Source organism: Caretta caretta, chromosome 14, assembly GCF_965140235.1.
Source record: "Caretta caretta isolate rCarCar2 chromosome 14, rCarCar1.hap1, whole genome shotgun sequence".
Taxonomy (NCBI): domain Eukaryota; kingdom Metazoa; phylum Chordata; order Testudines; family Cheloniidae; genus Caretta; species Caretta caretta.
In genome coordinates this window covers 28,876,861-28,937,808 of record NC_134219.1, presented here as the reverse complement: position 1 = coordinate 28,937,808, position 60,948 = coordinate 28,876,861, and the positions used below count along the sequence as shown (strand labels likewise).

At 55.1% G+C, this 60,948-nt stretch overlaps 1 long non-coding RNA gene across 2 annotated transcripts; it reads right to left on the bottom strand.

The window, feature by feature from the left end:
• Positions 1–18,863: 18,863 nt before the first annotated feature.
• On the bottom strand, positions 18,864–28,912 carry LOC125621852 (uncharacterized). Of its 2 annotated transcripts, none has more exons than XR_012664939.1 (4): positions 28,718–28,912; positions 22,791–22,945; positions 21,964–22,076; positions 18,864–18,972 (listed from the first exon to the last, which is right to left on the bottom strand). It is a non-coding gene; the product is annotated as an uncharacterized LOC125621852 (long non-coding RNA). The 2 variants fall into 2 exon arrangements; XR_012664940.1 differs by having other exon boundaries at positions 18,931–19,009.
• Between the last annotated feature and the right edge of the window lie 32,036 nt (positions 28,913–60,948).

Here is a 60,948-nt window from a genome sequence, read left to right as displayed (position 1 = left end):
TCCCCCCTCTCCCTGGACCCCTTTTTCCAGGCTGGGGGGGGCCCTCTGTCCCCCTTCCCCCCCTTTACCGGGCTGGGCGGGCATTCTGTCCTCCTTCTCCGCCTTTTCCGGGCTTGGGGGGGCCCTCTGTCCCCTTCCCACCCTTTCCTGGGCTGGGGGAGTCCTCTGTACCCCTTCCCCCCTTTACCCGGGCGGGGGGGTGCCCTCTGTCCCCCTTCCCCACCTTTCCCAGGCTTTGGGGGGCCCTCTGTCCCCTTTCTCCCCCTTTCCCGGTCTGGGGGGAGCCCTCTGTCCCCCCTCTCCTTTCCCCCCTTTCCCTGTCTGGGGGGGCCCTCTGTCCCCCCTCTCCCTTCCCTCCCTTTCCCGGGCTGGGGGGGGCCCTCTGTCTGCCCTTTCCTTCCCCCCGTTTCCCCGGGCTGGGGAGGGGCCCTGTGTCCCCCTTTCCCCTCTTTCCCTGGCTGGGGGGGGCCCTGTGTCCCCCTTCAGCCCCTTTCCCTGTCTGGGGGGGCCCTCTGTCCCCCCCTCCCTTCCCTCCCTTTCCCGCGCTGGGGGGGCCCTCTGTCTCCCCTCTCCCTATCCCCCCTTTCCCGGGCTGGGCGGGGCCCTCTGTCCCCCTTTCCCAGGCTGGGGGGGCCCTCTGTCCCCCCTCCCCCTTTCCCGGGCTGGGGGGAGTCCTCTGTCCCCCCTCCCCCTTTCCCGGGCTGGGGGGGCCCTCTGTCCCCCTTCCCCCCCCTTTCCCACGCTGGGGGCGGCCCTCTGTCCCTCTTCCCCCCCCTTTCCCGGGCAGGGGGGCGGCCCTCTGTCCCCCTTCCCAACCCTTTCCCAGGTTGGGGGGTGCCCTCTGTCCCCCTTCCCGCCCTTTCCCGGGCTGGGGGGCCCCCTCTGTCTCCCTTCCTACCCTTTCCCGTGCTGGGGGGGTTCCCTCTGTCTCCCTTCCCGCCCTTTCCCGGCCTGCGGGGGGGTCCTCTGTCCCCCTACCCCTCCTTTTCCGGGCTGGAGGGGGCCCTCTGACCCCCCTTTCCCTTCCCCCCCTTTCCCGGGCTTGGGGGGCCCTGTGTCCCTGTTCCCCCCCTTTCCTGGGCTTGGGGGCCCTCTGTCCCCCTTCCCCCCCCTTTCCCGGGCTGGAGGGGCCCTCTGCCCCCCCTTTCCCTTCTCCCCCTTTCCCGGGCTGGGGGGGCCCTCTGCCCCCCCTTTCCCTTCTCCCCCTTTCCCGGGCTGGGGGTGGCCCTCTGTCCCCCATCTCCCTTCCCTCCCTTTCCCGGGCTGGGGGGGGCTCTGTGTCCCCCTTCCCCCTCTTTCCCGGGCTGGGGGGCCCTCTCTCCCTGTTCCCCCCTTTCCTGGGCTGGGGGGGCCCTCTGTCCCCCCTCTCCCTTCCTCCCTTTCCCGGACTGGGGGGGGCCCTCTGTCTCCCCCTCCCTTCCCCCGCTTTCCCGGACTGGGGGGGCCCTCTGTCCCCCCTCTCCCTTCCCCCGCTTTCCCGGACTGGGGGGGGCCCTCTGTCCCTCCTCTCCCTTCCCCCGCTTTCCCAGGCTGGGGGGGTCCTCTGTCCCCCTTTCCCGGGCTGGGTGGGGCCCTGTGTCCCCCTTCCCCCTCTTTTCCGGGCTGGGGGGGGCCCTGTGTCCCCCTTCCCCCCCTTTCCCGGGCTAGGGGGGCCCTTTGTCCCCCTTCCCCGCCTTTCCTGGGCTTGGGGGTGCCCCTCTGTCCCCCTTCTCTCCCTTGCCCGGCTTGGGGGGGCCCTCTGTCCCCCTTTCCCGCCTTTCATGGGCTGGGGGGGCCCTCTGTCCCCCCTCTCCCTTCCCCCGCTTTCCCGGGCTGTGGGGCCCCTCTGTCCCCCTTCCCACCCTTTCCCGGACTGGGGGGAGCCGTCTGTGCCCCTTCCCCCCCTTTCCCGGGTTGGGAGGGCCCTCTGTCCCCCCTCCCCCTTCCTCCGCTTTCCCGGGCTGGGGGGGCCCTGTCCCCCTTCCCCGCCTTTCCCGAGTTTGGGGGGGCCCCTCTGTCCCCCTTTTCCCATTTCCCGGGCTGGGGGAGGGGCCTCTGTCCCAATTCCCCCCCTTTCCTGGGCTGGGGGGAGCCTCTGTCCCCCCTCTCCCTTTGCCCCTTCCCCGGGCTGGGGGGGCCCTCTGTCCCCCCTCTCCCTTCCCCCCCTTTCCCATGCTGGTGCCCTCTGTCCCCCTTCCCCGCCTTTCATGAGCTTGTGGAGCCCCTCTGTCCCACTTCCCCCCCTTTCCTGGGCTGGGGGGGCCCTGTGTCCCCCCTTTCCCTTTGCCCTCTTTCCTGAGCATGGGGGGGCCCTCTGTCCCCCCTTTCCCTTCCCCCTCTTTCTGGGCTGGGGGGGCCCTCTCTCTCACTTCCTGCCGTTTCCCGGGCTGGGTGGGGCCCTGTATCCCAATTACCCCCCTTTCCCGTGCGTGGGGGGGCCCTGTGTCCCCCGTTTCCCTTCACCCTCTTTCCCGGGCTGGGGGGGGGCCCTCTGTCCTCCCTCTCCCTTCCCCCCCTTTCCCGGGCTGGGAGGGCCCTCTGTCCCCCCTATCCCTTCGCCGCCTTTCCTGGGCTGGGGGGGTCCTCTGTCCCCTTCCCCCCATTTTCCGGGCTTGGGGAGCCCTCTGTACCCCCTCTCCCTTCCCCCCTTTCTCAGGCTGGGGGGGCCCTCTGTCCCCTTCCCCCCTTTTTCCGGGCTGGGGGGGCCCTCTGTCCCCTTCCCCAGGCTGGGTGGTGGAGCCTGTGTCCCCCTTTCCCCTTCTCCCCTTTCTCGGGCTGGGGGGGCCCTGTGTCTCCCTTCTGCTCCTTTCCCGGGCTGGGAGGGGGCCCTGTGTCCCCCACTTCTCCCCCTTTCCTGGGCTGGGGGGGCCCTGTGTTCCTCTTCCCCCCCTTTCCTGGGCTGGGGGGGCTCTGTCCCCTTTCCCCACCTTTCTTGGGCTGGGGACAGCCCTCTATCCCCGTTCCCCCCCTTTTCCTGGCTGGGGGGGCCCTCTGTCCCCCCTCTCCCTTCCCCACCTTTCCCGGGCTGTGGGGGGCCCTCTGTCCCCCCTTTCCCTTCCCCCCCTCTCCCGGGCTGGGTGGGGGGCCCTGTGTCTCTCTTCCCTCCTTTCCCGGGCTGGGGGGATCCTTCTGTCCCCCTTCCCCCCATTCCCGGGCTTGTGGGAGCCCTGTGTCCACTTTTCCGGGGCTGGGGGGGGCCCTGTCTCCCCCTTCACCCCCTTCCCCAGTCTGGGTGGGGTTCCTGTGTCCCGCTTCCCCCTTTCCCCCTTTTCCTGTGCTCGGGGGGGCCCTGTGTCTCCCTTCCGCCCCTTTCCCGGGCTGGGGGGGCCCTGTCTACCCCCTCTCCCTTCCCCCTTTTTCTGGGCTGGGGGGAGGCCCTGTGTCCCACTTCCCTCCCTTTCCAGGGCTCGGGGGGGCCCTCTGTCCCCCCTTTCCCTTCCCCCCCATTCCCGGGATGGGGGAGCCCCTTTGTCCCCCATCTCCCTTCCCCCCCTTTCCCGGGCTGGGGGGGCCCTTTGTCCCCCTTCCCCCCCTTTCCCGGGCTGGGGGGGCCCTTTGTTCCCCTTCTACCTCTTTCCCGGGCTGGGGGGGCCCTTTGTTCCCCTTCTACCTCTTTCCCTGGCTGGGGGGGCCCTCTGTCCCCATTCACCCCCTTTTTTGGGCTGGGGGGGCCCTCTGTCCTCCCTCTCCCTTCCCCCCCTTTCTCAGGCTGGGGGGCCCTCTGTCCCCTTCCCCCCCTTTTCCGTCCTGAGGGTGCCCTCTGTACCCCCTCTCCCTTCCCCCCCTTTCTCGGGCTGGGGCAGGCCCTCTGTCCCCTTCCCCCCCTTTCCTGGGCTGGGTGGGGGAGCCTGTATCCCCCTGTCACAGAGTGTCGGGGAGTCCAGGCCCTGCACCCCTCCCTCTTCCTGGGATTCACTGAGACTCTCAGCCAGCCAGTAAAACAGGTTTATTGGACAACAGGAACCCAGTCCAAAACAGAGCTTGTGGGTACACCCAGGACCCCTCAGTCAAGTCCTTCTGGGGGAGCAGGGAGCTTAGACCCCAGCCCTGGGGTTCCCTGTGTTCCTCCACCCAGCCCCAAACTGAAACTAAACCCACCCAGCAGGTTCCCTGCTGCAGTCTCCGTCCACATTCCTGGGCAGAGGTGTCACCTCCCCCTCCCCCTCCTGGCTCAGGTGACAGGCTCTCAGGTCTCCCATCCCCAGGGCACATTCCCAGGTCAACACTCCCCCCTCCCTGCTGAGTCACATCGTCACATCTCTCCCCCCTTCGAGACTGAACTGAGCGGGGTCACTGTGACCAGTGACCTGGGGAAGTTCAGGGCCCCCTCTCCGGGACAGCGCATCCGCTATCAGGTTGGCACTTCCCTTCACGTGGACCACGTCCATGTCGTAATCCTGCAGGAGCAGGCTCCACCTCAGGAGTTTGGCGTTGGCTCCTTTCATCTGGTGCAGCCAGGTCAGGGGAGAGTGGTCGGTGTACACAGTGAAGTGTTGCCCGAAGAGATAGGGCTCTAGTTTCTTGAGGGCCCACACCATGGCCATGCACTCCTTCTCGATGGCCGCGTAGTGTTGCTCCCGGGGTAGCAACTTCTTGCTCAGGTACACGATGGGGTGTCTCTCCCTCTTTTCATCCTCCTGCATTAACACCGCCCCCAGGCCTGTGTCGGAGGCGTCGGTGAACACCACAAAGGGCTTGTCAAAGTCTGGGTTTGCCAGAACTGGGCCACTGACCAGAGCCTCCTTCAGCGCCCGGAAAGCCTCCTGGCACTGCTCGGTCCAGACCACCTTGTCTGGCTTCCCTTTTTGCATAGCTCAGTGATGGGGGTGGCTATGGTGCTAAAGTGGGGCACAAATCTTTGGTAGTATCCTGCCATCCCAATAAAGGCTTGGACCTGCTTTTTGGTGTGGGGAGCGGGCCAGTCTCTGATCACCTCCACCTTGGCTGGTTCCGGCTTTAGGCGGCCGCTCCCCACCCGATGGCCCAGGTAAGATACTTCAGCCATCCCCACCTTGCACTTCTCTGCTTTTACAGTCAGCCCAGCCCCCTGGAGTCGGTCCAGCACTTGTCTAACCTGGGACACGTGGTCCTCCCAGGTCTGGCTAAAGACACAGATGTCATCAATATATGCCATGGCAAAACTCTCCATCCCCCTCAGTAGCTGGTCCACTAGGCTCTGGAAGGTGGCTGGCGCTCCCTTGAGGCCGAAAGGCAGGGTCAGGAACTCATAGAGCCCCAGAGGGGTGATAAAGGCCGATTTCAGCCGGGCATCTGCATCCAGCGGCACTTGCCAGTAGCCCTTTGTAAGGTCCATGGTGGTAAGGTACCGAGCTCCTCCCAGCTTGTCTAGGAGCTCGTCCGGCCTGGGCATGGGGTAGGCATCAGATACAGTGATGGCATTGAGCTTCCGATAGTCCACAGAGAACCGGACCGACCCATCCTTTTTGGGGACCAGCACCACCGGCGAGGCCCAAGGGCTGGCCGATGGCTGGATCACCCCCAAAGCCAGCATGTCCCGGACCTCTCTTTCCAAGTCCTTAACAGTTTTCCCTGTGACTAGGAAGGGGGAGCATCTTATCGGCGGGTGCAACCCTGTCTGCACCCAGTGGACAGTCAGATTAGTGCGTCCAGGCTGGTTGGAAAACAGCTGTCGGTACGGATGCAGCACCCCCCTGATCTCAGCTTGCTGGGCAGGGGTTAGCTGATCCGAGAGGGGAATTGTTTCCAGGGGGGAACCAGCTCTGGTCCTAGGGAATAGATCTACTAAAGGGTCATCTCCCTGCTCCTCCCACTGTCCACACACGGCCAACACCACATTCCCCCTGGCATACTATGACTTCATCATATTCACATGGTACACCCGGCAGTGGTGCGCCCGGTTCGACAGCTCCACCACATAGTTTACCTCATTGAGCTGCTTGACAACCTTGAAAGGGCCCTCCCAGGCGGCCTGTAGTTTGTTCTTTCTCACGGGGATGAGAACCATCACCTGATCCCCGGTGGCGTAGGCACGGGCCCGCGCCGTGCGGTCATACCAGACCTTCTGCTTCCTCTGGGCTCTGGCCAGATTCTCCCTGGCCAGGCCCATGAGTTCAGCCAGTCTCTCTCGGAAGATCAGGACATACTCCACCACTGACTCTCCATCGGGAGTGGCCTTCCCTTCCCACTCGTCTCTCATCAGGTCCAGGGGGCCCCTCACCCTCCTTCCATATAACAGTTTGAAAGGCGAAAATCCGGTAGACTCCTGGGGCACCTCCCTGTACGCGAACAGCAGGTGAGGTAAGTACTTGTCCCAATCCTGCGGGTGCTGGTTCATAAAGGTTTTCAGCATCATCTTTAGCATCCCGTTAAACCTCTCCACCAGCCCATTGGACTGGGGGTGATAAGCTGAGGCCCAGTCATGCCGGACCCACATTTCTCCCACAAGCACCGGAGCAGGGCCGACATGAAGTTGGAGCCTTGGTCTGTCAAGACTTCCTTGGGGAACCCCACTCGGCTGAAAATGGTCAGGAGCGCATCGGCCACAGTGTCTGCTTCAGTGGAAGCTAAGGGCACCGCCTTGGGGTAGCGGGTGGCAAAATCTACCACCACCAGAATGTATTTCTTCCCTGACCGGGTCGTCTTGCTGAGAGGCCCCACGATGTCCATGGCCACCTTCTGGAAAGGCTCCTCTATGGTGGGCAAAGGTCTCAAAGCCGCTTTCCCCTTGTCCCGGGCCTTCCCCACCCTCTGACAGGGGTCACAGGATCGGCAATACTGCCGGACAGTGGTAAAGACCCCGGGCCAGTAAAAGTTCTGTAGCAACCTCTGCCGGGTGCGCTGGATTCCCTGGTGCCCTGCGAGGGGGACGTCATGGGCCAGGTACAGGAGCTTGCGGCGATACTTCTGGGGGACCACCAGCTGCCTCCTGATCCCACAGGACTCTACTTCCCTTGTGGGAGCCCATTCTCGGTACAGGAACCCCTTCTCCCACAGGAACCTCTCCTGGCAGCCTCTCCTCATGGTCCGTACCACACCGAGGTCGGCCAGGTCCCTGAGCTTCCGCAAGGAGGGATCTTTCCTCAACTCGGCCTGGAACTCAGCGGCTGGGGAAGGGATGGGGCCCGGTTCCCCCTCAGTGGCCAGGTCTGAGGCCTCTGCTTCTCTGAGCCGTGCCCCTCGGCCCTCCCTCTCCACCAGGGAAGGGTCCTGCGCCTCCGGTGTGGTACCCTCCCTGAGGTCAGGGTGCAGTGCCCCTCGCCGGCTCTGGCTACGGGTCACAACCAGGGCAGTCTGGGGCTTGCTTGGCCAGTCCTCTAGGTCTCCCCCCATCAAAACTTCAGTGGGCAAATGGTGGTGTACCCCCACATCCTTGGGGCCCTCCTTGGCCCCCCATTTCAGGTGTACCCTTGCCACGGGCACCTTAAATGGGGTCCCGCCCACCCCTGTCAGGGTCAGGTAGGTGTTGGGCACCACCCGATCTGGGGCCACCACCTCGGGCCGGGCCAGCATCACCTCCGCGCCCGTATCCCAGTATCCATTGACCTTCCTCCCGTCCACCTCTAGGGGAACAAGGCACTCTCTCCGGAGGGACAGCCTCGCGCCCACCCTGTAAACCGAGCACCCTGAGTCCAGAGCCTCTAGCCCTCTGGCAGAGCTGGCCTGGGGTACTCTTCCCTCCTGCGCAGGTGGTAAACTGGTAGCCCCCCTTTCCTGGGTCGTCTACCCCTCATCCAGCTGAGTCCCTACCCAGTTAACCCTGGGTAGGTTGGGTCTGCTCAGCTTGTCCCTGAGCCCGGGGCACTGGGACCGTACGTGGCCTCTCTGGCCACAGTGATAGCAGCTCAGGTCACGTTAGTCCCCTTGAGCGGGTCGGAGGGGCCCAACGCCAGGCGTTCCCCTTTGGAGGGGGTTCTCCCTATTTTCCCGCTGGGAGGCCCCATGGTGACTCTCTCTCTGCATTGGGGGGGGGCCTGTCCTTTTGGGACTCCTCCCAGCTACCCCCTGACCGACTGTTCACAAACTCGTCAGCCAGCTGCCGTGTGTGCTGGGGGTTCTCGAGCTTTTTGTCCACCAACCACAGCCTCAGGTCGGAAGGGCACTGTTCATACAGTTGCTCCAGTATGATTAGGTCAAGCAGGTCCTCTTTAGCTTGGGCCCCAGCTGTCCACTTGCGGGCATATCCCTGCATCCGGTTGACCAGTTGTAGGTAGGTGACCTCAGGCGTTTTACGTTGACTCCAGAACCTTCTCTGGTACATCTCGGGGGTCAGCCCAAACTCATGGAGCAGGGCCTGTTTGAACAGTTCGTAGTCCCCTGCCTCCAGCCCAAACTCATGGAGCAGGGCCTGTTTGAACAGTTCGTAGTCCCCTGCCTCCACCCCTGTCATTCGGCTGTACACCTCCACGGCTTTGGGGTCCAGTAAGGGGGTGAGAAACTGGAGTCTGTCTGCAGGGTCAACCCTGTGCATCTCGCAGGCATTCTCAAAGGCTGTCAGGAAGCTATCTATGTCCCCCCCCTCCTTCCGCTGGGCCAGGAAGCACTTATCAAATTTCCTTGCAGTCTTGGGTCTCCCCGCAATCACCACAGCCGGGGCCCCACTGCTCCTCAGCCTGGCCAGCTCCAGTTCATGCTGTCTTTGTTTCTCCTTCTCCTCCTGCTCATGTTGACGTTGTTTCTCTTTCTCCTCCTGCTCATGTTGACGTTGTTTCTCCTCATGTTGACGTTGTTTCTCCTCTTGTTGACGTTGTTTTTCATGATCCTCCAGCTCCCTCATTTTCATCTCCCTCTCCCATTCCAGCCGCCTCCGCTCCAGGGATGGGGAGCTCTGCCAGGAGGATCCCCTGCTGGCTGCTGGGGTCAGGGTGCCCTCGGTATTTGCTGGGCTTCCCCCAACCCCCCCCCCCCCAGGCATAGGTAGGAAGGGTCTTGGGATGTCCTCGGCAGCAGTCTGACCCCTCCCAGCCTGGTCAGGCCCCAGGGCCCACGCTTTGTCTGCCGGGCGGCTTCCCTCAGGGACAGGGATCGGGTCATCCAAGCGATCCCTCTCCTCCAACTGGGCAATCAGCTGTTCCTTGGTGGACCTCCCGATGCGCAGCCCCCTCTGCCTGCACAGCTCCACCAGGTCGCTCTTCAGGCGTTTAGCGTACATCTCCCTGCTGGCCATTCGCAGGCCAGGCAGCTTTCCACGGTTTCCAGGAAAATCCCTTAGTGTGCCAGTCCTTCTTGAGGTCACCACCTCTTTGCCAGGGTCGAGCTGCAGACTCCTCCGCCCCTGGGACAAGCTCGCTGCAATCCCCCGGGGGACCCTGTTACTGCAAAAGTCCTTCTCTCTGGTCACACACTCCCAGGGGTTAACCGCCCCCTGAAACCGTCTCTCTCTGAATCTTCAGCACGCCTGGTCCCCGTCAATTCCCCTTCGCTTTACTGTTCCCCAGTCACTTACTGCAGGAAGCGCCGTTCACAGGGTGCAGTACATCCCACCTCTGCCACCAGTTGTCACGGAGTGTGGGGGAGTCCAGGCCCTGCACCCCTCTTCCTGGGATTCACTGAGACTCTCAGCCAGCCAGTAAAACAGAAGGTTTATTGGACAACAGGAACACAGTCCACAACAGAGCTTGTGGGTACAACCAGGACCCCTCAATCACGTCCTTCTGGGGGAGCAGGGAGCTTAGACCCCAACCCTGGGGTTCCCTGTGTTCCTCCACCCAGCCCCAAACTGAAAACTAAACCCACCCAGCAGGTTCCCTGCTGCAGCCTCCGTCCACATTCCTGGGCAGAGGTGTCACCTCCCCCTCCTCCTCCCCCTCCTGGCTGAGGTGACAGGCTCTCAGGTCTCCCATCCCCAGGGCACATTCCCAGGTCAACACTCCCCCCTCCCTGCTGAGTCACATCGTCACACCCCCTTCCCTCTTCCCCCCTTTCCCGGGCTGGGGGGGCCCTGTGTCCCCCTTCCCCCCCTTTCCCGGGCTGGGGGGGCCCTGCGTCCCCCTTCCCCCCCTTTCCAGGGCTGGGGGCGGGCCCTGTGTCCCCCTTCCCCCCCTTTCCCACGATGGGGGGGCCCTCTGTCCCCATTCCCCAGTTTCCCGGGCTTGGGGGGGGCCCTCTGTACGCCTTCACCCCTTTCCTGGGCTGGGGGGGCCCTCTGTCCCCTTCCCCCCTTTCCCAGGCTGGGGGGGCCCTCTGTCCCCCCTCTCCCTTCCCCCCGTTTCCACGGGCTGGGGGGGCCCGCTGTCCCCCCTCTCCCTTCCCCCCCTTTCCCGGGCTGGGTGGGGGCCCTCTCTCCCCCCTCTCTCTTTCCCCCTTTCCAGGGCTGGGGGGGTGCCCTCTGTCCCCCTTCCCCCACTTTCCCGGGCTGGGGGGTTCCCTCTGTCTCCCTTCCCGCCCTTTCCCGGGTTGCGGGGGGCCCCTCTGTCTCCCTTCCCACCCTTTCCCGAGGTGGGGGGAGGGCCCTGTGTACCCCCTCTCCCTTCACCCCCTTTCCCTGGCTGGGGGGGCCCTGTGTCCCCCCTCTCCCTTCCCCCCTTCCCGGGCTGGGGGGCCCCTGTGTCCCCCTTCCCCCACCTTTCCCGGTTTGGGGGGGCCCTCTGTCCCCCTTCCCCCATTTCCTGGGCTTGAGGGGGGCCTCTGTCCCCCCTCTCCCTTCCCTCCTTTCCCGGGCTGGGGGGGGGCCTCTGTCCCCCTTCCCCCTTTTCTCCTCTCCTTGGGCTGGGGCGGGCGTGTGGCCTCTCCATCCCCCCTCCCCCTTCCCTCCCTCCCCTCGGGCTGGGGCGGGCGGGGGTCCCCTCCGTCCCCCTTCTCCCTCCTCCCCTAGTGCTGGGGGGCCCCTCCTTCCCCCCTCGTCCCTTCCCCCCCTCCTCTGGCTGTGGGGGGCGCCCCCTCGTCCCCCCTCCTTGGGCTGGGCCTGTCTGGTGGCTGCCCCCCCAACTCCTGGTCTGCTCGCTGGGGATGGGGCACCTGTGTGGAGCATGGAGCTACCTGGGCCCTTCCCCTCCCATGGCCCCGAGCCAGTTGGGGGGGAGGTCATCAGCGCACTGTTGCTCCCTGTACCCCCAACCTTGTACCCCGTACCCCCAACCGTGGTTTCCCACGGGCATCCTCCCCCTGCCTGCGGTCCCAATGAACAAGGGGGAAGGAAAGGGCCACTCCCACAATTACTCCACCCCTCCCCCCATGGGGGAAGTTTTGGACATGAAGTTTTAATGGTTCTATTGCCCACTGGGTGGGCACTTGGCCTTAGAAAATTACTGAAGTGTGAATTGATAAGTTGATTAAAATTGATCATTTCAATTGAGGCGTTGGACTTGGTGATTTAATTGCCTTGATTTTACTCAATCCATCCTGGTTCTCTCCCCCGCCCACCAACTCCCCACTCCTGTTAGGATTCTCGACTTGCTCTCGATTGCGGGAGGTATGTGTGGGGAGGGAGGGTTTTTTCCTCCTGTCAACCCCAGCTGGGTGCCTGTCACGCGGGGGTGGTGCGCGGCGGGTGGGGTCCGTGGCAGATCAGGTCTCTGAAGCCCTGGGGGGTGGAGGGGCCGATGGCGTTTAAGGGGGTTCAATCATCATGGCACCGCTTCTGGCAGGGGGTTGGGCTGCTGGGCAGGGAACGAGAAACCACAAATCGTGCCCCACCCCCCACTGACCTGTCCTGCTGGGTCCCTCTCGACTTTCAGATCGGCCAGAGAGTCCGGAGCAGGGTGTGCGGGGAGCCAGGGCCAGGACCCCCGCCCCAGCTCGGCTTCGCTGCTGCTGAATCGGACCCAGTCACAGAGAGGAGCCGACCCCAGCCCAGCGTCTCCAGCAGCGTGTGCGGCCTGAGCGTCGCTGAAAGAGACGATGGGGCCAGCAGCTGGACCTGCTGGGAGCGAAGAGCAGCTGCAGGAGTGGCCTGTTGAGGGCCATGGACACCTGGAGACTGGAGGGGAGCCAGGTAATGGGGTGTCGCTGCCTGGGAACAGGCTGAAGAGAGACACTGAGGCTGCCCCACATGGGGCCAGGCTCTCAGTGACAGCAGCCAGTGCCCAGCAACACCCCGTCTGTGGGCAGCAGGGACTGGATCACCCCCAGAGGCTCTCAGGGCACCGATCCCTGTCTCACAGCTGCTGTCTGGCAGACACAGGGGTGGCCATGGGGCTGTGCAGGGCCCTCCTGGGCTGGGTGTGTCAGACCCCCTGTGACAGCCCTGGCCCATCTCTGCCTGGTTCGTTCTCCCCCCTTCTGCTGTGTATGGCCAGTGTGAGACCCCAGTGTGCGGGGACAGGGGCACTCGGCAGTGTGGGCCCAGCCAGCGCTCGGCAGGGGGCAGAATGGGGGTGGGGATGGTGGGGGGGGCAACTGCCACCAGGACATGTGGGTCCTTATCTCTGTGCCCCTGAGCTCACCAGGCCTCCTGGCAGCCTGGCTGGGAGTGCCCAGGGGAGGGCACTGGGCTGAGAGGAAGGAGGGGCTGTTCTGCCAGCCCCAGCCGGCCTGACCCTCCGGGCTCCTCTCCCAGAGCATCGGACGGAAGGAGCAATCGACAGAACGGTGCATATTCGAGTCCAGTGGTTCTCAACCTTTCCAGACGACTGTTGCCCTGTCAGGAGGCTGATTTGTCTTGCACTCTCCTAAGTTTCATCTCACTTAAAAACAACTTGCTTCCAAAATCGGACATAAAAATACAAAAGTGTCACAGCCACTATTCTGGAAAAATTGCTGACTCTCTCATTGTTGCGTATTTAATTATGAAATAGATGAACTGGACTATCAATGCTGTACCTTTCCGTGTATACTCTATCGAGCAGTATAAACGAGTCATTGTCTGTATGAAATTTTAGCTTGTACTGACTTAGTGCTTTTTATTTAGCCTGTTGTAACACGAGGCAAATCTCTCGATGAGTTGATGTGCCCCATGGAAGACCTCTGCTTACCCCCAGGGGTACACGAACCGGTGGGTGAGAACCACTGTTCTAAGGCAGCTCCAGCCCTGGTGCCGTCGGGGAGACGTGTCCTCGCGGCCCTGCCTGACGGGTCTTTCTGTTTCAGATCCTTGTCCTAACTACAAGAAATGTACAATTGTGCTCACAGTCGCCCTTGCAATCATGTTCTTAGTTCTCATCATTGTCCTGGCAGGTGAGTTCTCACCCTTCCCTTCCCCCTCTCTGCACATCCCATTCCCCCTTGAGCCACCAGTCAGTCTTTCCTCCTGGCCTGTCTGGCTTCTGCCCCTGGGACAGAGGATTCCTGGGGGATGTTCCTCCAAGACCCCCCTCCTGCTCCCTCCCAGACCCCTGCACCTGGGCACTCTCTGTGTCGGGACTGAAATTAGCTCCCCCCAGCCCATCTCTGAGCACTCTGGGTCCAAGTCACTGTTGCCGGGCTCCAGGCACAGACACGGCTACCCGTGCAGAGTGGGGGTGATTGACGGTGCAGGGCAGCAATGAGCTGGGCCCTCTGCCTGCAGCGTGTCGCCCTGAGGTGCCAGCCTGGCCTTCCTGCATCCCTGGGTGGTGCCCAGTGCTGGGCAGGTGCTGGCGCGTCACTGAAAGGAGCCGTGGAACGCAGTACGGACACCTCCCTAACGCAGCGTGAAACCCACCCCTTGGTGACCTCGGCAGGGCAGGGTCTCGTCGCGCTATTGACGTCCCCGCCTGCACAGACAGCGTGTGCGAGCGCAGATGGCAGATGTTTATGGTGACCGTGAACCTGGCTGGCTGCGCTGGACAGGCCGGGCAGCGGGCGTTCGGTCTCCTGAAGGGAAGGGAGTTTGTTCCTGTCTTCATCTCAACCTGCCTCTCCAGGGAAGCAAAACGCAGAGCAGGGGGAGGGGGCAGCAGTCCAGGCTAGCAGAACTCCTTGGGGTACTAGACCTGGCAAATCACGTTGAAGTTAATCTCCTACCCATTAATTATTGCCCCCCTGCTGGCCCCCTGGTAACTGTCCCCTCCCTCTGCGGCTCTCTGCCCACCCCGTGTTGTAACACTGAGCTTGGGCCCAGCTCTCTGTCCTGGGCTTCATGGCATGAGCTGCTTGTCAGCTGCATCCCTGTTGAATGTGAACCCAAGAGAGTGAGAGCAGAGTCAGATAACCCCCCTCTGGGGCTGGATTCCCAGAGTCCTCCTGGCTCCCTCACGGCCTTTCAGTACCCACCCTGGTTCGAGGTGTCTCAGAAGCCTGGGGCGCAGGGGCTGATCTCCCCCTGTTCTCCTCGTTGGCGGGTGGCGGGTCTCGCTCACACCACGTGTCGCTGTCTCATTCTCAGTGTGGAGACCTAAGCTTCCGTCACCTGAACCGGGGCCCGTTGCTGGATCGGATACCGAGGGAAATGCTACTATTTCTCTGAGGCCGAAAGGAACTGGACCTGCAGCCTGACCCACTGCTCTGCGCTCAGCGCCTCCCTGGCTGAGATCAACAGTGAGCAGGAAATGGTGAGAGATGCTCGAATTGCAACGTTCTGGTCTTGGCTCAGCAGCTGCTGCTGGAGAACCTGGGCTCGAGGAGCAGCTCTGAGTAAATGAGCTTCCAGCTGCTGAATGCCAGGCCTGGCTGGCTGGCCCGGGGCACCTCTAGTGTCCGTGTCTGACTGCAGGGATCACTCACTGTCAGCCCTCTCAAAATGAGACCGCCCCTCTCGAGGGCAAGGCTGGCTTGAGTGTCTTCTGGGTGGCATGAGGCCAAAGGGGTACTGAGATCCCAGATTGACTTGAAGAGCCAGTGCTCTTGGGTAGCCAGATGAGGATGGGGAGGCTCCTCTTAGCCCTGGCCCCTTCTAGCTGAGGATTTGGTGGCTCTTCTCTCATCCCTGGCCCTTCCCAGCATCCCTTATTGAGATCAGCTGGGCTCTTTCCTTCCCCTTCCCCTGTGATGGGCAGGGGAGCTCAGCTGTTCTGTAAGGCAAGGTTTGGGATAGGAAAGTTAATACTGAATTACCCAGAGCTGGGCAAGACGGAGGCGAAAATCCCCAGCCGTTCCCTGAAAACAGAGCCCTTCAGTGTATCCCTGTGAGTCTCTGGTGCACAGAGCCTGTGCTCTGACCCCACCTCTCCCTCTGCTGTTTTTAGGCTTTCGTGCTGTGCTATAAAGGCAGATTTGACCACTGGATTGGCCTCCGGAGGGACCCTGGGCAGCTCTGGAAATGGGCCAATGGCACCGAATTCAACAACCTGTAAGTCCTCTGTGAATTCCCTGGGCTTTGGGTCCCTGGCGTCTGAGATAGCGAGTTCAGGCTGACTCACCAGTCAGTGCTATGTACTCTGTGTATTAGTGATGGGTGGAAGCAAGTGTTGTCTGCTGGGAGACTGGCCAAAGCTTTCAGATCTGTCTGGCTTTAGTGGGGCCATCTGCGTTAAAGATGCCTGATAGTCACAAATGCTGAGTGCCTGGGGCTGCCATGAGAAGTGGGGTACAGTAGAGATGGCCCAGACGACATCCCAAGAGGGATTTCAGTGGGATGTGGGTGGGATCAAATAACCAAACCCCAGTTGAGCCGATAGCAGGGTTTGACCCTGGACCATCAGCGCTGACAGAACGGCAGAGTAGGTCACGCTGGCGGGGGAGTGGCACTACGTGTCCAGGAAAGCATAGAGTAAAGAACAGTAAAAATCGTAAACGAACCCAACTGTATCCTAGCATCTCTAAAGAATAGGAATTCCACACTTGAAGAATAAGAATCTAGCAGCAGGAATATACTACTGACCAGGATGGGGACTGTGAAATTCACGAGATTAGAGAGGCTACAAAAGCAGAAAACCCAATAATAATGGGGGTTTTCAACTATCCCCATATGATTAGAGATGTGGAACAGCTTCCATATGAGGGGCGATGACTAAGGGGGGGATATAGGAGGTCTATAAAATCATGAGTGGGGTCAAGAAAGTGAAGAGGGAAGTGTTATTTACGCCTTCATGTAACGCAAGACCTAGCGGTCACACAATTAAATGAATAGGCAGCAGGTCTGACACAAACAAAAGGAAGTATTTCTTCACACAACACACAGTCAACCTGTGGAGCTTGTTGCCAGGGGATGTTGTGAAGACCAAGAGTATAACTCTGTTCAAACAAGAAGTAGATAAGTTCACAGAGGATAGCTCGACCAGTTCCTATCAGCCAGGATGGTCAGGGATGCAACCCCATGCTCTGAGTGTCCATATACATCTGACTGCCAGAAGCTGGGTGTGAATGGGATGGATCACTCGATACTGACCCTGTTCTGTTCATTCCCTCGGAAGCACCTACCACTGGCCAGTATCGGAGGACAGGACACTGGGCTAGATGGACCATTGGTCTGACCCATGTGGCCAGTCTTATGTACTTACAGCTGAATGATGTTTTTAAAAAAGCCCTTTGCGATTGATGGGAAGCTGGAAAATGTTCCCAGAGGAGGCTTAGGAAACAAGTCCGTTGATGACCTGTTGTTTGATCCCAGTCAGATATTTTCACATATTCCAGCAAGGATGCCCTGATGTCGGCAGCAGTCTGTCTTTGTGATTGCATCATGAGCCCATCTGTTAGCCGGCCTGTTTGGGGTCTGTCCACACCGCAGCTGGCACCATGCCGTTGCAGAGAAACTAAATTAATTCTTTGCAGCAGTCTTCACGGCTGAGCATGTGAGGGAGATTCCCAAACCTGAGCCATCCTTTTTAGGTGACAAATCTGAGGAACTGTCCCAGATTGAGGTGTCATTAGAGGAGGTTTTGGAACAAATTGAGAAACTGAACAGTAACAAGTCACCAGGACCAGGAACTCAAATGTGAAATTGCAGAACTACTAACTGTAGTCTGTAACCTATCATTTAAATCCGCTTCTGTACCCGATGACTGGAGGATAGCTAATGTGACGCCAATTTACCGGAACTGGGTAAACAGGCATCTCAGTGGGGTGTTAACCCTGAAATCTGCCACCCTGCGGGTGCCCACCCCAGTAGAAGGCTCTGGGTGCATCATTGCCATCTCCTCAGAGCTCATCTGGGGTGATGCTGGTGGGGGAGCCATCCACAGCCATCTGCTCAGGTGGCTGTGAGCTGGGCTCTCCCTTCTCTGGGACAGATCCCACCCCAAGCCAGAGGCTGGTGGCCTGAGGGCAGGGAGATCCCGACTTGCCCAAAGAGTAGTGCTGGACCTCCTCCCAGCCCAGCACATGACTTCTGTGAGTAGCCAGGATGGGACCATGGGGGAGGATTTGCCTGTGGGCCTGGATCCCACCCTGTTCCCAGGTGGGAAGCGCTGGCCTCCAGCTCTCACGGGAAGCTCTGTGTGAGTGGCTGGGGTCACACCATGGCCGCTGGGTTTGTGCTGCTGGCATTTCACTCCAGCCGCCCCCTGCAATACAGCCTGTCCTGACAGGCCTCTGGCCTGAGAGCTGATGTAAACTGTCCAGGGAGCCCTGGACCCAGCTCTTCTGTGCAGCGTTACAGCTGCTCCTCACCACGCTGAGAGTCACCTGGAACCTGCGCCCGGGGCAGTTTGGGTGGGTTGGGCCTGCAGGGGCCCATCCAGACCCAGCTGGGTGTGTGTGTGGGGGAGAATAGGACCTGGGTTAATACCCACCCAGCATAAATGGTCCATGGAGGTCAGTTGATCTTCGAACCTTTCCTGGCCTTGCTGCCCCACTGCCCCCTGGTAAGCTGGGGCTGAGGATGTTACTGTTCCTTTGGAAATAGTGAATCTGTGAATAATACCGGTGCCCAGGGGACCAGGGACTGGATGCTCCAGACAGATTCTCAAAGGACTTGAGGGCAGAGTGGGCCTATTGCTACCCTGCAGTGACGGCAGGCCCAGCAGCAAGTGCGTGTGGCCAGTGGAGTTGGGGAGCTGACCCCTGGCAGGCACAGACAAGGCTCCCTCAGGCAAAGGGCAGGTGGTGGCGAGGTGCCTCCCAGCCCCGGGTACCCGGGTACATTGCAGGGTATTAACTTACTGCAGGTTTGGGGCAGTTAAAAATTACAAGGCCCCAGCCCAGTGAGGAGGACCGAGGAGAGGAACTGTGACTGCGCGGGGCACCTGAGTCCCCGCACTGCCCAGAGTTCTGCTCTGCCTAAAGCCCCAGTCCTGCCCCGTGAGTAGGGCTTTACCAAATTCATGACCATGAAAAATGCATCACAGACTGTGAAATCTGGTCTCCCCTGTGAAATCTGGCTCGGTGGGGGAGGGGTGGAATATGTCACAGAACTGCCACCCTTACGTCTACCCCGCCTTCAGAGCTGGGCGGCCAGAGAGCAGCAGCTGCTGGTCTGGTGCCCAGCTCTGAAGGCAGCACTGCTGCCAGCAACAGTGCAGAAGTGAGGGTGGCATGGTGGTGGGGGGGAACCTTATGGGGGGGTGATGCGGGCAACTGCCCCGAGCGCGGTGGTCAGGAGGGAACCCCACCAACCGCCAGCTCCAGGCCCTTTTAACCTCTGAGTGCTGGACCCTGGAATGGGGGAGGGGCAGGGCTGGGAGCATCCTGGGCAGGGGCTCCTACCATGTGCCAGGCTCTAGCTGCAAGTTCGGGCTGGGCTGGGGAGGAACAGGACCTCGTCCTCTGCATGGGCTGATCCCAGGGCCAGATCAGAGCCACCGCCAGGAACCTCCCCCAGCAGCAGAAAGCTCCGTGGCCGCCGGCCGGGAGCCCAGCTCTGAAGGTAGCACCACTGCCAGGAGCAGTGCCGAAGTCAGGGTCGCAATACCGTGACACCCCTCCCCCAATAGCCTTGAGACCCCCCATGACCCTCTTCTGGGATGGGATCCACACAGTTACAACACGGTGACATTTCAGATGGAAATAGCTAAAACTGTAAAATTTAAAAGACTTTTAAAAATCTCATGACCATGAAATTTACCAAACTGGATGGGTGAATTTGGTAGGGCCCTACCCATGAAACTGAACAGGGGGGTACTTCACATTACAGATACACAAATGTGGATCCTCAGTTGCACTGTTTATATCACGGCCGCTTCTTTCTGGCAGATCCATTTGAGCTCCATGGCACACGTCTCAGACAGAACCTGGCTGCCTTTTATCCACCTGCAGCTGTTCCCATCTGCAGAGCCTGAGAAGCTGCAGAGTGAGAGAGAGTCCGTGTCACTGTGGGTCCCTGTAACAAGGAAAGGCCCAGGGGTGAGTCTTTCTTCCCCCTCCCTGTACTGGGAAGGTGGGCTCTGGTGTTGTCCTTCATCTCTAACTTTCCTGCGGAGCGTCAGTCGAGAAGACGTCCCAGGCTGTGAGGTGAGTTAGGGCAGTGGCTCTCAACCTTTCCAGACCACTGTACCCCTTTCAGGAGTCTGATTTGTCTTGCATACCCCAAGTTTCACCTGACTTAAAAACGACTTGCTTAGAAAATCAGACCTAAAAATACAAATGTTGCCACAGCCACTATTACTGAAAAATTGCCTGACTCTCATTTGTACCATACAATTATAAAATAAATCCATTGGAAATAAGTATTGTACTTACATGTCCGGGTGTAGCGTATAGAACAGTGTGAACAAGTCAGTGTCTGTCTGAAATTTTAGTTTGCACTGACTTCGCTAGTGCTTTTTATGTAGCCCGTTGTAAAACTAGGCCAAGATCTAGATGAGTTGACCTACTCCTCGGAAGACCTCTGTGTACCCCAGGGATACCTGTACCCCTGCTTGAGACCCACAGAGTTAGGGGGTCTGGAGCAAGGACCATACGAGGCTGAATCTCATGGGGTTGGTGACCTGGTACTTGTTCATTGGAAGCGCCACCTTGATCTCCTACATCTCAGCTTTCCTTTAAAAACGAAGTCTGATGGGTGAGAGGAAACCTGCACCGTGCGACCTGGGTAACGGGACAGCTTCAGGGAGCTGAGGACTTGTCCCGATGAACGGTTAGGGCTGGATTCACAAAGAGACTTAAGAGGCTAAAGGCCACTTCAGACACCTCCGTCCCAGAACCGCATCCCCCTGGGATTCACCAAACCCCAGCTCAGCTGCCACCAAAACCTGGAAGCGCCTGAACTTGCTCGGTGCCTCAATTTTCTGAGTCAAAGTTTACGGGGTGTCTGTGTGCGCCCCGAGCACCTGTGCTGCTCCCTCCCTCTAGGCTGCTGGCTGCCTAAGCCCCAGTATGATCCAGGAGCCAGTCTCCGCCTGACTTGCCTTGGGGCCCCAAGCCAGTGGGCATGTTCAAAGGACCTGTACCAGCTTGGGCCCCACAGGTGAGCATCCACAGACTGGCAGCGAGGAGCATGCAGCCGATGAATGCATCCGATGAAGTGAGCTGTAGCTCACGAAAGCTTATGCTCAAATAAATTGCTTAGTCTCTAAGGTGCCACAAGTCCTCCTTTTCTTTTTGCGCATACAGACTAACACGGCTGCTACTCTGAAACCAGAGAGGAGCAAGCGCTTCCTGGTAACATTTAGCCCAGGGGTTCTGGCACTCACCTGGAAAGTAGGAGACCCCAACTCAAGTCCCCCTTGTAGCTGGGTAGGAGAAGGGATTTGAACAGGCGTCTCTCACCTCTTAGGAGTAGGCTCACACCACTGAGCTAGGGGAGAGTCTGAGGTGGTGGTGGTGGGGGGTCCCTTATTCTCTCCTGTTAACCCTGTTCAAGACTCGGGATAAAGAGTGATTGGAGCAGACAGACTAACTGTCACCTCGGGGCATGATGCAGAGATGATTTCTAGCCCCCACCTTTCACTTCTAAAAGGGGAACCACAAAACCATGTGGATGCTTGTTGGATGGAAATTGCACAGAGCTGTCACCAGGGACAAATGTCTCCTAGTATCACGGACACTCCTTAAATACAGCATGAGAGGCTCAGACGAGGGGCTTGTCTACACTCACAGCGCTGCAGTGAAGACGCTACCTACGCTGACCAGAGAGCTTCTCCCATCAGCAGAGCCAATCCCCCTCCCCAAGGGCGATAGCTATGGGGACAGGAGAAGTGCTCCCCTCAACGTAGTGCTGTCTACACTGGGGGTGAGGTCAGGATACTTGCATCACTTGGGGGGTGGATTTTTCACACCCTTGAGCAACATAGTTATACCGTCATAAGTCTGTAATGTAGACCGGGTCTAAGGGCAGGTCTACACTACCCGCCGGAAACGCAGGTAGCGATCTATCTATTGGGGGTCAATTTATCACATCTAGTCTAGACGCGATAAATCGAACCCCGAACTCTCTCCCGTCGACTCCGGTACTCCAGCGCTGCGAGAGGTGCAGGCGGAGTGGATGGGGGAGCGCTGTGAAGATGCCAAGGTAAGTCGAGCTAGATACGTCCACTTCAGCTATGCTAGTCTCGTAGCTGAAGTTGCATGTCTTAGGTCAATCCCCCCCGCACACACACAGTGTAGACTAGGGCTAAGTGTGTACCCCAAATAAAAGAAGACAGGAGGAGGACCAAAAAATTGCTATCCTGGCTAAACAGCAGAGTAATGGAGGCCATTAGAGGCAAAAAGCATCCTTGAAAAACTGGAAGTCTAAACCTAATGAGGAAACTAGGACGGAGCAAAACTCCAGCAAGTAAATTGTAAAGTATAAGGAGGCAGGGCAAGGAAGAGTTTGAGAAGCAACTTCCTAAAGATGCAAAACCTAAAAGAATTAAGTACATTAGAAGCAGGAAAATATAAGGTCCCTCACCAAAGGCTTTTAAGCAAAGGAAGCTGTCATGGGATAAGGGGAAAGGTCCTCTCATAGATCAGTAACTGGTTAAAAGATAGGAAACAACAGGAATAAATGCTCTGTTTTCACAATGGAAAGAGGAAAATAGCTGGGTCCCCTAAGGATAAGTACAGTTATATCCATATACAACTGCTTCCACCACTATCGCTTATGCCAGCTCCCCTGATCCCCCTAAGCTACACTGCTATACACACAGAGATATTGGGAGAACGGCAGTTACACTAGGGCCTTTGCTGGCACACCTCTGTTAGGAGAAATACCCTGAACCAACCTAGTTACGCTGCTAAGACTTTTCCGTGTAGACCAGGCCTCGAACAGACGTTGGACATTTAACATGAGCAAGTTATACAATGGGAGCTTTTCCCAAACATCTCTAAGAGTAAACGTCAAGCAGCACTCACCGCACTGGATCTAATGGGGAACCGTCCACCCAGGTCCATTTCCCCCCTGGGGGTGTCACTTTAAGGCCAATCCAGATGTAGTTTGCATCTTGTACAACATCTTGTATGAAATCCTGTGATGTGCAAAGCAGAGGGGGTGGGGATGAGTATCCTGTAACATGCTAGAATTCCCTTAGTCATCCCATGAAGTGCCTGCTCTCTCCTTCAGTAGCTCTGCCCATAATGCCAGCAGGAGACCCCACCAGCCCCTGAGTTAGTTCACCCTCTCCCCTGGGTGGGCAGGGTCCCAGTGCAGGTGAACGTGGCTCTCTCTATGCAGACATGGTAACATCAGCACCAGTCCTTGGTGGCACAGGGTGAGCTGGCCCTTTAAGGGAGTCCTGGGTTGAGCCTCACCTGTGACTAGATGCCCCTGGACTCAGAGGCAAAGGTGATGGAAGCAGGTGACCAGGAGTCAGGTCTGGTGGGGCTACAAGGGCAGCCAGTCTGGGCAGGGAGAGATTTGATGGGGTAGGAGGTTTGTGTGAGTAGCTCTATGCAGAAGGGCTCTGCTGAGCTTTCAGACAGAGGGCCTGGGAGTGAAACACCTACAGGAGCCAGCTGGGCAGTCTGGGGTGGGAAAGCTGTGGGGTTCTTGTTCTGAACTGTATGTTTATAAGCCAGACCCCTAGAAGGGGAGAAAACACCCCAGTGTGGAGTTTGATTTGCAGGGAGGTGGTAGATTGTAACTAGTGACACACGTCTTTCTAGTGAAAGACACTGGGATTGTAACTAGTGACACACGTCTTTCTCCAACTGGAGTTGGATGAGCCTATATTTTATGTTACCATCTCCTCCCGGTTCTGGATCACGAGCATGCGAGAGCTCTTCCCCGAGCAGTCGTCACGGCTCCCAGTCCAATCTTTACGCTCCTTAGACAGCCAGTAGCACTTGTCCCCATGCAGCAGCCAGTCCCTGGGGTAGAGTTTGCACCCGGATCCCTCTGGAGGGAGAAATGGGAACCGAGATGTCATTAATTCTGAACCTTCAAACTACAGCTGGATGAAAACTCGTGTTCAAAGTTGTTTTTTTAATGGAAAATGCCATTTTGAGCCAAATGAAAGGTTTTATTTTGATTGCCATTTTTCATTTTTTGATGGGGGAGTGGACTTAGAATGGAAATACTGGTTTTGAGGGTGGGAGGGAGGATTTCATTCAGTTTTGGAGGGGAAATAAACATTTACTCTTAACAGTTCCCTCCATTTGAAAAGTGGGGGAGGACTTTCACTTTTCTACTTCCTTCAAAGGACATCAAACTGTCATTTCTTTTCACGTTTTTCATGACCTAGGCTTACACTGTATCAGCTCTAGTTCTAGACATTGCTGAAGTTTCCCCTACAGTTGTGTAAAAAGCAGGGCTGTCAATTAATCACCGTTAACTCACGTGATTAACTCAAAAAATTAACTGTGATTAAAAAAATTAATCGTGATTAATCACACTGTTAAACAATAGAATACCAATTGAAATTGATTAAATATTTTTGGATGTTTTTCTACATTTGCAAATATATTGATTGCTATTACAACACAGAACACAAAGGGCACAGTGCTCACTTTACATGATTATTTTTGATTACAAATATTTGCACTGTAAAAATGATAAAAGAAATAGTATTTTTCAGTTCACCTCATACAAGTCCTGTAGTGCAATCTCTTTATCGTGAAAGTGTAACTTACAGATGTGGATTTTTTTCTTATGTAACCCTTCTGCCCGTCAGAGTTGGCAGCAACAAGGGCCGAGTTCAATATCTAGGGGATCCATTCCAATAACACAATGCAAACCGGCTCGAGCCCCCACCCAGTGACCTGGGACAAATATGTACCACCCCCGCTGGGCGCCTCCAAGAGGCAATACTTCCCCTCTCGCAAGCACATAGTCTGAGTGTAGCAAAAGCCTTTTAATAACAGAGAGAAACAATGTGGCATTATGTTTGGGAAACACCACCAACAGGATTCATAACAAAACCCATGAGCAAAAACCCACCCCAAGCAAATTGGGGCATGCCCTTTTCCCTTTGGTTCTTGAGTCCAGCAACCCCAAATCACCCAAAGTCCCAAAAGTCCAATGCCCCAAAAGTCTCTGTCCCTGGTCAGGGCAGCCCCAGAGTTCGAAAGTTTATCTGCGGAGCTTTACCTCCCAACCTGGGTGGAAATGGGACAGGGGTAAGAGGCACCTTACATGATCTGAAGCTGACCGCCCCATGAACTCCTTCGCTCAGCTGCGCTCTGCTCCGCCAGCCGCCCCACAAACTCCTTCGCTCAGCTGCGCTCCGCTCCGCCAGCCGCCCCACGAACTCCTTCGCTCAGCTCCACGGCCCACAAGCAGCTCCTGCCATCCACAAACTGCTCCACCAGCCAGCCCGCCAACTGCTCCACAATATATCTTCCGGCTCCCCCACTACTTAACACAACACTCAGTGATTTCAGCTCTTAGGTGAATTCAGCTTGTAGTAGGGGAGCCCCAGTGCTGGTGCACTGTCAGCCCAAAATGAGCTCAGCAGCCTATAACTAGACTTCTAATAAAATCAAAATTAGCTCTGATATTCCACAGTGGAGAGAGGAGGAAGTGCAATTAGCATGTAAAGTCCTCACCAAGGGGCCCATACCACCAAGTATTAGTACTTGTCCCCAGCCTCTCTCCATTCACACAGTTTTGGAACCCATGACCCTTGCCTAGCGAGTGCTACTTAGTTGATGGTGAATCCCTCCATCATAACAAAAGGCCACATACAGTTCCAAGCACAGTTCCCATAATCAGGGTAATAACAATTTATTCTTCCTGCCCCAATAACAGAGACACTGGGGATCCCACAGCAGCGAAAGTGACCATTTGGGCAGCTATGGTCTCATTCTAGGCGTGGTGGGTGTGCCTATGCAAATGAGATTGGCCCCTGAAGTTCTTTTCCACAACTTGCCACACCTCACCACCAGATGTCAGGGTGGAGCTCATCCTGACACTGCTTACACTTACATAACTGCACTCAAAAATGAAACAATGTAAAACTTTAGAGCCTACAAGTCCAGTCAGTCCTACTTCTTGTTCAGCCAATCGCTAAGACAAACAAGTTTTGTTTACATTGACGGGAGATACTGCTGCCCCCTTCTTATTTACAATGTCACCTGAAAGTGAGAACAGGCATTCGCATGGCACTTTTGTAGCCGGCATTGCAAGGTATTTATGTGCCAGATATGCTAAACATTCATCTGCCCTTCATGCTTCAGCCACCATTCCAGAGGACATGCTTCCATGCTGATAATGCTCATTAAAAAAAATAAATGCGTTAATTAAATTTGTGATTGAACTCCTTGAGGGAGAATTGTATGTCTCCTGTTCTGTTTTACCCACATTCTGCCCTATATTTCATGCTATAGCAGTCTCGGATGATGACCCAACACATGTTCATTTAAAGAACACTTTCACAGCAGATTTGACAAAATGCAAAGAAGGTACCAGTGTGAGCTTTCTAAAGATAGATTCAGCACTCAACCCAAGGTTTAAGAATCTGAAGTACCTTCCAAAATCTGATCGGGACGGGGTGTGGAGCATGCTGTCAGATGTCTTCAAAGAGCAACACTCTGATACGGAAACTACAGAACCCAAACCACCAAAAAAGAAAATCAACCCTCTGCTGGTGGCATCTGACTCAGATGATGAAAATGAACATGTCTCGGTCCGCTCTGCCATGGATCGTTATTGAGCAGAACCCGTCATCAGCATGGACGCATGGCCTCCGGAATGGTGGTTTAAGCATGGAGGGACATATGAATCTTTAGCGCATCTGGCACATAAATATCTTGTGATGCCAGCTACAACAGTGTCATGTGAACGTCTGTTCCCACTTTCAGGTCATATTGTAAATAAGAAGTGGGCAACATTATCTCCTGCAAATTGTAATCAAACTTGTTTGTCTGAGCGAGTGGCTGAAGTAGGACTGAGTGGACTTGTAGGCTTGAAAGTTTTACATTGTTTTATTTTTGAATGCAGTTATTTTTTGTACATAATGCTACATTTGTAAGTTCAACTTTCATGATAAAGAGATTGCACTCCAGTACTTGTATTAGGTGAATTGAAATATTCTCTTTCTTTTGTTTTTTACAGTGCAAATATTTATAACCAAAAATATAAAGTGAGCACCGTACACTTTGTATTCTGTTGTAATTGAAATCAATATATTTGAAAATGTAGAAACCATCCAAAAATATTTAAATAAATGATATTCTCTTATTGTTTAACAGTGCGATTAAGCGCGATTATTTTTTTTAATCGCTTGCCAGCCCTAGTAAAAAGCCTTCAGGCTCAATGTACTAGTGAGGGCTTTTCTCAGGGTCAGCACTCAAACAGCCGGGCACGCTGTAGGTCAGGAAAGCAAGGTGCTGGGAGGCCAGAGAGGAGAGAATTCACTCCAAGTCTTTACACGGAGTTGCTCTCTTACGAATGATCTGCTCTAACTCAGTCACAAGTTCTGGGCTCGATGTAGGAATCACTGGCTGGGAGGAATCTCTGGCTTGGTACATTCAAATGTAATTCCTTGAGGTTTGACGGTGTGAGCTTATAAAAGCTGAACAGAGACAGACCCAGGCTGTTTCCCAATGGGAAACCTCAAGGGAAACTCAGTGTTGAAACAAATAAGACGGATGACACCCCCGACTAAGGCAGAACTGAACCCAGAGACTCAACCTGGCAGCTGGGGGCGCTGTGCCTCTGCTGGTGTCAGGATTCAGCTGGGAGTTAAAAGCAAGGTCCCATTATGGTCATTACAAATCCTATGGCTCTTCTTTAATGGGGGAGATCTGAGTCGGTTCAAATGACAGTTCGGGGGACTACAATTTGCCTCTCTCAAATGCCCTGTGAAATTCCAATAGGCGAGTGGATTCTGCTTCAATCATTCCCCTAAGACATCGTCTGCCCATGTTGTGTGCTGCTGAACAGTTGTGGAGTTTCACTCCAGAGGTGGCTGCATGTCAGTAGTGGGGGGAAAGGATTCCCATAAGTACGATGTGGTTGGTAAAGCACTTTGGGATCCAACCTCCAGAGCAGTTGTATTCTTTATTACACTATTGTTATGATTGTCTGTGCTCCAGCAATGGGAATTCCTCTTCCCACTAGAGGTCACTGCTGCTCCTCTGCACAAGCGGCTGAGAATTACTTATTGTGCTTCGCCTGCACACTTCCTGGGGAAAGAATTGTCTTTTTGTGATGTGTTTTTTATGGGATCTGGCACAATGGGGCCTCCATCCCTGAGGCAGGACTGCAGTGGAAAGAAATAGGGTAGAGCTGAGAGGTTTCTGTCCTGGATCGGGTTAGGGGTTGGTCTAGGGATGCTGCGCACAGATAGTAAGACAATCTCTGCCACAAAGAGCTCCCAGCCTGAACATCTGATGTGAAACGTGTGGAGAGAAAGAGGAGGATGGCAACAAGGAAAGAGAGAGACCAGCTGGGTAATTCCTGTTCCTGGACTAACTTCCACTGGTGGAAGATACAAACTCGGAGCTCCACAGAGCTCGTCTTCAGGGCTGGGGGAGGACATCAGAGGAAACCCGAAGAAGAGCTCTGTGGAGCTCCAGAGTTTGTACCTTTCACCACCAGAAGTTGGTCCAAGAAAAGCTATCAGCTCCCCGCCTTGTCTCTCTCACATTCTGGGACCAGCCCGGCCACAACACCGCTGCCCCCGAGAAGGGAGAGGAACCCGGCCATCGGGGTACAGACAAAGGCAGCCACAGCCTGGGTCTTGCACCCACCACCTGGGAGAGATGAAGTGAAAGAAGACAGGGGCGCTGGGGGTGTACAGCGCATCACAACGGCACCCAGAGCATTCAAGCAGATTTAAAGGTGTCTCTCCCCCTGCCCCACCCACTTAAACATCACCCTGGCGGTGGAACATTGTTCTCCCGCTGGAGTTACGAGCCGAGCGAGCCCCCCCGCCCCAGCCAAGCCAATGCAGGGTCAGACACCGTCTGCCCTTCACCCGGAGAGCTCCCCGGCCACAGGGCCTGTTCGTGGCTCCTGCTCGCAGCCCCCGAGGGGCGAGCGCAGCTGTCGGGTTGCTCAGGGGTGAGCTTCTCTCACGAAGCTCCTGCAAAGACCCCGGCTACCCTGTCCCCCAGGAGCCTGCCCCCCCCAGCTGCCGTAAGACTCCCCCCCCCAGCCACGAGCATGGGACCCCAGAGGTTGGAGGGACCGGGGCAGGAGGCCAAGCGATGCGCGCCGCGCTCTGGGCCAGGCTCCTCGGGAAGGGAGAAGTGACGTCTGCACACGGGGTTGATTTGTCCCCGGAAGGGAGGATTTGCCAGAGAACAGGAGCCCTTTCTGAAAGGCAGGACGTCTCGCCGACTTGGGAGCAATTCTGGGTGTTTTACTGGGTTTTCTGGCACGTCTAAAAGCTACTGTTCATTTCCTGGAACCCCCCCTCCCCCCCAGTCTCCCCTTTACCCAACACCTCACTTTGGGGGAAACGAAAATATTCAAGCTCAATTTGTGGCCGAAGAATGGACACACAATTCAACAGCGGCTGCCATACAAATCGTACGTCATTCACATACACTGCGAGGCCCTGCAGCCTGCCTGTGGGGGCTGTAACAATAATCACAGGGCTGTGATGACACTGGGATCTTCAGAATAACCCCCAGTCTCCACCCTAACCCCAGTCCCCCATTGCAGAGCCGGGGTGGGAGTCAGGTTCCCAGGGCACTGCTCTGGAGGAAGATCACAGCTTACCTCCTCCAGGGACTCCATGGCTGCAGCATCCTTTGCAAGGCAGGTCCCTGCTCCATCTCCCCCTCTCTGCACATTAGCTGAGCGGGGAGCCCCAACTCCCCCCTTCACACACATCATGTCTTCCCCCATTGCTCATGCAAGGGAAAGCGCCCGAAAAAGCCAGCCGCGAGGAGAATGAAACTACACAGCACGGGGGAGATCATACGCCTTATTAGCATATTGCTTCTGATTGGACAAGGGGCGGGAGCCCCACAGGGGGAGGAGGGTGCACTTGCTCTGGCCCAGGGCCCCAGGAAACCCTCGTCCGCCTCTGCTCATCTCGCTATTGGCCTAGTTTTACAAGGGGCTGCCTAAAAGCACTGGTGACATCAGTGCAAACCAACATTCCAGACAGTGACGTCTTCATCTTGCTCTATGGAGTGTACACCGACATGTACATTTCCAGCTGATTTCTTTTATAATTATATGGTAACAACGAGAGAGTCAGCAATTTTTCCATAATAGTGGCTGTGTGACACTTTTGTATTTTTATGTCCGGCTTTGTAAGCGAATGGTTTTTAAGTGAGGTGTAACTTGGGGTCTGTAAATCAGACTCCTGAAAGGGGTACAGCAGTATGGAAAAGTTGAGAGCCACTGCAATCCTTGGGCGAGCAGGGGCAGAGCCTGGTGGGACGGGGGGAGAAGGGGCAAAGAAGGGCCTCTCTGCCCCGGGCACAGACTGGGGGAGGGTTGGAACTGTGACAGAGTGGGAATTTTCTGTACATTTTGTATGAATACTATGTGCCTCAGTTTCCCCTATGTGCTGCATGGTTAAGTATGTGGTGGGAAAAGGTTGTTTATCCTTTGTAGAGACCCAGAGATACAGAAGTGGCTGACGCCTAGATGCCTGGGCCCTGGGGCCCCATGCCCATGGAGACCCCCAGAAGACAATGGCCACTCCAATTGCCCAGACATTTGGCACCCAGCAACTAACGACCATGGATGGCCCACCCTCTGCAGGAAGCCAGTGGGATGGGACCAGCTGGAGAACAAAGGGCTGAGGAGGAAGGCCAGGGGACAAGGTTTGCCCAGGAACAAAAAGAAAGGGCTGAAGAGGAGCCACGTTGGGGGTTGTTCAGTGTGGGGCCGCTGGAATCGGGGACGCTCTCCTGAACTGGGACAACAAAGGGGTCAAAGGGCTCTCGGTTGACGCGGATGGACCATGCCGGAACTCTCTGTTCTAACCAAGGACTCTCTACGCTGTGTTCCAGACAGCTAATAAACCCTCCTGCTTTTACAACAGTGGCTGAGAGCTACGTCAGTTTAAGGAAGTTGGGGGTACATTGCTCCCTTTGGGGGTACAAGTCTCCCTGATGTAAGGCAACTGTTGTCCACTTCCTAAAACTCAGTGGGGGTGTTTGGGTTAGCTAGCTCCCAGTACCAAAAGGAAGGGGAAGGGTCAATGGGAAATCAGGACCCTGAGACTGCCAGTCCCCAGGAACAATGGGGAGAGGCCAATGTGCCAGGTCAGCCTGATTGACAGGGTGGGCAGGTTAATCAGGGAGTCAGGAGGCCAGGGGGGTCCCATCCTCTGTGTGAGCCAGAATTGCCTGGGTCAGAGAGAGAGAGGCCAAGCTAAGGAGAAAGCAGGGGTCCAAGCTGAGCTGGGGAACAGGGTCATGCCAGCCAGGGGGGCCAGAAAAGCAGCCCAGGGAGCACGTCAGTGCTGGGAACAGAGCCAAGAAGCAGCCAGCCACAAACCCAAGGGAACAAAGTTTCCCTGGAAAATTGTGGAATGTAACTATCACTTGCCATTCATTCTCAACTCTGCCACACGCCTCTCTCCAGAATGGGGCCTCGGAGAGACAGCCCCATAGACATCTGGGGGCAGGGAGAGACCCAGGGGTGCAGGGAAAATGGGGGTAGGATGGAGGGAGCTGGAGAAAAGTAGAGATACATGGTGGGGGTGTTATGTGTTGGGACAGGGACTGACCAACTCTCAGTACATGCTGGGGGGGGGGTGCTGGGGTGCCATTTCAGATGGGGGGGCAACTTTAACAGGTACTACTTAGGCATCTGAAAAATCTAGGGTTTTTTTGCAGATAACTTGGAAATTAGCTGACAGGAGCACTGTATCTAATTCCTAAGTAACTGTAACCCTTCTGCACGTCAGAGTTAGCAGGAACAAGGGCCAGGTTGAGTATCTAGGGGTTTCAATAACGCAATACAAAACCAGCTCGAGCCCCCACCCAGAGACCTGGGACAATTACAAACCACCCCTGGGTGCCTCCAAGAGGCAATACATCCCCTCTCGCAAGCACAGAGTCTGAGTGTAGCAAAAGGCTTTTAATAAAGGAGGGAAACAATGCGGCATTATGCTGGGGAAACACCACCCACTGGATTCATAACACAACCCATGAGCAAAAGACCCACCCCCAAGTAAATCTGGCAGGGTCCTTTTCCCCTCAGGGTCTTGAGCCGACGAGAAACGTGCAACCCATGCCGGGCTCGCTGGGGGAGCTCCGGGACACTGGGGGGCAGGGGCTGGAACCCCCCCCCTCCAGAGTCCCCCCCGCTGGAACCCCGACTCATGGGCTGGGCATCGCCATTTGGCGACTGCTCCCCCTAAGGGGCCCCCTCCCCCTCTTTGAGCTGGGGGTGGCCTCTGTCCCCCCTCTCCCCTCCCCTTCCCCCTCTCCGGGCTGGGGGGGGGTCCCCCGTCCCTTCCCCCTCTCCAGGCTGGGGGGCGGAGGGGCCCTCTGTCCCTCGCCTCTAATTCCCAGGTTTCTGATGCTTGAGTTTTGCTGATGCCCATGTTCTGGAAGGGAAGGAGCTGTCCCTGTCCGGCAAGCCGGACCTCTGCCTGCATGAAGTCTCTGCTGTTTAACTGATTTCAGATTCCTGCCCCTGGTTGGAGCTGAATTCACACTGCTGCGGGGTGGCGGGGGGGGGCAGTCTCTCAGAGCCCCACAAGTCTTGTCCATCCCAGCGGCCTTTCAACCCTCTGGCTCTCTTTCTGTGCATGCTCAGTGTAGTCCAGGGGTCCTCAAACTGGGGGTCGTGAGGTTATTATGTGGGGGTCATGAGCTGTCAGCCTCCACCCCCAAACCCTGCTTCATCACCAGCCATTATAACAGTGTTAAATATATTAAAGTGGTTTTTAATTTATAACGGGGGGTTGCACTCAGAGGCTTGCTGTGTGGAAGGGGTCACCAGGACAAAAGTTTGAGAACCACTGAAATGGTTCAATTAATTTTTTTTTTTTTCGGAAAAATTGGGTGTTTGATTCAAGGCAACCTTTTGTGGAAAGCGTCGGCTTTAATAAAAAACATTCACTGTCTTCTTGGAAAATTCAAAAACCAAAAATTGTTCTGTTTTCAATCATTCTGGACTAATTTTTTCTGATTCTGGTAGAAGATTTTCGTGGGGTTGGCCATTTTTGTCAGAAGTTTTTCTTGTTCTAGCCCTCCTAGATGGGGAGAAAAGCTTGAAAAGGTGACCCCTAAAGGCTCCACCACCAGGAGATCAAGAATAGAACCCACAGTTGTTTTCAAAATCTCATCTTGTTTAAGCCAATCTCATGGTTTTGGGGGGCTCTGACTTGTGATTTTTGGTCACTGGGGGTTGGCCACATGGGCTAGAACCAGCTTGGCCAGGATCCAGATGTTAACCCCGGTGTAGAGGGCCCTGGCAGTGGCCCAAACCCAGCAGCTGTGGAGGACAGGAGAGAGATTTGATGTGTTCCCTGAGGTTCAAATTAGCAAGAGAAGCGGCCGGGGAGACGCATTCTAAACTGGGGGATCAGTGACATTCAGGGTGAGGCAACATTGAAAATACTCCGCAGTGTTACAGTTACTTTGCTATGACACTCTCAGCCCTGGTGGAGCAGAGCCCCCGGCCCTTCCCTGAACACACCCACAGACACCCCTGCAATGGGGGTCCAGAGCTAGGAGCGGGACAGGGGGACCCCTGGGCACCAACTCCTCACCGCACTCTCCTCTCCCTGTTCTCTCTCTCTCTCTTTCCAGATCCAGCCAGCCGGAGCGGGGTGGAAGCTCCTCCCGCCCCACAGGGACCCCTTGCTGCAGCTGTCGTGAGTAAGTGTTGGGGAGCAAACCCCTCTCCCAGGCTGGGATCTCGGTGTCTGGGGTGGGGGGATTTACTGGGGGGTGTCTCTGTTCTGCGCTCTCACAGCCCTGCTTTCCTCTCTCTGTTAAATCTCCTGGGGTGGGATCCACCTTCCACCCCTCCGCTGACCTGCCTGTGCCCCTCTCCTCTCTCTGCCAGGCCCCTGCCTTCGCTTGGAGCTCTCGCTGGGGAGGGGCTGCTGCTGCTGACTCTGCTCTGAGCTCTGCCTGAGGATGGGGGAGATGCACTCGGCCCCTGGAGGGGTCAGGAACTGAAGGTAGAGAGCATCTTGCAGGGGTTCCTGTTTCAAACCGATTGCTGCACCCAGGGCCTGCTGCACTGGGAGAGCCATTGAGGGCCTGATTCTGGGAGCTGCCTCCTCTGAGAATCGGCCCAGAGATGCCTGGGAACTAGTTCATGGTTTGAGATTGTCTAGCTCGGCATTTGTCCAACTGGGAGTCCTGACCCAAAAGGGGGTTGCAAGGCTATGGCGGGGGAGGGGGGGGTCAAGAGATCACAAAAATATTCTCAGGGCAGGGGGGCAGGAGGGGAAGAGGGCTACAACAGCTGCCCCTCTCCAGCTGCCCAGCTCTGAGGGCAGTGCCCCGCCCATAGCAGCCCAGAAGTAAGGGTGGCAATACCATGCGTATGTTTCTATGAGTCCGTACAGTAACTTGCTATGACTGTTTGGAGGTCGGGGGTTGTCATAGCCTGAAATAGTTTCAAAGTGGGGCCAGCAAAACCAAAAGTTTGAGAAGCCCCGGTCTAGCTTATTCTGATACCTGTTGCTCCCAGCCTTCCCCCAGCTGGTTTTATAGAGCTGGTGAGGCTCTTCCTCCTCATCTAGTGTCCGATGATAGTAAAGCAAGAGGGAAAAAAGTGATCCAGGCAACTACAGACCCATGCATCTAAGCAAAAAGAAAAGGAGGACTTGTGGCACCTTAGAGACTAACCAATTTAGTTGAGCATAAGCTTTCGTGAGCTACAGCTCACTTCATCGGATGCATTCAGTGGAAAATAGAGTGAGGAGATTTATATACATACAGAACGTGAAAAAATGGGTGTTATCATACACACTCACTTCAGATGAGCTATTACCAGCAGGAGAGTGGAGTGGGGGAAAGAAAACCTTTTGTAGTGATAATCAAGGTGGGCCATTTCACTCTCACAAATCTTGGGAGACAGGTCAGTCCTTGACTACAGACAGCCCCCCAACCTGAAGCAAATACTCACCAGCAACCACACACCACAAAACAGAACCACTAACCCAGGAACCTATCCTTGCAACAAAGCCCGTTGCCAACTGTGTCCACATATCTATTCAGGGGACACCATCATAGGACCTAATCACATCAGCCACACTATCAGAGGCTCGTTCACCTGCACATCTACCAATGTGATCTATGCCATCATGTGCCAGCAATGCCCCCTGCCATGTACATTGGCCAAACCGGACAGTCTCTACGTAAAAGAATACATGGACACAAATCAGATGTCAAGAATTATAACGTTCATAAACCAGTCGGAGAACACTTCAATCTCTCTGGTCACTCGATCTCTGACCTAAAAGTTGCTATATTACAAGCAAAAGGCTTCAAAAACAGACTCCAACGAGAGACTGCTGAATTGGAGTTAATTTGCAAACTGGATACAATTAATTTAGGCTTGAATAAGGACTGGGGATGGATGAGTCATTACACAAAGTAAAACTATTTCCCCATGTTTATTCCCCCACCCCCACCCCCCACTGTTCCTCAGATGTTCTTGTTAACTGCTGGAAATGGCCCACCTTGATTATCACTACAAAAGGTTTTCTTCCCCCCCGTCCCCCCTCCACTGGTAATAGCTCATCTGAAGTGAGTGTGTATGATAACACCCATTTTTTCACGTTCTGTGTGTAGATAAATCTCCTCACTGTATTTTCCACTGAATGCGTCCGATGAAGTGAAGTGAAGTGCATCCAACTATACTCTTAGCCCAGCAGAAGAATCTGTCCTATCTCGGGGCCTCACTTCTGCCCCTGCACTTATTCCCTTCACCTGGGGACAGGTTCAGTTGAGCTACTACCCCTTTCATAGCCATCTCACCCTGGGACAGCCTGAAACTGGAAACCTGTGCTCAAACAGGAACTGTTTGCTAGGAAAGGTGCTGAAGACACAATGGAAGAGGAAATCCTTTGGACTGGATTGAAATTATTCCAAAGGAAAGTGAATGAGAGAAAATGTCCAGCGTTACCCTCCTAGCGAAAGAAAAGAATTAAGGTCAGAAAGGACCATTCTGTCCATCTTCTGTGCAACACAGGCCCTAGAACGTCACCGAGCGCTTCCTCCAGAAAACCTACGACATGGGACTGAGCCAGAGCACGTCTTCTGGAAAGACATCTCCATGCATTAGAGCCAGCTGGTCAGAAACAATCTTTCTTCTGCAGTGACGTGAAGTTAAAGGACATGGAGACGAAGAAAACCTCCACTCGGGTTGTTGCTGGAGCTGAAGCAGAGAGGCCAGGACAAACACGGCTAGGGCCCAGGACTGACTATCAGCAGATCTGCCATTTTCTATTCCTGGCTTTTTGACCATGAGCGAATCTCTTTGCTTCTCTGTGCCTCAGTTTCCACGACTATAAATAAAGCTAATCAAGGTTCTGTTTTTTTCTCTCCTCTTTTTCAAGGCGGGACACTTAGATACATTTGGGGCCTGTCTACGCTACCGGTCTAGAATGTATTTGTAAGCTGATGACCCCCACATGTTGTTCAGAAGCTATGGATGGCACAAGCTCCTAAGGTTGTTCTGTGCTTAGCCCCTATGGCACAGCTGGGCCGGGCGGCCTTTTCTCACTGTGCTGTGTGGAGCAGGTTCTAGGCACTAGGGATATGAAGAGGCTCTCAAGGATTAATTCTTGAAAATCAATATCAATGAACTGCAACCCAAATAAAAAATCACTGCTGCTAACATTGGTGGGTGATAAAATAGTAGCAGAGTGATAACTAATGATGAGGACAGGGCAGTGACACAGAGAAATCGGATCCCTTATAAGCTGGACCCATTCAAAGAAAACAAGTTTGAAAATAACCAAAGGAAGGGTCCTATAGCTAGCAACAAAGCATACAGGCCACACCTACAGAGTGGGGAAGTGTATCCAGGAAAGCACTGACTGTGCAGAGGATTTCGGGGCCATGCTGGGCAAGCCGTTCAACATGAGCACCCAGGGTGATGCTGTGGTGAAGGGGGCTAAAGCCATCATTAGATGTATGAAAAGAGCAGTGAGGCGCAGAGGGAGGTGACACACCATGAGCAAGACTGATCACGGAATACTGCATCCAGTTTTGGCATCCACCTTTGAAAAAAGATTTTGAAATATTGGAGATGGGGCAGCAAAAAGCAACGAAACGTTTTGAGGACTGGAGAAAAATGCCTGCGAATGAGCTATTGAAGGAGCTCAGCCTGTTTAGATGATAAAAAAGATCGGGAGGTGACGTCATTGAAGTGTTGAAGTGACTTCATGGAGAGAAAATATCGGGTATGAAAGGGCTCATTAATCTAGCGGAGAAAAGAATAACAAGACCCAGTGGCTGGAAACTCAAAAGAGACCAATTCGTATTTGAAAGAGGGCACACATATTCAACAGTGAGGATGAATCACCAAAGGAGCAAACTAGAAAGGGAAGTGGTGGGAATTCCCCACCTCTTGATGTCTTCTAATGAAGACTAGATGCCTTTCTGGAACGTGTGTAGTCAAAAACTAGCTCCTAGGCTCTACAGAAAGCATGTGATATGCAGGGGGTCAGATGACATGCTCTAATTGTCTCTTCTGTCCATAAAGTCTGCTAATTGATGAAAAGCTGAGCGTAGCATGGGGAGAAGCCTCTGATGTTTTACTGTGTTCGGCTTGAGCCCACAATGAACGCTTATTGAGAGGGGTGATCCAGGGGAAGCAGCTCAAACATCCAATGTAGCTGGACAGGGGCAGGACATCAGCACTGCAGGGGAGGGGTAGGTGTGGCAGTGACATCACAAGGGCCTTTGGCAGGACCTCAGCTTATTGGACAAAGGTGGCGGGGAGGTGATGATCTCACAGAGAGATCTTGACATCAGCGAGGCAGGACAGGGGTGCAGGACAGGGGCAACCTCGGAGATCCCTGTGGCTTTGCTTCAGCACGTCTCCTTCTCGAGGTCTCTCCTGGAGGACTGAGAGAGCATTGACTTTCACATTCGTGAGAGCAAGGAGGACCCTCTTCGGAGTTTTCTCCTTTTCTTTTAGTGGTTTTGCTTGAAAACAGACATCCCTGTATAGAAGGTAAGAGCCTCGGAGAGGTTTGGAACCTGTTCAGTCTGATCCATCAGGTGCCAGCTGATTTTTAGGAATGGAACACACTAGATTGTGGGGGCAGCATTTTATTTCTGACCTAGGACTTTGTCCCCTAGAATTACTGGGGACATTGGGGTTTCTCGTTTTTGTTTTCCCTTTTCCTGTCTCTCCCTCCTTTCTCATCTTCTCTTGCATCTTTGTCCTTTTCCCCTGCTTTGCTTTCACCACCAGGACCTGTCTGTGTGTCTGGAGTTGGGGACGGACGGGGGGCGGGGGGGGGGTTGCACTCCAACTCTCATTGCAGGAGGCCCTCCCAAAGACTTGTGGCTGGAATGGTGCTCTAAGAGTGACTCCCTCCGGTAGTGACCCGGGACATCTGGTGAGAACTCTCAGCTTTTTGCTTCTCAGAGTCTCAATGCTGATTGGGGGAGCTTGGGGCTATTGTGAGGGAGGAGGCTCAGGTCCTTGTTACCCTCTTTTAAGACCAAGGAAATAGGCCGTAACCAAATATGTATTTGATTGCTCTTGCCGCTTTTCTCCATTCATTGTCTTGGAGTAATTCACGATTCTCTCTCTAATGGGCTAGTTCTTCTAAAATACTTACTAAATAATTAGGTTTTAATCAAGCCAAATGCAACCCCATACCTCCAGTAACAAAGGAGTCAGGCGGCACCCTACAGAATGGGGGACTATCCGCTGGAAAGCAGTGACCCTGAAAAGGATTTTGGGGCCATAGTGGACGAGCTGCTCAACATGAGCTGTCAATGTGAAATTGTGTTAAAAAAGATTAAAGCCATTCTTGGCTGGATAGAGTAGTGAGGATGGAAAGGGAAGTGAAACAGCATTGGTGAGACTGATGTTGGAATGTTGAATCCAGTTCTTGTGTCCACATTTTGAATATTATGTTAAAACAATTGGAGAGGGTGCAGAAAAGATTCATAACTGAGTGATGGGGATGATGCCCTATAATGAGACATTGAAAAACCTCAAGCTGTTTAGTATATACAAGAGAAGAATGAGAAGTGAGTTGCTTGACTTCATGGAGAGAAAATGTTGAGTATAAAAGGGCTCTTTTATGTCGCAGAGAAAGGCATGACAAGACCCCATAGATGGAAGCAGAAATCAGAAAAAGTATAATGACAATAAGACCCAGATTTGTAAGAGGGTGGTTCATCATTGGCACAAAGAACCAAGAGAAATGATGGCTTCTCCATCTCTTGATCTCTTCGAATAAAGACTAGATGCCTTTCTGGAAAATGTTTGAGTAAAAGAAAAGCCCAGCTCTTCTGACATACAGGAGGCCTTAGGATACGCAGTGTTAGGGAGCTTATTCCTTCACCCACTTACTTCCCTGGTCCTTCCCGCATGAACAGAGAGCAACAATACCCGAAGTCCAAAGGTGCAAACAATTCGATGTTTATTGGGGTGAACTTCCAGCAAGCATGATTCCAGTTTCCTTCCTTAGTATCCTCTTTCCCAGCTCTGACACCACAGAGCCTTACACCTGTGTCCCTGTTCCCATTCCTACCCTTAGCCAAACATGATTCCAACTTCCTTACTCCCATTCCCTGTTCCCATTTCCCCCTTTAGCAAAACATGATTGCAATTTCCTTACCCCCATTCCCTGTTCCCATCTCACACACCCACATGCCCACCCACACCCACACCCACTCACTTCCTCATTGACTACAGATTATATAGTAAAACTTGAGTTCTGCTTAGCTATACCTTAACCAATCATTTTCCTGAAATTTAACTAACCAATCCTAACATATTGTAACATGATTATGTAACCAATTATATCCTACCACCTTAATTAGTTTACACCCAGCAAAATTAATTATACAGCAGACAGGAACAATCACAGAACCAGACAGAGATTATACAGACAAACAATAGCGAAGTGGGAACTATAATGACAAAACAATACAGAAGTGAGGATTTAACATCCCAGCTATTGATAAGTGAGTTCTTGCCAGACAGGATGCTATCAAACTAAGTTTTCTTTTACATTTTCTAGGCACTTCCCTTTCTCTGGAGGTGATAGGAACTATCAGGACAGGATTGTATTCCTAACAGCCGAATAGCACCTTATTTCAGTGTGACTAGTTTGGAATGTGAGGATGTGACTGTTTGCTTCCCAGCTTATGGCTGCCTCTGCTGCTTAGCCAAAGGCCTTAGCCTAAGAACAGGGCCTCAGACTGTCACAGAAAGAGAAGGCCCTTACACCAGCAGACAGTGATTTTGATTCTTTCTTTTATACCTCTATCACTAGCCAAGTGATAAGAATACACCTACATTCTTAGAGTATAGGCCTTTACAGACAGGCCTTGTTGCTTTCTGTTCATGCGAGAAGGACCAGGGAAGTAAGTGGGTGAAGGAATAAGCCCCCTAACACGCAGGGGATCAGATTAAATGCTCGAACGATTCCTTCTGGCCATAAAGTTGACTAACTTGTGAAACCTAATTGTGGCCTGGGGAAGAACCTCTGTGTTCTACTGTGTAGTCGGTGTCACCCCACAAGGAAGTGTCATTGAGTGGGGTGATCCAGGGGAAGCAGCTCAAATATTCAATGTAGCTGGACAGGGGCAGGACATCAGCACTGCAGGGGAGGGGTGGGTGTGGCAGTGACATCACAAGGGCCTTTGGCAGGACCTTAGCCTATTGGACAAAGGTGGTGGGGAGGCGATGACCTCACAGAGATCTTGACATCAGCCAGGCAGGACAGGGGTGCAGGACAGGGGCAACCTCGGAGATCCCTGTGGCTTTGCTTCAGCACGTCTCCTTCTCGAGGTCTCTCCTGGAGGACTGAGAGAGCATTGACTTTCACATTCGTGAGCGCAAGGAGGACCCTCTTCGGAGTTTTCTCCTTTTCTTTTAGTGGTTTTGCTCGAAAACAGACATCCCTGTATAGAAGGTAAGAGCCTCGGAGAGGTTTGGAACCTGTTCAGTCTGATCCATCAGGTGCTGGCTGATTTTTAGGAAAGGAAAACATTAGATTGTGGGGGCAGTATTTTATTTCTGACCTAGGACTTTGTCCCTTAGAATTACTGGGGACATTGGGGTTTCTCCTTTTTGTCTTCCCTTTTCCTCTGTCCCTCCTACCTTTCTCTTCTTGCTTCCTTTGTCCTTTTCCTCTGCTCTCCTCCCACCACCAGGAGCTCTGTGGGTGGAGCGGGGGTCTGGGGGGAGACGTTGTGGGAGGCCCTCACAGAAAGGTGAGACTGGACTAGTGCTCCGAGAGTGATCCCCTCGGTGGTGACCAGGGCCATTCTTTGGGCTATTTGATGAGAACCCTTAGCCTCCCACCCCTCAAAGTCTCAACCTTGATTGGCTGAGGAGGGAGCTATTGACAGGGAGGAAACTCTGGTCTTTGTTGTTCTCTTTTATGACCAAGCAAATAAGTCACAACCAGTTATATGTCTGACCAATGTTGACGCTGCTCTCCATTCATTGTCTCGGAGCAGTTCATGATCCTCTCGAACATTCCAATTCTTCTGAAATAATTGCTGAATAATTACAATGAACAATTGTTGGTCTGTAGCTCATTTGAGAGCAACTCTGCTACTGACTGGCTGCATCAGCTAAGACAAGTCACTGCTCCTTTCTCAGCCTTCGTTTCTCCTTCTGTCAAGGACGAATAACAATCCTCTCCAACCTACCTCGCCATGGGTGGATGCTGGGGATCCACTGAAGAGTGTCACGAGTAGCAGTGCAGACTGGGGGTGTCCTATCACACTGAGCCATAGCAGATTATGACCTAATGTTCGATTTCATTTGTATTTTATTGTTTTGAAATTGTGAAGTACAGCAACTACTTAGCTCAGACTGAAGCATCTCATCTAATTTTCTAGAGCATAGTGTCTCCCCTTTGTGTATGATGAGACAGTTTAATGCGCTGTGACGGACAGGAGATGCTCTTGTTTTGCAAACAAATATTTTTGCAAAGAATTTTCATCCTACTTGTTACGATTTCAAGAAACAAAGTGGTTTCGTCTGAATGGATTTTCTGACAGAAAACGGTTTCCATGCAAATGTTCACACCTTATTTCCTGGGCTTTATCCCTGCCTCCGGGGGGGTTGTTGTCTGTTAGAACAGGAGTCAGGACTGTTGTCTTCTCTATCTGGCTCCGTCACCGCTTTGCTGTGTGACACCTTGGGTAGGTCCAATGGGAAAAGGGTCAATTCTGTAACTCCAGGCAGCAGGGAGCCTGGGTGAGATAAGGGATGTTAAGGCCATCTGCGAAGGAGAAAGGGATGTTTCCAGGTGCTGAATGTCAAGAACTCTAAACTTTGCTAAAATGGCTAGTCTCGAGAAACAAGAACTAGTTGGGGCCAAACTTTAACCATTGTCTTTTTTAAAGCCCATTCAGGGATGTGAGTCCCAGAGAGCCATGGAGAGGGGGAGCAACTTGCCCAAAGTCCCACAGATCAAGAGGCAGCAATGGAAGCAGGAGTGACCCTCCCTCTCAAAGGCAGGGGGACCAGACATTAGGGCCTGGTTGCAATTGCCAGCTGTGGAGGGAGTGTGTGGCAGTGGTTAGTGAAGGGGTCCATCCATGGCTCTGACACTCAGTGTGACCCTGTGCTCCTAGCTGAGGCCCGTTTGCCGTCAGTCGGGTTAGGGTCCCATGGCTACAGCTCATTGGGGTTGGGAGGCTCCAGGAAGCTGTGTAAAGTGCTGGGATGTCAGGATCCTGGAGGCGCTGTCACCTCCGCCCTAGGGCAGTGTTCTGCACCCCCCTGCTGCTGGCTGAGTTTCTCCGTCCCTTGGCAATAAGACAGACTCTTGTTTTCACAGCTAGTCGATCGCCCTCGTGTCATCACCCTGCCTGCTGGCTGGGCAGGGTAACTCCTGAGGTCACCACCCTCTCCAGCCTGCCTTGGGCTTGGAGAGTGAGGAGGAGGGCGTGGGAAGTCTGCTGACCCTGAACATCCGCCATCCATCATCCCATCACTGAGAGCAAGTGAGTGGCATTCGAGTTCCTCAGTGGCTTCCCCTGTCTGTCTGGGGAGAGGAGAAACAGGGGGAGAGACTATCTCCAAAGGGGGATTTCATTTGCAAACAGCCCCCAAGAGCCCCTCACTCTTAGACTGGGCAGGGGCTTCTCCAGAGCCATCTCCAGTGTGTTTGGAAAGGTTCCAGCAATGGGGCTCCCAGCCCTTCCCTTGTGGGACACTGTTCCCCAGGCTGAGAGTCTCTGAGCTGGGCCAGACCCTGTGAGCTGCTGAGCCTGGAAATCAATGGGGAACGAGGAGGGCCCTGGTCTTCCTGTGCTTAGGGTCTTTGTGACTTTGACGTGGAGAATGGTTTCGCAGGAGAAGTCCGGGCTCCTGGGTTCTGTTCCTTCTCTAGCCTGGGCGGGAGAGTGGCCTGGGACGACAGGAGGGGGCTGCATGTCCAGAGTAACCGATGGTCTTTGGGACTGACCCCCTTGCTGGAAAAGGATGAGACTTCCTGGATATTGCAGCAGCCGGGATTACGAGGGGGAACGTTGGGAGCAGATCATGCAATGAACTCCTGCCCGTGTGTGTAGATGGCACTCCCTGCACTCCTGTGGGGGCAGAGGGGGCTGCTGTGGTTGGAGCAGGGAGGAGGAGGGACGGAAAAGGCCCAGGAGTGAAAGGCTGCCTGGAGCCCAGACTCACCCCTGCTCCCCGCTCGGTTCCAGGATGGCCAGGCTCCTGCGGATGTTGCGGAGGAAGGCTCTGCAGGTGGCCCCAGAGCTTGAGGGAAGCAGCTGCCACCTTCCCAAGGGGCAGAGCAAGCCCTGCGTCCCCGCTGGCGGGGAAGCAGCTCCCGTCCAGGCCAGACGGCGGAAGTGCCCGGCCTTCTGGAAAAGGAACCCAGCTCCCGGCGCAGGCGCCGAGCTGGGAGAGGCCCCGACCAGGCCCCAGTGGAGCTGGCCCAGGCTGCGGTTTCGCAGACAGGACCCAGCCCAGGAGGGGCGCCGGGCAGGGTGGCTCTGGGGCTTGTTGTGTGGGCAGCAGCGGCCCCAGGAGCCCAGCCCTCCTTCCCATCAGGAGGCATCGCCCTGCCCGGTCTCTGAGGCCCTTCCAGCCCCCGCCGGCCAGGAGGGGGAAGGTCCCTGTCCCAGCACCGGCAGCTCAGCATGGGACAGTGGCAGCACCTGGGCCTCTGGCAGCAGCCAGGCCGATGGAGGCCACTGCTTTGTTCCAGGTGAGGAGCCAGGCTGGGCTGAGGGAGGGGTGAGGACGGGATGTGAACACCCTGGGCCCAGACACTCTCCCAGGGATACGGGTGTGGGGGGGTCCCCAGCCCAGGTGTCTGACCTGAGCCCCGTGAACCCCACGGACAGCAGCAGCGGTCACACAGCTGCCCCTTCCGCATGGGGACCTGGGGGTGGGGGCGTGAAGAGCTGCTGCCACGTAGGTCCTTGCTGCTCCGGGGCTGGGGGAACAGGCACCTGCCCTGGAGTCCTGGGCAGTGGAGGAGGGGCTCTGCTCTGGGCTTCTGCAGCTGTTGGGGGCTGAAGGCATCCCTGAGAGGGAGGTTTGGGGCCCGATCTGCCCTGGGTGCCTGAGGTGGGAAGGGGGGTCTTGAATCCTGCTCTGCCCACCACGCCCCTGTCCTTCCCTCCCTGGTGCAGGGACCCCCCTGGATTCGGAGCAGGAGGAAGGGGTGGACGTGGCCAAAGATGAAGCTGCTCTCAAGGTCATCCGAGAGCAGCTCCAGTGCAGAGATAAGGTACAAATGTTCCCCACCTGGGCTGGAACCTTGGTCTCTTCCTTGCCCTGTCTCTTCCCAGCATCTCCCCCTCCGCTGAGGGTCTTGTCCCTCCTGATCCACCACCCCTAATGGGGCCCTTTTACATCCATGATGTGGGACCCACAAGATGGGGGTGTTTGTCCCACAACAGCCGAGGTCATCTCCCCCCACAGGCACTGTTCCAGTTCCTGATCCTGCTTGTGTAGGAGTGGTGGGGAATTTGGAGAATAGGCGGGTCCCCACAATCGCCCATTGAGGCCTGAGCCCTGGAGCCGGTGTGGGTGGGGTAGGAAGGTCCCTAGCTAACAGGTTCTCTCTTGCTATACCCCACTCCCGGTGGGTACAGGATGAGGGGCAGCAGCTCCTGTTCCTTCAGGCCATCTACCCCGCATGTCTGGCTGCACGGGAGAGAGGGGAGGACACGCTGGAGCCGCGCTGCTGCAAGGCGGCTGTGGTGAAGAGGATTGTGGTGAGTGAGACACGCTACACGGCAGCTGGAGGGAGGAGAGAGACATGGGTTTGGCAGGGGTATGGCTGGGCTCATGGGTAGGGACTGGGTGGTGTTGGAGGGGGCAGCAGAGGACAAGGATTCCTCGGGCTGAAGACTTGAGAGAAGAGAAGGGAGAAATTGTGAGATTGGTCAGTAGTGGGCAGGGGGGGAATTGTGGGGCTGGAGGACAGCTAACAGTGGGGGCCAAGGAATCACATGGTCCCAGCTCAGTCATCGGGATGGGGCTGAATGGGGGCATTTTTGACAGGGAGGAGGAGAGAAGGAGCTTGGGAGTGAGCTTTGCAGGAATCCGGGAAGAGGGACAAGTCGGATGGGCAGGAAGGAATGGGAGGAGCGGGAGGTGGTGGGGGATCCTGCTGGCCATGTGGGGCACTGGCTGTGTCATCTCGTCATTGGGAGGTGTCAGTCGGGCCTGAATCTCATACGCTCCTTTGTTTCCTTCGCGTCTCACAGGAGCTCATCGAGGAGCTTCCCGATGACTCGTCACCCAGCGCCGTCCTCGCCCACTCCCTGGCTGCAGTGGGCAACCTCTGGTACCGAGACAGCCCCACCCCCCCATCCCGTGGGCTCCCCTCACCCCAGTGCTGCTCAGGCCCAAGGCTGGGAGTCACCGTCACTGTCCCCCCCAGGTCACCTCCCAAGACTGGCGCCTCTGGCAGAGATGGTGGAGTGGGAAGGGTCACTCTCTCCTGGCGGGGCTCTTCTTTTCACTCCCATAACATGACAGGGGCCTTGGGGAGGGGCTCACTCCCGGGCTCAGATACAGGACGGGCAGCAGGCTCCAGGGAAGAGGAGCTATTCCTGTCCTGCCACTGTCTGTCTGGGACGCCTTGGCCTTGTAATTCCCTAGCTAAGTGCCTCAGTTTCCATTCTCGCCAGCCTGTGCCTCTATCCCTGTGGCTTGGTGTCCGTGTTGGCGACAGTCCCACCCCCGTACTGCACAGTCTAATAGCAGCTCCTCTCTCTTGCCAGCACCATGAAACCTGCCCTGGAGCCAGCCCTAGAGACCCACCTCTTGCGAGCTGCCCTTCACTCCGTCTTCACCCTGGACACGGAGAAGGACACCACCGACATCCAGGTACCTCCTCCTCCTCCATCCTCTTACTTTTCCAGAGTGGTCCTTGGTCCCTGCTCCCTTGATTCGCTGGAGCTCCAGATTTAGGGGGGGGGGGGATAGCAGAGATGGAACAAGCTGCAGGGTTGGATCCTTCCCTCCAACAGGGAAGAGATTACCCCTCCCTGGGGGATTTTTCTTTCTTTCTTTCTTTCTTTCTTTCTTTCTTTCTTTCTTTCTTTCTTTCTTTCTTTCTTCCATAAGCTGTGTTTTGCCCAGAAGCCCAGCTTCCATCCATAGCAACTTGGCTGTTTCATACTCTTCTGCCTACAAGGCCCTCTGCAGAGACCTGCTAAGCTCATGGATCAAAGGTCCAGGGGTCATCAATTCTTGCAAATTGCCTGCAGTGGGATGTGAAGGAGAGAGGCCAGGATATTTGTTTTTGGGAGTCTCCCCAGTGCTTCCCAGAGACCCCTCTTCCCATCCTGTGGCAGGTGTAGGCTCAGGTTCCCTAACTCTGACCCATGCTTTGCAGGCTCTGCACAAAGTCATCCCAGAGGTCCTGGATGCCATGCTGGGGAACCTGCTGGCAGAATCCCCAGACACAGACAGGCTCCACTTCATCTTGGAGGTGAGCCCCATTTCACCTGACCTCTTTGGGGGACTGGTAAGGAGAGACTGGAAGATCCATTTTCTACTCTATCCTCCCAGCTGGGTCTCCAGTGGGCCGTCCTTGGTTGGGGAGGTCAGTGCAATGCAGTGTCAGGTCCTTCCTTCTTGAGGGACAGAGGAAGGAGCTGGGACTTCAAGCCAGAGCTCTGCCTGGTTCTACTGAGCACTAACCACAGGGCTCCTGGCTGTCTTGGGGAGTGAGAGTCTGAAAACCCACCCTTCCCCCACCCCTCCAACACACACACCCCATGAGATTTGGGAGATGGTTCTCAGAGAAGAGGCACATGTTCCTTCCTAGAGAAACAGGAGGAGCCCAGGGAATCAGCCCTTCCCTCTGATCTGCTCTGAAATTCCTGGGGGGATTGTGTTCTCAGTCACTCCCTACATCCCCCCAAGGATTTTCGTAGCAGGGAAGGGCCGAGGGTTCAGACTCCTTTCTGGTGAACTGTTCAGGAATCAGGAGTTCTGGGAGGATGGGACCAGCCCTGACCCCGAACATTGTCCCAATCTAGAGAGACGCTGACAAGTTGTGACCTGCAGGGCACAAGCTGCGTCCTGGGGGAAAGAATTCCCTTCTAAAGCTCTGCCACCAAGGACTCAGCTATTCCCCCCTACGCAGAATGTCTCAGGCCCCTGGGGCTGGGGCCGTGGGGGGCTCATTTGCAAAGCAGGTGCACCTGGCCACTGAGTCTGACCTGCCTCCTTTCCCCACAGGATATCAACTTGTGGGTCGTGTCCAGGGTGTCGCAGGAGCGAGCCAGGGCCATCAGAAGCAGCACAGCCCTGCTGAGATACACAGTCACCCTCCCTGAGTTTGACGTAAGTGAGCTCCGACCCCAGCTTGCTGGCTCCAGGTGGAGGCGGGCTGGCTCCAGCGGGCTGCAGGATCTGCTGCTGCCGGGGCTGTGGCTTAGGAGGGTTCTTCATGGGGAGGCAGAGTCAGAGCAGGGACTGAGCTAGGCTTGAGTCAAGTTCTTCTTGTCCTGGTTCAGTGTTGTCCCTGGGCCTTTAAGGGGACCATGCTCCAGCCCCTGCTTGGCATCCCAAAACAGCTCCGGGCTCCCTTGGCAGCAGAGCAAATGAAGGGTCGATCTCAAGCTCCTCTCTCCCAGCATCTCCTGCAGAGGAGCTAAGGGGAATGAGCCCTCTGGCCCAGGGGAGCTGAGAGGAAAATGCTGATGGAGTCCCCTCTGCTCTCCCTTCCATTAGATCTCAGCCGAGTTCCCTAGGATGGGTCACCATGTGGCCCAGCTGGCTCTATTTGTCAGCGATCCAGACAAGGACATCAGCCGGCAGGCCAGGGAGGGGACTTACCGGCTCTACCAACTGCTGCTCCAACAGAGGGGTAAGGAATCCAGCTGGGACACGGAACCCAATAGGGGACTATGAGTGACCACAGGTGGATAATGGAACCCCAGACCATTTCTCTCAGACTGACTCCAGCTGGAGGACAAGTCTCTCTCTGCCTCTGTTCTTCTCCACTCCACTGTGGAGCCACCAATGGGATTGGAAGGACACAGAAACTGCAACCAGAATGAGAAAAGAGTCTCTCTCTCTCTCTCTCTCTCTCTCTCTCTCTCTCTCTCTCTCTCTCTCTCTTTCTTTCTTTCTTTCTTTCTTTCTTTCTTTCTTTCTTTTCCAGGCCTGACCATACATGACGCGGAAGATCTCTGGTGCTACGACTGGCACCAGGACAGCAGGCTGTTGGGCTACAAGAACACAGCCAGAGTGGGGGAGGTAAGGGCACTGTGCCAGGGCATGACACAGCTCAGGGAGTGTGGCTGGCTGGGTTCCCTGCAGTGGATGCCTCCTGGAGACAGGAAAAGAGCCCACTCCTTATTTCCAGCTCAGAGTTCCTCATCCAGCAACCAGTGGGACAGGCTGGTGCTAAAGGTCCCCACATTGGAACCTCGCTAGTTGCCGTGATTTGAGTGTCTTACATGGCTGCATTGCTCCGTGGCATAAGGAGGATCCCCGGGTGGGTGAATTAATATAGGATTATGGCTCTGGGTGTCTCTCTGCTCCTTGTCCCCCTGGCTGATCCCCAAGTGTCTGAGAGGAGAGCCCCGAGTCAGTCAGTCACGATTGCTTGATCAGACCCTTGTTTAATTCCCTGCACCCTCTAGAAGCAGAGAAAGGAGGTGAGGTTTGCCCAATTCCATTGCCAGTCAGGAAGCAGAATGCCCCAACCTGGGAACTGGGTAGGGGACATAGTGAGCTCCAGAGCCAATATGGACCACATGCGCCCCCCTCATGTCTCCAGACCTCAGCCACTGTTCCAAAGAAGCACATTGTCACTGAGCCAAGTTGCGGCTACTTGCTGCACAAGTAGAAAACCAAAGACACCCCCCTTGCCCCCGTCTCACAACTGTGGTGAGAATATCCAAACCTTCGAACACACCGTAACACAGTGCCCCCAGACTGGAGTCAAAGGTGAAATGGGTGATTTCCACAACATCACAGAGGAGGCCTTGGAGTGGCTCCTGGATCGAGAAGGGCATCGACAGAACGCTGCTCCACAGACGCCCCGTGAGAGAGACTGTGTGAGCTTGTCCCGCCTCCCACAAGCTGAATTGCTGCCGCGGAAGAAAAGTCTCTGAGGAGTGTCTGGGATGGGGCCTGGGCCATGAGTCTCCTTGTCCTTATCAGGCTGCAGGTTGGATTCCCTGTGAAGAAACCAAGGAGCTGCAGAAATGAGATGAGAGAAATCACTAAGCTGCGGGGAAGAGACCTTTGGTCTGTCAGCTCCAACCCCCTCGCCCCCCACAACACACACACACTCCTCTAGCCGCTGAGGTGCAGGAGATCTCTCTGCTGGAAGCAAGACAGGGTCCCCTGTCATCTCTGTGCCCTGCACAGCAGATTGGGCCTGCTCACACACATTAGAGATCCATTTCCAGCCCATCCTGGCCCCTGCCATAAATTGCCTTCCCGAAAGAGCCACTGGAGGCTTTGGTCCCTCAGCATCTGCGACCTTTTAATAAAGGGGCTTCCCTGAGCCCTGGGACCCTGAAAGCCTCCTGGGGAATGAAGTGCCTTGGCCACAGCAGCTCTCTTCCCCGCCCTTTGGGGCACTAGAGGCCATTGTACCGCCAGGACTTGGAGGCTGGCTGTGGGCAATCTGCTCGAGCCTCATGTCCTCTTGGTTTTAGGTCTTTGGAAAATTCTTCTCCATTGGGCAGAAAAGATCCTTCCTGCAGACAGCAGTGCTGGCCATCCACGACCCCCTGCTGCGTATCAGCCAGGCTGGGCTGGTGCTCGTCTACTCCCTCCTGGGGGAAGCCCAGCAACTGATGGGGGTCACGGTAAGCAGCTGCAATCGACTCAGGAGCTTGGGGTGGGGGCCGGGGCCTCATTCCCATCCTATCGCCATTCGCTGGCCTGGTGACAAGGAGCCTAGTGGGGACTTCTGGACTTCATGGACTTCTCTTCTTAGGATGTGGTGCTCTGCTATCACTCCTGGGAAGGAGAGGAGAGTCCCCTAAGTGCCCTCTGGGAACCTTTCCTGCCCCACAGAGCTGCCCTCATTTCCCCATAGCCTAGTGTCCATGTCACCCGAGCCACCATCAAGAGTTACTCCCTTCCCTGGCAGCCTGGGAGGCCAAGGACTGACTGGTGCTGGCGACTGACCAGGAAGGGCTGAGGCACATGGGCGTGGGAAGCTGGTCTTGCTGCTGATAGGGCTGGATCCGCTCGAGAGAGAACGGGAGGATTCAGTCAGCAGGGGCTGCTGACCTGCCCCGTTCACCAGGGCTGCCGTCCTGTGGCTTCAGCTTTTGTCACTGGGGTGACTTGGGGAAAGGTCTAAACCTGTCCCCATCCCACTTCACTGCTGCCAGAATCCCTCCTGCCCCCCGCTACCCTGCTAGAGCCCCCTCCCTGCCCTACCTGGGTGGGGATGGAGGTAGGGGTGGAGGAGAGGGTTCTACAAACTTGAGCTGTGTCCCCAGGTGGGTTGGAAGTGGAACAGCTGTCAGGGGCACTGATGGGGAGGTGGCAGAAGCTCACCCTACAAGGAGGGGGGTTGGCACTGGAGGTCACTAGAGAGGACAGCAAGCCTCCATCCTGGGGGTCGGGAGGGTGAATCCACCACTCAGACATGAGCAGCTGCTGGGTGGAAATGATGGTGTTGATTCCAGGTGCCCTTCATCCTCCCTGATTCCTGGAGAGTGTCTCTGTCTCTGCCATGTTCTCGTTCCCCTGCAGCACGAGGATGTCACAGCCAAGGTCATGTGCCAGCTTCACATCATCAGGCACTTGCACCAGATGCCCGAGGCGCTGCAAGGGCTGTGGCTCGTCTGATGCTCTGAAAGGTTCCCCTCCCTGTTCAGCAAGTCCCGCTCCCTGCTGCAGGTACTGCTCTGTCTCACTGTAAATAGGGGGCTAGTGGAAGCAGAAATGGAGACCCCTGGCACTCACAGAAATTCTTTCCCCTCTCTGTGGAGCTGGTCCTTCCCTCGGCCCCCCAAATTCCTTCATCTGGGGCAGGAGCTCTTTCCCTCGCACCCATACCCCTCCCCTCTTTCCTTGATCTGACCCCCATCCCATTCCCTGTGCTCCCAGGCAGAGATCTTCCTGCCCCATATGGCGCAGAAGGACCTTTGTGTCAGGGCGACAGACTGTGTGCCCAACTGAAGCTCAGGACGCTCCACATTTGAGGAGGTGAGGATGGGACAGAGGCTCAGAGCTAGCTTCATCTCCTGCCCTTTATTCTTCCTTTGGCCCTTCTCTGGGCTCTCCGAGTCTGAGATGAAGAGGAGCCTCCTCCCCCCATGTCTTCTAGGCCCTGGGGTGTGTGACAGCCTCCCAGATGGGTGCAGTCAGAAGCTGAACCACCTCAGGGAGCAGTGGGGGCAGGTCCCTTGTCCGAGGAAACCAAGCAGTGGTAGTTCTCAAAGAGGCTGAGAGGGAAGTCCCCGCTCCCTCCTGGAGGTAAGAGCCATTGGGTTTCTTGGGGGAGAAATGGGATCCCTGCTGCATAGCCTGGCTGGGAGCTTCCCCCATCCCTGGGACAGAGACATCTCCATCAATGTGCCACCCTTGTTTTTTCCTAGCAAGAGGCTCCCCAGAGAACTCCTCAAACCTGTTCTCCTGGGAGCGTTTCTTGGAGGAGGCTCCCATCCCTCAGTCTCCAACTCCATCATGCAGTCTCTTTCACCTAACATCTCCGCTCTCCAGCTCCACTTCCCACAGCAGGACAAACGGACCTTCAGCTCCTAGAGAACAGACTCTGACCTCCTTCTGATCAGCAATGGGGTTTCACGATCCCCGCAGCAAACCTGTCAGCTGGGCTGGATCGGATTTGAAGGAGAAGAGTATCTAACAGGGTGGCTTGGCCTATGGCTGCCTAGCCTGGGGCTAGGGCAAATTGATGACCAAGTGAGCCCCACCTGAGAGGAAACAAGGGAAAACAGCAGCAAAAGTCCAGAAGCAGAGCGAGCTGTTCAGTAGACGGCCTTGGGCCAAAACCTGGAGTCCAGGGTAGGACTGGGTTCTCTCACCGTCCCTAAGGAAGGGGACATAGAAGACCATAGAGACCCAAGAAGGGCAGGCCGAACCGAAATCAGGCTGAGGCAGAACTCCCCACGAGGGTGGAAGGCCTTGTTTCTGTTCAAGACATTTTTGGACTTTGTTTGGAAGGAGCACGACCCAGGAAGGAGTGGACTAGAGGACAGTCACCTGGTTGGAGGGCTGAGTTCCCAGCCAACAAACTGCAAGAGTGAGTATCAGCGGGGTTGCTAGCCCAGCGAGAAAGCGTTGACACGAGGCCTGGCCAGCATCTAGCGGTGAGTGAACTCTGGTACGCACCTGCTTCCATTCTGGAAACAGCCTGGTATTGGAGAGTGGGTGGGGAGAGCAGGGAGATGGAAGGGGTTCCTGAGGCTGGGGTGGGGAGGAAGCTGTGGGGCTGGGAGGGGAAGGACTTGGCCCAGCTCGTGGGAGGGATCCTGCTGGCTGTGTCTGGAGCCCTGTGTAGCCTCTTCTGTGGGAAGTTCCCATGGGTCAGTGGGGCCTGAATCTCTCCTGCTCCTTTGGTCTCTTTGGGCTTCACAGGAGACGTCTGGTGAACTGCCCTTGGACTGTGGGCCCAGCACCGCTCAGAAATTATTCGCTACCTTCAGAGAGACAGGGCACAGCTCAGCCTGTTGGGTAGGCTGGAGACTCACACTTCACTCGAACACACAACGCTGGGGTGCTTTGGGAAGCACAGTAACAAAGAAGAGATTTAAGTGGAACTAAGCAAGAGAAAGAGACACATTTCAAAGAGAGAAACAAAACACAACACACTTTGTAGTGACTTAAACTGAACCTTAACAAGTCACAATCTTTGCCTTAGCAGTTTCCAGACTAACATCTCAGCTTTCTTAACAGACCTTCTTTGAAGTCCCTGTAGGGTACAAAACGTCTCTGTCGAATCCGCTGATTTGATTGCTTCGCCTTCTGGTTTCAGACCCTCTGTTCTCCTTCTGGGCTGCCTGGACCCTGACTGTAACATCTCTCTGGCCCAGCCTCTTACACAGATGTGTGCTGCAGCCAGCCCAGCGCAAGGAGCAGTGGGGACAGATGATCTCATCCTGTTAGACCAAGAAACAGGGGTCCCAATGAGGCTTAGATGGAAGATCCCAGGCATCTCCTGGAGGTAAGAACCGTCCACTCTTCTGGGCACTTGGGGCTGTTGCAACAAAGAGGGGGCTCCTGTTCCATAGCCTATTTGTCATCATGACTGTGTTTTTTTATTCTCAGAGGATGCGTCCGGGACCCTGGAGACTGTTTCATGCAGGAGGTTTGAGCGGGGAGAGATCACTCACTGTCATGACCCATGGGTCATTAACCTGGGTCTGCAGGGTTCCTGGGAGCAGCCACCCTCCAGCACGCCACCTGGAAGCCTACGAAAAACTGCTTACCTAGGACTGACGAAGTCCAGACCCAGTTTGAGGCTCCTATTGGCAGAGTCCCAGAGCAGCTAATCGGCCCCCAGGACCTCCTTAAACCAGCAGCAGAAACAAGCTGCCTGAACACCCGAGCTCCTCCCCGCCCCCTCTGGACCATGTGTTGGCTGTTCCTGCTCCCACTCCCCAGACTTGAGTTCCTGGCATCCTGACTCGGGGTGACTCATCTGACTTGAGGTGCTGAACACAATTTGGTCTTTTGCTTCTGCTCTTCCAGTGTCCTGACCCAGCTGACTCTTGACTCCTGTCTGGTGAGTGTGGACTCTGCCTCTGACCATTAGGTCTGGCTGCCCATGACCCGGCCGTGACACCGACTTTTCTACAATTCCTCCAGTGCCCTTTTCTGCTCTCCAGCTCTGCTCTCCCAGCAAGACACACCGATCCCTTGGCTCCCAGAGTCCTGCTTGCCTGCTAGTCAAGGGCTCAGGGGGAGAGCTTGTCTTGCCCCCTCCCCTACCACAGCTGCTTTTCCTCAGGGACTCTCCCTAGCGCAGAAGAGAATCCGTCCTGGCAGCAATTCAGGAAGTCACGGAAGGAACGGTCTGCTCAGCTCCCTCTGCAATGCCACTGCCCGAGACCATTACGAGTGGGTGCCCAGTGACTGTGCCAGCAGCTCCTTGAGAGACTCCTGGGGGCAGGGCAGTCGTGTTTCCCGGTGACAGCGGGAAGCCATGCAAAGAGTGCGGCATTGGGGAGACTCTCCTGCTGTCCCAAAGGGTTTCTGTTCTCCTGCACGGTCAGACCATGGGGCCAGCTGGCAGAATGGGGAAGAGCTGGTTGGTGATGAGTCGGAGGAATCACAATAGAGGTGGCAGCAGCTGCAGATCCTGGAGTCCCTGTGGTCGGGTTACCATGCGTCCGGATTTTCCCGGACATGTCCGGCTTTTTGGGTTTTAAATCGCCCTCCGGGAGGAATTTGTAAAACTCTCCAAAGGGCCGGGATTTCCCTCCCAATGAAGCACTCTGGGGGCTGGGGGGGGGGAGCTGCGCGCTCTGCGGGGGAGCACGGCACTGTGTCTGGCTCCGCACCCCAGACACACTGCTCTGAGCAGCAGGGTACGGGGGCCGGGGGGCTGGAGAAGGGGCATGGGGTCCCAAGGGACAGTCAGGGGACAGGGAGCAGGAGGGATTGGATGGGTCAGGGGTTCTGGGGGGAGCCTGTTAGGGGGTGGGCATATGAAGAGGGGTCAGGGGAGTCAAGGGACAGGGAGCAGGGGGGGTTGGATGGGGCGGAGGTTCGGGGGGGGGAAGTCAGGGGCAGGGAGCAGTGGGGGTTAGATGGGTTGGGGGTTCTCTGGGGGCAGTCAGGGGACAGGGAGTGGTTGGATAGGTGTGGGAGACCCGGGGGTCTGTCAGGGGGCGGGGGTGCGGATAGGGGGCGGGGCAGTCAGGGGACAGGTAGGGGGGGAAGTTCTAGGGCGGCAGTTAGGGTGGGCAGTTGGAGACAGGGAGAAGGAAGACTTAGATAGAGGGCAGGGTCCTGGGAGGGGGCGATCAGGGGACAAGGAGCAGGGGGGTTGGATGGGATGGCGGTTCTGTGGGGGGCAGTCAGGGGGCAGGAAGTGGGAGGGAGTAGATAGGTGGCAGGGCTACCACTTCCCCCCCCCCACCCTCGGAGTGTCCTCTTTTTTGAAAGTTCAAATATGGTAACCCTAACCTATGGGCCAAGCCTCCACTCCTGAGAGTTCAGGCGAACCTCCCCCTGTTCTCAGGGAGTCTTTGGCTTTCGCGGCTGGGCCTGCCTGCCGAGACAGAGGACTCAGTGCTTCCATCAGGCTGCTCAGTTGCAAATGCAGCCACCCAAAGATGTGAAGAACGGAAGCGAAAGAGCAAAGCTGGACCCTCCGCTGAGCTCCTGCCATCAAGTGAGCACAGCCTGGGAGACGAGGGAAAGCTCCAAGGTGGCTGGTGGCTGCGGGAATCCAGGGGAGGAGAAATAAATAGTTCATGATGAATCCTACGGGCTTTGTCTTGTGTGGTGAAGGGCTTAAAATGGGTCTAGTTACTATCACATTCAACTTTACAATCGCTGTGTCTGATTGAAGGGCAGGTCTGGAAAGGTCAGAGGTCACTCTAGGAGCTTCAAGTCTCAGATTCGGTCCCTATTGCCTGCTTTGACCAGCTGATCTCACCCCAACACATCCCTCAGGAGGTCGCAGTGGTGAGCTCTTTCCCTCTTTTTCTGGATTAGCCGCCAGCATGGGGACGGGATACATGTGGCCAAGGCAATGGAGAGGCATGGGGGTCACTTGCAGAGGCATGCAGAGAACTTGCAGAATTGCCTGTTAATGCAGCTCCTATGGGGGAAGCACGGTAGGGTACCGTGCACTCCGGGACACCATTTCCAATTTTGGTGATGGCGGGGAGGATAATTTCACCATGATTCCAGGGGCTACTTAGGCTCCTGAAAACTCTAGTGTTTTGGCAGATAACTTAGCAAAGAGCTGACAGGACCCACTTGCCAGACTGCTTTCCGGGGAAGACAGCTATAAGAATGGATCCAGGGAATGGATCTGTATCTCTGAGCTGTTTGGACACTTTCAGGGAACATTCCAGGTGCAAGACAGAGATCCCCAAAGTTATTCTGGGTAACCCTGAGAGACTTATGGAAAACTAGCAGATACCTCATCTCTGCTGTCACTTTGCACTGACAAACTTGGACTGTCCGAACCTGTTCATGTATTTTACCTGCTTTAACCTCTCAATAACTTTCATCTATAAAAGAAAGAAAATTAAATAAATGACGTAGTTACACCGATATAGGGCCGTAGCGTAAACCCAACCTCAGAGTTGTCCCATTGAAATGGAATTATTCACAGCAGTCATTAAAGTGAAACATGCACGTAAGGGTTTCCAGGGCCGAGATTAAGGCCACAGCGTAGGAGAGGTGCCGATGCAAGAAGAGAAGAGCTGTGCAAAAACTGAAATACCACTTGGAACTTGGCCCAAACAATGCAGCATGACAAATAAACTCCTCTTGTTATACAGTAATAGAGCTGGTTCAAAATGGTTTTACACTCACAATGCAACCTTTTAACTAGAAATGCCACTTTGGATTACATTGATCATTTGAAAAAAGTTCCCTTTTTAAAAAAAACATTTTGGATTTCTCTGCCCACTTGAGAGAGAACGTGGAGTTTTTCCCACCAAAACTAAACAAAAATTTGATCATTAAAAACATTTTTAAATAAGTTAGAAGAATATCGGGGGTGGGGGGGAAGTGGTTTCTTCTTCAATTTTCATGACCCTCTCCACCCACGCTATTTTTGACCAGTTCTAATTGTGAATAAATGTCTGTCTGTCCATGAATGATAAATATGTCTGCTTCTGAAACATTTACAAACAATGGCTCTCATCAGGAGCCCTGAGGTCACATTACGCAGAGAAACACCCAGGCCAGCGGGGTTCACATTCACAAAGACATAAACTGCCCCAGGATGGGAATGTCACACACAACACAGTGTGACTGGCCCGGGTTGGTGAGGTGCATGTTTTGCTGTTGCTGGCAAATTGTGCTTTTGTGAGGTGGGGGGCGGGGGGAGTTATATTTGCAAGGAGTTCTTCATCCTCTCCCACTCTCAGCCAGGGGTGCCGGAACAGGGGAGACAAGGGCCCACCACTTTTTACTGCCCATAAGTGTGAGCGACTGGATGAGGGGGGACAGACGGGAGCCGGGGGGGGGCGGTGTTTTGGGGTCAAGGGGGGGCATGAAGTGGGAGCTCAGGGAGAAAGGCGGCATGAGGGGTGGTCTCAGAAAGGGGCGCTTTGAGGGGGCCGGACCTCGAGGAGAAGGGGTGGCACAGGGGCTGGGCCACAGTTTGGGTGCCAGCAGCCCCCCCACACTTTTAGGAAGCTTTTGCCCATCTTGCCCTCATCTCAAATAAATTTGTTACAGTAAGAAAACTTTGAGCAACAAGGAGACTCAAAGACCCACAATATAACCGCTAAAATCCTCACCCTCCCCTAGAGCTGGGCAAACAGAATTTTTTGGTCGCTGACAATTCCAAAAAAAGAGATGGAAAAAAACTGGTTTCAGGTTGAACAAAAGTAACGTTTTTCCAAATTTTTGATGAACCAAAAAGTTTTAAAAAACAAAAACAAAAAGACCCAGGAACATTTCCAGGGTGGTAACTTTTTGAATTTTTAAAACAAAACTAAAGGACATTTTTAAACAAAACATTGTTTCAAACTGAAAAATCAAAATGGTTTGTTTGGAAAGTGTCTAAAAGAAATGCTTCGACTTTTTAACGACTGAGGGGAGGGGCTGAATGTGAACAATTCAGCAAAATGCATATGAATTTGCAAACTGCTGAATCTAAAATAGGTTTAGATGAAAGTTTCGCCCAGTTTAGTCCCCACCATTGAGGGGCATCGTAGGAGGGATCAGCTCTTCTAGCTGGTTCCCCAGCCCAAGTCTGTTTCCATTTAATGGGTCCCTCTCCCCCACTCCGGTTTAGGGTTGCCAATTTTAATTGGACCTATTCCTGAAGATTTTATCACGACATAATCTTTAATTAAAAATTAATCTTTAATTCCTGCAGACTCCCGGTCATCCTGGAGGATTGGCAATGCTACTCCAGTTTCCTGGGCCACACCCGTGTCCCCACCTAATGGATCCCTTCCTCTGGGTTCCTGGGTGAAGTGTCTGTCCTCCATGAGCAGGTCTCCTTCACCATTCTCCAGGGCTGGGTCTCGATTCCTGTTTCTAATTCCCTGGGCCTGGGCCCTGTCCCTGTCACACACCGCGGTGAGCTCATATTCCTGTGAATCCTGCAGACTTCCAGGCTGCTGGGAGGGATGAGTCAGCAGCTTGCTGAAGACAAGTCGCGGGTAGGCAAACACTTTCCCTCTACCTTTCCAAAACCCACATAGGTATAGTGAGACCAGCACCCCCACCACCCCCACCACTCCACACACCATGAGATGATTCCAGAACGCTGGCTCTGAAACAAAAGAGAGAGAAAGGCCCCATTACTAAGGGACTCCGTTAAATCATCCCACTGCTGCCATGAGGATCCCAGAAGATGAAGACATTCCTGGGATACAGGAAGAGCTGAGTTGGGTCGTGTGCACATGGGCAGCACTCAGAGCAGCGGGAATGAGATCTCCAGGCTCATTATCCCCATCGGCCAACCTGACGGAGGGAGAAAGGTGAGCCCGGCAAAGCAGCCCCTGTTCCAGAGTCTGGGAACCGTGATTTTTAAGATGCTCCAGGATGGGGTCCCTCAGGTCTTAAGGTTAGAGGGGAAGGTTATGATCATGTACTCCAGTGTCTCCTGAAGCGTGGGGAAGGGCTAGCCATGGTGGGAAGGGTGGGGTTTGAAGACGAGTACATGAAAATGGGGGGGTGGGGTGGCTAACACATTTCTGACGGGTGAGGGGCACGATCGGTTTCTTTGCCTTGAGGAGGGGGCTCAGCTTTTAAAAGTTTTGGGAAGAATAATTTTGACTGAGCCCTGGCATAACCCAGGCCAGAGAACGTCGCCTACTGATTCCTGCACCCAGTCCAGTGATTTATGGCACTGACTTGGTATTGAGAGGGATTTTATCATACGCTGAAATCCAGCTGCAGAAGGGAAAGGGCATTAGAAGCTGAAAGACCCCAGAAGTGGCTCTGGTTTTGTACTCGAAATAACGGGGGCTGATTTTCCCCGGCCCAGCGCCTTGCAGTCATGCACCCAGCGCCTAGTGAGTTCGGTGTGCAGGCAGGCTCCCAAATCCAGACAGTGGCTCTTCACATCCGCTTTGCCCTGGCGTCAGGGACTGCCCTGAGCGCCCACCCTGCAAACACTTACGCACCTGAGCCCTCCCACTGCGATCCAAGGCTACTCCTACGGATGGAGTTAAACACGTGGCTAAAGCGTTTGCAGAGGTTCCAAAGAGCTGAGGCTCCGTGTAAAAGGAACATTACTTCAGTTATTCCAATCTTGGGTTGATGAGATGCTCCTGCCCGCCCCCTCCCTTCACAGCTGAGTCTCCCACCCAGTGGAATTCTCCAAGGAACTTCCCACTCCCACTCCAAGAGACAGAGGTGCCTGAAGTGGCCATTAGCCTCTTAAGTCCCTTTGTGAATCCAGCCCTAACCACTCATCTGGACAAGTCCTCAGCTCCCTACAGCTCTCCCGTTACCCAGGTCGCAGGTTTCCTCTCACCCATCAGACTTCGTTTTTAAAGGAAAGCTGAGATGCAGGAGATCAAGGTCGCGCTTCCAATGAACAAGTACCAGGTCACCCACCCCATGGGATTCAGCCTCGTATGGTCCTTGCTCCAGACCCCCTAACTCTGTGGTTCTCAAGCAGGGGTATATGTATCCCTGGGGTACACAGAGCTCTTCCGAGGAGTATGTCAACTCATCTAGATATTGGCCTAGTTTTAGAACGGGCTATATAAAAAGCACTAGCGAAGTCAGTACAAACTAAAATTTCAGACAGACACTGACTTGTTTACACTGTTCTATATGCAATACACTGAGATGTAAGTACAATACTTATTTCCAGTGGGTTTATTTTATAATTGTATGGTACAAATGAGAGTCAGCCATTTTTCAGCAAAAGTGGCTGTGGCAACATTTGTATTTTTAGGTCTGATTTTCTAAGCAAGTCGTTTTTAAGTCAGGAGAAACTTGGGGTATGCAAGACAAATCAGACTCCTGAAAGGGGTGCAGTGGTCTTGAAAGGTTGAGAGCCACTGCCCTAACTCACCTCACAGCCTGGGACGTCTTCTCTACTGACACTCCGCAGGAAAGTTAGAGATGAAGGACAACACCAGAGCCCAGCTTCCCAGTACAGGGAGGGGGAGGAAAGACTCACCCCTGGGCCTTTCCTTGTTACAGGGACCCACAGTGACACGGACTCTCTCTCACTCTGCAGCTTCTCAGGCTCTGCAGATGGGAACAGCTGCGGGTGGATAAAAGGCAGCCAGGTTCTGTCTGAGACGTGTGCCGCGGAGCTCAAATGGATCTGCCAGAAAGAAGCGGCCGTGATAGAAACAGTGCAACTGAGGATCCACATTTGTGTAGCTGTAATGTGAAGTACCCCCCCCCCCCCGTTTAGTCTCATGGAATTCACCCATCCAGTTTGGTAAATTTCATGGTCAGGAGATTTTTAAAAGTCTTTCCCGGGCTGGAGGGGGGGGGGGGCCCTCTGTCCCCCCTCTCCCTTCCCCCCTTTCCCAGGCTGGGGGGGGCCCTCTGTCAACTCTCTCCCTTCCCCGGCTTTCCCGGGCTGGGGAGGGGCCCTGTGACCCCCTCTCCCGTCCCCCACTTTCTCGGGCTGGGGGGTGGGCCCTCTGTCCCCCCTCTCCCTTCCCCCCCTTTCCCAGGCTGTGGAGGGCCCTGTGTACCCCTTCCCCCCTTTCCTGGGATGGGGGGGCCCTCTGTCTCCCCTTTACCTGCCCCCCTTTCCTGGGATGGGGGGGCCCTGTGTCCCCCCCTCCCTTCCCCCCCTTTCCCGGGTTGGGGGGGCCCTCTGTCCGCCTTCCCCCCTTTCCCGGGCTGGGGGGGGCCTCTGTAAACCCTTTCCCTTTCCCCCCTTTCCCGGGTGGGGGGGCCCTCTGTCCCCCATCTCCCTTCCCCCCTTTCCCGGGCTGGGGGGGCCCTGTGTCCCCCTTGCTCCCCTTTCCCGGGTTGTGGGGGGCCCTCTGTCCCCCATCTCCCTTCCCCCCTTTCCCGGGCTGGGGGGGCCCTGTGTCCCCCTTGCTCCCCTTTCCTGGGCTGGGGGGGCGCCCTGTGTCTCCCCTCTCCCTTCCCCCCTTTCCCTGGCTGGGGGAGGGCCCTGTGTCCCCCCTCCCTTTCCCCCCTTTCCCGGGCTGGGGGGGCCCTGTGTCCCCCCTCCCTTTCCCCCCTTTCCCGGGCTGGGGGGGGCCCTGTTCCCTATCTCCCTTCACCCCCTTTCCCGGGCTGTG